Below are 72,089 nucleotides of genomic sequence, written 5' to 3' on the forward strand. Positions count from 1 at the left end.
AATATTATGTATTTTATTGTGCACATATTATGAGAATGTCTATGTTTGGTGGTTGCAATTACTATTAATGATATTTAACTGAGTGATCATATGAAAACACAACAAGTATTTCATCTTTTTGTTTTAATATGAACAGTAATGTTTCATATAATGCATAATAATTGCATAATAATCCATTTCAATTTGGGGGTAAATCATTTGAAAATTAGCACATTTGTGCTTTCAAAATGTGCATTTTAAAAATTCATTAAAAGAAACAGCTCAGAAACATGTCATTAATCCTCCAAAACCACAAAGGCAAAAAAGAAATAACTAGAACTAGAAAAATCAACAATTAACATGAACACAATCTGAAAGAGCATTTTTACAATTAATTTAATAATTAAAATTGTTTATTAAATAAGACATGGCAGTTTTGATTATATGTTTATTCAAATAAATCAAGCAATCAATGGATTCATCTAGCCAAAATATGGTTAGGGTTTAGTATTTTCAATAGATGTCCACTGTAGCTAAATGCAGCAGAAAAAAATACTGCTATATTTACAGTAAGATACATAAAAATAAGCATGTGTAATTTGACTTATTTACATTTAGTGTCAGCCCATAGTGAACTGCTCTTTTTCATGGTAAATGCATGATTCATACTTGGAGTATTTTCACAGTGTCACATCAGTACCTTTCTTTAGATGAGATGAAAACATATAGTTTTGGTGTGTAGTGAAAAACAAACTGTATTCCTCTGAAGCTGTCACGTGTAGAGAGTACTTCAAAATGAGTAAAAACCTCTTACAAATAGAGAAACCGAATTCTTCAAGAGAGAAGGTAACATAGATTAGGTAAGTGCAGTCCTTACGTTGTGTTTATCATGATCATGAATTAATATTAAATATGTTTAATGCAGCTCTTAGTGACGAATCTCAAAGAACACATTAAAAAAGTAAGTACAAATACACTGTGTGTAGTTTCGGTACATTATATGAGAATTGGAAAACCATGAGAGCACAGTGATTATGAAATATACAAGTAAACATGCTCAGTCTTCAGCCTGAGGGTTTACATAAGAATTTGAGAGTTGATAGTCACTGAACAGAAAGTGTAATGAACAACGTTGACATGCAGCATGTGGTTAGTGATGTGACTTCATGGTGTTAAATGGATTTCTATCCCATGTCATTCACAGTCCTTATTGTTAGGTAAACCAGTGGTTCTCAAACTTTTTATACCATGCACCACCTGAGAAAATACTGAACTCTTGAAGTAACACTGTTATCAACAATGTTAAAATACAGTGGTATAAATAGGCCAAGACCACAGGAGGCAGATTTATTTCCAAATAAGATCATTTGCTCTCTCATCATTCACCTCATCCACACATACTTCTGGCACTGGTATAGTGAAATTAGATTAGGATGATATTAAGAGATAAATAGGAGACAAGGTGTGTCTTATTATTATTATTATTATTATTATTATTATTATTATTATTATTGTTATTATTAATAAAATATATGTTTTGTTATTTGTCGAATTTTCTACACACTCTGGTAAAAAAATAAAATCCTCAACTCCACCCTGATATACACAGTATAAACAGTTTATCAGATTTTCCTCCAAGTACTACCACAGGAATCTTGCATACCACTGGTGGTACATGTACCACAGTTTGAGAACCATGTGGAGGTAAATTATTTTACTTGGTTTCCGTAGCATGAAGGCAAAAACATAATGTGATGTGACTGGAATTGTCTCATAATTTGTCTCGCCAAAAATCCAAAAGTTGGCGATAAAGCACCTTTGTGACACCAAAACAATGCAAAAGAAGAAGAAAAGAGTGTCCAATAGCCTATGAGTGATGTGCCACCTCTCGGCTGTCTTGCGCTGCCATAACAACAAAGAAGCGCAGTGGAGCAAGAGAAGTATCTCCTGAATACTTCCGTGTTTGCAAAATGTTCCGTCTGTGGCTACACTCCGCCGTGTGTGTTTGCTGTAATTCTTTTTAAAACGTTTCCGCATGCAATTATTTTTTTCGACTTTAGTTTCTGTACGTTTCGTCGAAAAAATCAATTGCTTTTATCGTTACACAACTTTATGTGGCGGTGTTTTCCGACTGCGCATGCGCGTTTGCTTCCTGCTTTTCTGCTCGCCGGCAAGCTGCTGAAACTACAAATGTTTTAACATTGTCCGGGTAAGTAAAGCCACTCTTGTAATGTCATTCTAAAACACAGACCTATTTTTGTATTTGAGTGTCATTCCTCGCGTTAAAAATATAAAATGGAACGGGGCTGGAAAACTCTGGTGGACTTTCTCATTCACGACACCGGAGCTCATCCTGCTCGCTGTAATCTCTTTGCCTCAACCTAACAAATTGTACACAATCATCATGGCGACGCAGGATGGTGGGTATTGAGGAGAAATACAGCTGCATTCTCTTCATGGCTTTACTCTGACTTTTATCCCGTTAGTGAAACTCCGCGTGCTTTAAGATGACACGTTAATATAAGACATTATTAAGTCGCTGTGGTGTAAAACTACACGTAACCGCAACGTTATTCCGTAAATGTTTGACGAGTGTTGTAGCTAGCTACCGCTGATGTTGCTAACATCAGTCAAATTTAACTACATTTGGGTGCTGGCTAAGGCTAATGTTCACAATTAGCCAGCCAGTAACTTAAATGACTTAACTTTAGCAGTTCGTGTGTTAAATGACCCGGGCTACGTTATGAATGGTAACGACTGTGTATTAACGCACACTCGTAACCAGTTTGGTGCAGTTTGGTCACCAGTAAGGCCATTCGTGTTTTTAGGAGCTAATGAGTAGCGAGTACTTGTTTTCAGGAAGAAAAAATAAAACAAACCAATGTTCACTTATAGTTAGCACCGTCACCCGATATATAAGTAAAAAATATTATCACAGAGGGAAATAAAATAACCGATTGAATGAGTGAATAGAAAACCGAAACCAGACTTCACTGTGTTTCACTTTAGATTTAAGTTGTGCTAAAACATTTGTAAATGCACATTTACATAATTACAAACGTCATAAATGAAACTATACTATGTAACATTAAATTAACCGGATTATAACATTCAGTAAGTCTGAAGAAAATACGTTAGGTAAACAGTATTTCCAATAACCAGGTCAAAACAGTAGTCTGATTACGCCACTATCATGTAAACGCGATTATCTGATTACCTCAACCCGATTGGGGTGAGTGCTGAACAATGACTTGCTTTACAATGTAATTCACAATTTTAAATTACTGTATACAATTAGCAAACCTCACAGACTGCAATGTAAATGTTAATTCTGATTTAGTTTGTCTAATTTAGAGTTAGTTATCTTTTTGATTGTATTATGGTATTACTATTAGGGCTGTAACTAACGATTATTTTCGTAATGGATAAATCTGTTGGTAATATGTTCTCGATGAATTACTTGTTTGGTCCATACAGTGTCAGTATATGTTGATCCTTGATTCAGTTTCAGTGATGCTGTTGCTGTGAAGCAAAGAGGCCAGAAAATATGCACATTTGAGGAGCTGAAAAACCTTGAAGCTTTTTTTAATTATTTAAGAAGAAAAAACACTCACAAAGATTAAGATTAATAACAAAGTGGTTGATAATCGAATAATCTTTGCAGCCCTAATTATTATTACGTGGTACTACTGCATTACAATTTTATATCTATTAACACTGTGAAGTTTTTATATTGCCAATCCGATTGCTATCATGATATATCAGTGAAATTGCAATTACTACATCCCCAAATACTCAGAATACAATAATATAATCAGAGTTTGGCATGAGCAGTATTTTGATCTTAGCCACAATATACCTATGTTTTAATCAGATTGTAATGTTCATTGGAATTGTAACGTCTGTGTGCATAGTGCAGACATGAGTCACAATCAACTAATGTTCTGTAATTTGAAAAATGGGATTATGAAACTATGAATGGAATTTTCTAGTCGCTAAATCTTATTTGTCATACATCAAATTAGAGCTGCAACTAACGATTATTTTCCTAATCGATTAATCTGTCGATTATTTTCTCGATTAATCGATGAATCGTTTGGTCAGCAAATGTCAGAAAATGTTAAAAAACATTGATCAGTGTTAGTTAAAGCTGGAAATGACGATGTTCTCGAATGTCTTGTTTTGTCCACAAACCAAAATGATTCAGTTTTAATGATTTCTTTGTTATGTGGAGCAAAGAAACCAAGAAAATATTCACATTTAAGAAGCTGAAACAATCAGAAATCTTGTTTTAATCATGAAAAAAGCTTCAAACCGATTATCTATTATCAAAATAGTTGGCGATTGATTTAGTAATCGATTAATAATCGATTCATCGATTAATCGTTTCAGCTCTACATCACATACAATGCTATAATAATAACTGCTACATGACACACATGCCAGGTCATCTTTTGTAAATGTGGGATACAATTTATCTTGAATCTAAATCTGTGTGTATTTTCCACATTTGTCCAGGAAGTGGAGAAGTCGTAATGGAGACTGAGACGAAGCCAAGCGAAACTGAACCACTGGGTGAATATGCTGAAAAAAATGAAGCAGAAACTACGTCTCATGCAAGCGCAGGAGATGCCACAACTCAGGACTCTAGTATTAGCAATGGAGACGACGCCGACGACGAGCAGGAGACGGTGGATTTGAAGATTATCTGGAACAAAAATAAATATGATCTGAAAATTGCTGTCGATAGCACCGGAGCCAAACTAAAAGAGAGGATTCATTCACTCACTGGTAGGAGCACACATTGTTATTTTACCAGAGATTGAATCTTACAATAGGCAGTAAATGTTTAATGAGTGTTCACATTTATCAACTTAGGTCTTCCCCCGGCAATGCAGAAAGTGATGTACAAAGGATTACTTCCGGAGGACAAGACGCTACGTGACATAAAGGTTACAAATGGTGCAAAAATAATGGTAGTAGGATCTACAATAAATGATGTATTAGCAGTGAATACACCCAAAGAGGTCATTCAGCAGGAAGTCAAAGCGGAAGAAAACAAGAAGGAGCCTTTATGCAGGCAAAAGGTAAAGAATGGTGAATAATATCACTGCAGATACTACGAGGTTTTGTTATTATTTATTTGTTTGTTAATTTTTAACAAAATCTGCTCTGTTATTTCAGCAACATAGGAAGGTTTTGGACAAGGGTAGACCCGAGGATGTGATGACAGCTATTAAAGGAACAAAGGTTAGAGGAAATTAAAGAAGATTGCAATTTTTGTGTTTTTGTTTTGTTGTTGATAACCCGTATATAATTAATTACACTGCAGTACAGACATAAAATGTAGATTGTTGAGACAGATCATTAGTGTTCAATAACCGATTACTTGAGGTAGGCAGTTAACTAAACTGTCACATTCTGTCAGATGGAGGAAAAAAAGAAAATTGGCTAAATAAATATGGCCCAGATTTCTGAAAAACTGACAATGTCACCAGCCACAGAAAAGAAAAACATTTGTTTGACCTGTAATTAGCACAGTTACTCCTTGTTTTCCCTATTTACAGACACATGCCGTATGCACAAACATTAAATCAAGTCTGCAGCCAACGTGACCAAACATGAGCTACACTAGATTATAATTGGTTATAACCCAGTCGCCGCAAGTAACTGCTTTGTCCCGCTTACAGGAACGATTACCAACAGTGCCTTTATCCGGAATGTACAACAAGTCCGGAGGAAAAGTTCGACTCACCTTCAAACTGGAGCAGGATCAGTTGTGGATTGGAACAAAGGGTGAGTTTTTACACCTATACAGGTCTTGTATTTTATTAATTTCCCTGCGACGCAAAGATTCTGATGACAAACATTTTTCATCTCCAGAGAGAACAGAGAAAGTCCCCATGGGCTCCATTAAAAACGTAGTGTCTGAACCCATCGAAGGCCACGAGGACTATCACATGATGGTAAGTGTTCTTACTGTCAAATGCATGTCAGATTCACATTGACAACAATCGGGAGGCTCATGTTTATGCAGCTGACACAGGCCTCTTCAGCAAAACTTTTTAAATAACTACAAAACGCTACATTTGTTAGTTGATGTGGAAACGGTCTCTTGTGTAAGTAAACAGTGCAGGTGGTGAAGCATTTTGCTGAAGTCACTGCAGTATGTGTACATCAGAGTGACAGGGTCATCATTTGCTGTTATGGGCTCTGCAGCGGAGCGGTAAATGTCAGTGCCTTCTCCAGATTAACCTTTATGTCTAAAGGCACTCCTGTTCTTCAATGTCAGAGAAATACAGTGTGTGGTGTAATGTCGGAGGCCGTTGTAGCGGTCGTGAGAGAAGTGGCTTCGTTTTATCACTTAATGTCAAAAGGTTTTTTTTTTCAAGAGAAGAAGAAATGTGCTTCATAACAGGGCTTTTATCTAGATTATGAAGTTTTTGGGAAGTGTTTGCTCGATACTTCACTCACCCGAGTAACTGAAGTCTTTTTAACCTAGAAGGAGGTCGTATAACTGCACTTTACACTGGCCTTTTAAGACTCATATAAAATAAATACACCAGAAAATTAACTGTTGCCCAACATGGAATTAAATATGATATCTGTCGTTCTCGGCGGGGCGAATGTATTTGTACGGCACGTTACAACCGCAAGGCATAAAGTGCTTACATAAAATATAAAAGTCGTCATGACTTGAGTGCAAAAGTGACATACATTTAAAATACTATAAAAAATATAGCGCGTGTAAATTGTACTTTCAGGAACTAAATGATTGTAAAAGTAGACATTTACACACAGTTCTACTTATTGAAGTTGAGCACCAGCTCCCACTGACTGACTGTGCCAACTAATAAAAACAGGCGAACGCAATTCACTGATCTACATTAGTGTGCTGTAGTGTAGATATGGTACATCCTGATGTGTGACCAGTGTAATCACAGGGATACACATCCCTGTTTTTTTGTTTGTGGCTAAAAATGAAACACGATGTCAGCCACTCGCTCCGAGTCTGTTCCTGCATCAGCAAGGAGCTGAAAATGTATGAGGAGAAGATAAGGATGATTTAAAATGTCACTGCACACAGGAAGCTTTTATTCCAGTCACTGGTATCAGTGATCCACCCTGACTTGAAGGAGAGCATGAGTGAATGTGCAAGTCAGCCATTGTGTTGCTGAATGGTTGCTGGGAGTGTTAAATGGGTTGTTGCGTAAGGCAAAGCAAAGGAATTTTTCATTGTACCATCTATTGTTCACACAGTATACATAGCAATCACACATACTTTTTGCACGATTTGCTTTTATTTAAGGACTTGTGTTGCTCTTATTAGTTGTTGAACAGATGTCAATCCTTCTCACGTGCTGACTCATGTTTTATTACGTTTGCAGGCTTTTCAGTTGGGTCCAACAGAAGCATCTCAATATTGGGTCTACTGGGTGCCTACACAGTTTGTCGATGCAATCAAAGACACAGTCCTTGGAAAATGGCAGTATTTCTAATGTGCCTCTGTTTATTTTTTTGACAATGAACTGGGATTTAGAAGAGAAGCCAACAACAAATGAAACTGGAGTAAATAATGAAGCTTAAAGAATTTTTTCGGAACATATTCGAAGGAGACGGACGGATGCCTGTGGACTAAACATGTTCTTTTTAGGTTAAAATGCACTATGTGGCAGCAAAACATTTCTCAGCCCTGTTGATCTTTCAAGGTTTGCAGCAAATCCAAGGGAAAACAGTGAAACAATTGTACAGAAATTGCTAACACTTTTCTTCAGTTATTCTTAAAGAAATAAAACTTATTTAATAAAATGGAACCACTGAGAAATGGTTGTTTTACCGTCTGTTCTCGGGTATTAAATCAAACTAAACCTTGTAGACGGTTGTAATCCATTTTGTGAGGTTTTGCACACAGGCTGTGTAGTTTTGCAGCAAAGTTGCTGGTCCTGCCACACATTTTAGTATGAGATTGAAGTCTGTACTTGTTCTTATCCACCCCAGGACTTTAGCTCCTGTTATAGGGCCATTGTCTTGCTGAAAAACAACTCTCCCAGCTGACTGTTTCTTTGCACAGTATTTTCCTATTGTCACATTTCAGTACAGCGTGACAGACAAAACAAAACAGCCCCCTATTTTACCACATGGAAATGATGGCCCCTTCATCACATCATATATTTATTTCTATAGCATTGTTTTCATTCATCAAAGTGAATTGCGGTTTTGTCTTCCTTATTAGTCATCAATGTAATTTGCAGTCTGCAGAGACTGAATAACACTTAAATCTGGTTTCAGATTTCAGGTTTTAACGTATACCCATTTTAACAGTCCAATAAGGATTAGGCAAATTGGACACTCTATATTGACCATAGATGTGAGTGTGGATGGTTGTTTATTTTTATGTGGCCCTGTTATGGACTGGTGACCTGTCCAGTGTTTACCAAGCCTTTCACCCTATGTCAACCGGGACCAGCTCATGAGAAGGTAAGTAGAAGACAAATGAATGAAGAAACATCTGCCTTAAATTTAAAACCAACACAAAATCAAATTCCTATCGATAAATTGCCACATTAGAGTCTGACTTTAATGTCATATAAGTTCCAAACATGGATTGTGTTGTAACTGTCATCGAGCATTAAAAAAGACCAACAGACCAATCTGACATGTTACATTATAATTATCCAGTATTAATTTAGTTGTTATTGCTTAGAAATGCACATGTTGTCTATTACTGGCTTCCTGGCTACACGTCAAATCAAATGTATTTTTATAGCCCACAAATTTGATTAAATATCAACTGACTACTATAAAACACTTATTATTATGTATAAAACTTGTGCTTAGTGATTAGTTTATATTGACATTGGGAGTCGTAGAATTAAACTCTACGAAACTGCTTTTATTTTGAGCGAGACTGACACAAATGTTGTCTTACCACACGGTCAGCGCTTAAAAACGGTACTTTTATCTTATCTTTTACTTTGAAAAAGGTACTCGAGGAAGTGAAACGTACCCCTTCCGGATTGATTCTCCCACCTCTTCCGGGTAAATAAATACGCCAGGCAGGACGCGGGTAATGCAAACTTTTCATGCGCGTGAAAAACCGCAGAAGTGTTTGTCATGTATCAACCGGATAAAACGATTGTAGGGAGGAAACGCTCTCCGCCCGTGAAGGTGCTCTCCTCCCAGCTGAGGACGGCACAGAGCCAGGGAGCAGCAGCCGCAGCCGGCAGCGGGGACTGCTGGGTAATCAGACCGGGCAGAGGTCGCTCTCTCCCGGTGTCACTGGTATGGATGCAGGGCACCGTAATGGAGGCGCAGCTTGACACAAACACCGTGCTGCTCATGGACGAGACGGGGACGTTTGCTGTTCAGGGCGTCAACAACGTTCCTAAAGGGAAGCCATGTTTGTCCCAAGGTGAGAAAAGACTTTGAAGTTGGTCCCTGGCCCTTTCTCAATACCCAAGTGTGCCAGTACTGCATACTTGGGAAGTACATACTCGGCAAGTACACGAGTACGATCTCTTCAATTGGAACAGCAGTGCACTTCCTTGTTCTACTTAAGCCTCATTACCGCCACTTACAGTGTTTATGAATGATCATATAAAATACTTTTAATAAATGCGTACATTGTTGTTATTTTCACATTTTAAATATTTAACTTAATGTATTAATTCATGTTTATTAAAATATACAGTACCATGCGGAAAATAGATAAATTAGAGCAGTGTAGAGTGTGTGTATATATATATATATATATATATATATATATATATATATATGTTTATATACATATATATATATATATGTTTATATACATATATATATATATATATATATACATATATATATATATATATATATATATATATGTATATATATATGTTTATATATATGTTTATATACATATATATGTTTATATATATATATATATATATATATATGTTTATATACATATATATATATATATATATATACATATATATGTTTATATATATATATATATATATATATATGTTTATATACATATATATATATATATATATATATATACATATATATATATATATATATGTTTATATATGCCTTTATGTAACTGGCGAGGTCACACTACGTTGTGATTTTGGCTGTATACACCACTACAATGGATTTGAAATGAAACGAACAAGATGTGCTCCAACTGCACACTTTCAGATTTAATTTGACAGTAGTCCACTTTTTAGAGGACCAAAAGCTATTTCTTGGACAGGTGTGGGCTATTCCCTCATTATTTTTATTTTCAATTAAGCAGGTAAAAGGTCTGGAGTTGATCCCAGGAGTGACATTTGCATTTGGAATCTGTTGCTGTCTACTCTGAATATGAGATCCAAGGAGCCGTCACTGTCATTGAAGCAAGCCATCATTAGGCTGAAAAATCAAAACAAACCCATCAGAGAAATAGTAAAAACATTAGGTGTGGCCAAATTAACTGTTTGGAACATTCTTAAAAAGAAAGAATGCACCAGTTAGGAGTGAAGAAAAAGCCCTTCACAACAGTTGGCCAGATCAGAAACACTCTCCAGGAGGTAGGTGTATGTGTTTCAAAGTCAACAATCAAAAGAAGACTTCACCAGAGTGAATACAGAGGGTTCACCACAAAATGTAAACCCTTGGTGAGCCTCAAAAACAGGAAGACAAGATTGGAATTTGCCAAACAACACCTAAAAAAGCCGTTATAATTCTGAAAGAACATCCTCTGGACAGATGAGACCAAGATCGACTTGTACCACAGTGATGGGAAGAGAAGAGTGTGGAGAAGGAAAGGAACTGCTCATGATCCACAACATACCACCTCATCAGTGAAGCATGGTGGTGGTAGTGTCATGGCGTAAGCATGTATGGCTGCTAATGGAACTGGTTCCCTTGTATTTGTTGATGATGTAACTGCTGACAAAAGCAGCAGGAGGATTTCTGTGCTTCCATCAATACTACCTGCTCATATTCAGCCAAATACTTCAGAACTCATTGGAAGGCGTGTCACGGTGCAGATGGACAATGACCCATGCCCCAAGAACAAGCAGGAACTGAAGACTGATGCAGTAGAGGCCTCACAGAGCATCACCAGGGATGAAACCCAGCGTCTGGTGATGTCTATGCCTTCCAGACTTCAGGCTGTAATTGACTGCAAAGGATGTGCAACCAAGTATTAAACAATGAAAATTTTATTTATGATCATTTAGTTTGTCCCATTACTTTTGGTCCCCTAAAAAGTGGGAGGCACATATATAAAGTGTTGTATTTCCTACAACGTTCACCTGATTTGGATGTAAATACCCTCAAATTAAAGCTGAAAATGTGCAGTTAAAGCACATCTTGTTCATCCATTGTAGTGGTGTATAGAGACAAAATAAAGAGAATTGTGTCGATGTCCCAATATTTATGGACCTAACTGTAAATAAGGAAGCTATGGGGATGAAAAGGTCAAGTTTTTACCTACACTGGAGTTTTACATTTACGCCCTGGTTTTCCATGTTTGTTTTGTTTTTTACCTGAAAGTCTGTCAATCCCGGCAAATGGAAAAAAAAAGCCTCCTTCTGTTTCAGGCAAGTACGTGATGGTGATGGGTGTCATCCAGGCTGTCTCCCCGGAGCCAGTCATCCGAGCCGTGAAGATGGCAGATCTGTCGGCACTCGCCGCACTTCATAGGCTGATGTGGAAGCAGGAGGTGGAGGAGCTGCAGCAGGTACTGACCTGACAGCAGGGACACTGTTTGCAGTAAACAAGTCCTTGCTGTCATAAACTCCCTCATTGGACTGAGGAGAAGATGCCGGGTTCATCTGGGAGACCTATGGTTACAGGCTTTTATTTTGAAGGAGTAATTGGGGCAGAACTTAATGTGGATGACTACTGACACTTCGACACTAGAATGTTTCTGAGCAAATTCCAGTTTGTTGTGAAAATGTATCTGATTAAGATGAAAACCTGTCTATATGTCACTAAAATCACAAAATGTCTTAATCTGAATATCACTCATTCCAACATGTTTTGTTTGTCCATTGTGGGCTACTGTAAAAACAAAGTGCTCCAAAATAGGCCTCAGTTGAGCTGACCCTGCTTCTAATATAAAAAATAAAAGGCTCATTGTGAGTTTTTAAGTCTATTATTCATCTTCATTTTCTGCTAAATTAAAAAATAAATTCACCCTGAACCATTATAACAGTGTGTGGCTGGGAGGAGAAAGTCACTGGGAAATCAGAAGTACTTTAGGGAATAATAATCTTTGTCTTTATGATTTGTTCATTTTCAGGAAATGTAACATGTCGGATTAAAGGACATAATTTGTATCTGCTTCCCATCAACAGGTTTATATACGTGTAATCATATTATAAAAATAATTTTCATAGAATCAGCATTTATGCATACTTCATGGATTTGCATTACAGAGTAGGATGAGGAAAAGTTGATCAAAAAGTTGAAAATGACAGAATACTGCAGGTCTGGCTGTTTTCATACATTTTAAAGGTCACGTATATTCAGTCTGTTAAGTTCTTAGGTGTATTTCTTGAGCTCTGTGGATTTTAAGTGTACATGGAACTCTTTTCCTGCCAACATGTTGGCGTAAACAAAGTGGGCCACACAACTTCCAGAGCTAACACAATATAATCATTGACCACATAAAAAGTCAAATTAAAGTTAAAATTGTATACCGTTATATAATCAAGACACTGGCGCTTAAATGCAGGTTAAAAAGGTTTTATTTGGCGTGGTTCCCAATACACTGGTAACACTATTTTGATGGATTAAAATAACAGAATGTGAACTGAGTTTAAGTATTGCATACTTAAAACTTCATCATTAACACATAGAAACTGCTCATGGAAAATTAAATGTATTTTTTAGGTCAAACTGTTTTTAAGTATGTGAACAAGTCTCTGATCAAGGTTTACACATGCTATTTTCATCACCGCTTTCAGATGTTCTCCCGAAAGGTGCATAGCAAAGCGTGTCTTAAACTCGGCATATTTGCTGTTAACGATAACACTCCTGTAGTTCTGATCAGAGAAAACCAACCACAAATCAGAAGGCCGGGCCTGAACGCCCTCTCTTTAAAAATCATACTGTTGTCAGGCTACTTCCGGTGCACCTCAGAGGCTCTCAGGGGTCACCAGACTCGTGACTGTTTTGAATACTGCATCGTTATCATGTGAGCGTGAATATTGTTGTCATGTCATTATTTAATGTCCTTAAGCAGAAAACTGTATTTCCCAAAGTCATTGTCATTTGGTGCTATAAGATGGTCTTTTTTGGCTTTTGCAAGTTTCATCAAAAGGAATTCCCTGCGCTCCATCCACTCCTTTAGCTCCTGCTCCCCGTGTGCCAGCTTACAGAAGTCATCCTCTGTGCATGTGCCTTTGAGGAACCTGTCAAAAAAAAAACACATCAAATGTTAACCACCAAAAAATAAATAAACTGAAAGCGTAGACAAGTTTGCATCAGGATATCTTTACCTCTCACAAACTTTGAAAGTGCCTGTGGGAAATCGGTACTGCCAGCAGTTCTGATCGTCTTCAGAGTTGAAAACTCTGTCTTTGTGTTTCTCTGAAGTGATGTGCTGTTGCCACTGTTTCTCACTGTTGCAGTTTTTACCACACAGCCAACAGTGATTGCCAGCCTGTTAAAAACAAAACACAGCACAGTCTCATTCACACGAACCACGAATGACCATCTGTTGCTTTAACAGGCAAATATATGGTGGTTCATTTGCAACAAGCCTCCCCTCAAATCACTATGGCAACTTCCACACCAATCCATTTCAGTTTTAAAAGTCCAGTGAAGGGGTGGGTCACAATATGGGTTTGGTGATATATATTGTGCAATACCATAATCAAAACAATATATTTTAAATCATTTAAAATGGTTGCTGCCAGTTTTATTCGCCAGGCGTCAATACTTCTAGTCTCCTCTTAGCTACATTAAGAGATGCCCCATCTACGTTCAATACATAGACTTTATGCACTTTGTTGTGAATAAATGGAAACCCTGCACATTTAACTATACACAGATGTTGTGTTTTCTTCAGTTCCCGTTATCTATCGCTATATGATGGTCTTTGCAATTGATTGTCACAGAATCGCTGCAAGATACCCTGGGACTCCCACCCCTAGGTCAGTGTAACATTTAAGATTTCTCCAGGAAGAAAGCCTCATGTACAAACGGGGAAAAACAATTTACATATCAGTTTCGATTATCGGCCAAAGCACTCCTCGTGTATTGGATATCGGCAAAAACTCCATTATCATGCATCTCTTATTTTGTGTAAAAAGCCATAATGGCTAATACAGCAATTATGGCATTTACCACACTTTACAAATCAATCAACAAATATTGCCTTATGGTTAAACCATATCCTGTTTAATTTTTGCTAATAGCTCTGCAACAACTGTAAAAACTGCTGCTAATTTCGATTTATCATAAACGGGATAATGGAAAAGTTTAAGGTCCTAAACTCATAAAACCAAAATGGAGCTGCAGATGGCTCGTAGTTAATAAACTGAAACCACCGAGTAGTTTACACTCACACATTTTGAATACATTACCACTCAAAAACACTGCAATATAAAAACTCACCACTTCCTCAGCATAGTCTGTCGGCATATGGATCTGTTTGCCGTTCTCCCTGATGGAGTTACTGGAGCTCTCCTCGCCCCAGCCAGGCTTCTGAGACAGCAGCCACTGCTCATAAAGCTGATCCAGATCTGGAACTAATTGAGGGGATAAAATCAGATTACTGTGCATCACACAATCAATTCAATTGCGCAGGGTCACTGACTCACTGTTATTTTCCTTCATATAGGTCCAAAGGTCTCTTTCTTCTACACTGTGAGCAAATGTGCAATTCCCAATGTACTGACACTTCTTTCCGGCTGTCACGTGCATGCAAATCTGAGGGAGGAAAATGACACCGGTGATCCTTGCTGCATTTTGTTTCATAACAAATTAGCTCACGAGGCCCATCAAGGTAGAGAAACATCCGACACACCTCAAACTGAGACGGGATTGGCTTTTTAGTTGGAAGTGGTCTGACAGCTGTCCACTTTTTCCTTTCGTGGGAACTTACAAGCACCACTCTTCTGTCTTTTGCCCACCTGAAACACCAGAGAACAACTTAACAGTGATGTACTGGACTGAATTTATCATTTGAATACATACGAAGACCCGCGTATACTCACGTGTGCCTTGCCTTTGCGGAGCAATACTTCTTGTTTTTGTCAGATTCGCTGAGTTGGCCATTTCTCCAACACTGGCCACACACAAACAGCATCTTCAGATTTGGAGGCCCAAACCTCCTCTTTGCACTGGAATGCTGCTGGTGAAATTTGAAGACAGGTTTTAACCTTTGTAGTCAACACGATATAAACATTACACTAATCAGCGTGGGAATGTTGCAGAGCGACACAAGATCTTTAAAAGGGACTCATTATACCCTATTTCTCCTAGTTCCCTGGTGTCCTAATGAACACGTCTGTGACATGTTTTGGTTAAAATACCATAAGGATGAAGCACCACAGCAGTTCAATCACCCTGCCAAATATAAAATATATATATATATATATATATATATATATATAATATATATATATATATATATAATATATCCACTGGACACATAAATCCTCCTTTTAGGGTCAAAGCGGAGCTCCGCCAGGAATTTGCACATTGTGACGTCACACTGTGTGCGGAAGTCAACATATAGCGTCTTATCTCCTGTACTTAGACTGAGGCGGAACACAAAAACATGACTGAGTCATCTTTTTTCCCACTGCCTACTCATAGGGCCTCCAGGTTCCCAAATATAAGGATTTAAATGATTAAAAAGTTGATTTTGCATAATATGTCCCCTTTAAACCTCGACAATGAGATATCAGGAGAGTTGTTTTAGCCGATTTGTGAACTCAATAACAATAGTTTTAATATAACAGATATCTGGCTTACCTGAGCTCCCTGCAATGAAGCTGTTGCATTCCAAAACTTCTTTGCCTCTTGAACAATACTTTCATGAGTAATGCCTACATGTAGTACATAACAGACATAAAATGAAAATTACATTTAGCAGTGACGAATATGAAAAAGGAGTTGTTTTATTTGCTTGTATTTCAGGTGTAAAAATAAACCAAGTACGGCAATTATCATAGTTTGACAAAATGACAAAAACAGGTTATCTGCTTCTAAAATGTTAATATTTTCTTGGATTCATACAACAAATAAATTATTAAACGGAGTAATTTTGGTCTGTAGACAAAATAAGACTTATATGATTTCAAGATAAGAATAAGATTTGAGATCATTTTGAGGTATGGGGAAATGGTGATTAATACTTTTGGACCAAACGATACACTGATCAAATATAGTCAACAGATTAATCGATAATGAAAATAATGTACAACTAGGCATTTTAAAATCTTACCTAGTTCATGCTGCATCATCCAGACCTTCAGCTCAATGAGGCTGTGTGCATAAAAGCAGTCATCCTCTCTTACGCAGCCGTAGCGGACTTCGTGGCGACAGAGATCCAGCTGGCAGTGGGGACTCAGGGGCCGGATTTTGGAATAACGAACTGTATTCTCCTTCAAGATGTGGACCAGGCACCTGTAAGACAAATGGAAACAAGCTATTAAATCCTGAGCTAGGTGCTGGGGTCGGTGGCTCAAAAAGCAAAACCTTTAAAACCTGTTATGAGTTTAAAATATACAGCCCTGGAAATGAATCACACAGTCTGAAATAATTATCACATGATCCAACAGAGGGATCAGATCCACAGCTAGAAAGTTTTACTGTCCAAATGGACGACAAAAGCAAACCATCAGAAAACCAGAGCACCAGAAAAGCAGTGTCAAAGTTTTTCAGCAGCCTATTCAGCCTACTGTTTTTAGTAGTCATTGTAAAATCAATCATTTTTTAAAGCTAATATCGGCTAATACGGATATTGTGCTGATAATATAGTGTGTCCTACGTAGGCGGGCGGTGGGGTGAATCCGAATGACTATGAAGGAAAAACATGTCAGACAACATTCCTTTTGAAACCCAATAGTGATTTAAATCCAGGTTTTAACAGTTTTGTTTGGACCAAGTTTTAGTGAAGAATCTTTAAGTCTACATTTAATACATACAATAAAATGCTAACATGATGGTTTAGATTTATGAAGTGTGAAACAACTTACTTATGGTCCTCAAACACGTGCTTTGTTACTGGATGGGAGCAAAGCGAAGGTTCATCTTTGTTGGTTTTGCTGATTATTCTGGGTTTGTGGTCAAAGCACACCTGCGGTCACATTAAATTTAAGCCAATGAAAATAGGTTATGGTAATAATGAAAAGGTCACATGGGGCAACATTAAATGCTGGGGCTATTCCTGCTGTAACCTGAGTCACACGACAGAGGCATGTTTGTTTTAATGTGTGTATTCCACACATTTTAAAAGTACAGCCAACAGTGTCGAGGTCCAACACCACTAGACCTCTGTGAATACTACACCTTTAAACTCTTGATACCAGTTTTAATAAACTCACCCCACAAAGAAACATGAATATCCCATGATGCTCCTGTAAAATCTTGGGGACAGTCAGCCTGATGTTAGAGTTATGTCCAAACGGATCAAAGAGTAGTTCTCTAGAGATGAACCCTTTCCGCTCCAGAGTCCAAACGTCAATCTCTTCTTGGCAGTATGCAAACGTGCAGTGGCCGGGGTATAGGCAGTCCTTTCCAACAGCCACCTCTGAAACGACAGGTCATGGTTTTAGTTTAAAAAACACAAACAAACAAATACATGCCACACATGTATAAAACATACAATAAGTAAATGTAAATTAGTAAACATGCCAAGGGAACTTGGATGTTTTTAATATCACAGATCTTTACTATCCAACACAAAGAAAAAGATAATAATGTTTCTAAGTAAAGTGTTAAGGGATGCCAGGAGATAATTTAAGAAGGCACATTTCTGACTGAAACAGATTGCATATATGGAAATGTTACCTTTGCAAATGTAATATGGTCCAACATATTGAGTTTTTGTCGGTCTGGGCCGAATGAGTTTCCACGTTTTGTCTGCCGAGTGTTTGATTCTGCCTAGTAAAGCATCTTTTTTGCATTTATGCTCTTCAGTATGAAGTGTGTAATCCAACACACCGGGACCTGTGGACATGAACGATGACAAGAAAACAAAACACTTAGACCAAAACACCACTTCCACTAGGTCTGAGAAGAGAGAAACAAAGGGACATTTACTCACCAGTTTTGACGTAGCAGACTGAGCAGGCTTGTTTGAATTCATGTGTTTCTGCTAAAGGGTTCTTCGCTAAATCGACAGCAGGAGGAAGACCCTTCACTTCAGGCATTCCCACAGCCATTCCCATTGGGGATTCCTTCGTGTTTATCTGTATTTTTATTTTTTTTTTAAATACAAAATGTAATAATCATGTCAGAATGCAGACACTAAAATTGACAAGTAGTTACTTATGGTGTCATTCCATTATACAGTTCTAACACAGCTCAGCTCGACTCGTTTCTTATTAGTTTTCCATTAGGGATAGTACTGCTCTGGCGAGATTCCAATACTTAAAAATCATGAAAATGTGTGTTATTCTCATTAAGCAAGGAAATTTAACAGAAGTCTGGTGTATTTAGTGACAGCACTTCTGAAAGCCAGCGATCATGAGCTGAATCACAACCCTGTCGGCCGTGTTTCAGTTCTGTGATTGTGTCTGTGCTCCGGTCATGCAGGAAGTATTGAAATAATCTTTTTAATAAACTGATTCTAATGATTCAGTGCACCAAACTGCTTTGCTCGTCACTAGTTTGTGTGTTTGTGTCATGTACAGAAAAACATCAACAGTTGTTATGACGTGCCTGATACCAAAGCGAGTCGAGTAGAGAGTGGAGTAGTGTTAGAACTGTATAAAGGGCAGTCACAATTAGCATCAAATGAAATAATTAGTTACCTGTGGAATGAACGGACCAGGAACATAATCTGCAAGAAAAAAGAAAAAAGCAGTTAAACACCACTTGTGATGACTGAACCAAAATTCAATGTCATCACTTAAACAGAAAGGTACTCAATAAATGTACATGAAATACCTGAATTAAAGTCAGATATAGTGAGACTATCCAGGGAGTCCAGTGCTGGAGGCATGGTGTCAAAAGTGTCCATGCCAAAATATGTGCTTGTCCCTGATTTGTGATACAATGGGGGCAGAGTCACAGTGCACTGCTGTGTACCACTGTGGAGAAACGGGCTGATATGAGATGGCATTAGGAATGGACTTGACATGGAACTGCCCGAGGCAATACTGGTAGGCAGAGGAAGAGGCCCCTTTACTGTGGGTATGTCCTAACAAAAGAAACACACAAACAATTAAAAAATTAGTAAATCACGCTTTTTACCAGAAACCAACACACTGTTGTGCGTTATGCATGTTAACATAGTCATATCTGTTCACTAACCATGTTGGATTCGGGGTCAGCTTGGTCCAGTAGATCATCTAGGTCATCCCCGATTATGTCCGCATCAAAATCTTGACTAGTTTCAAGTATTTGGCAAGGCTGAGGGTTTCTGCACCCGTTAACAAATGTAAGTGCAGGGAGAGCAGCTGATGTGGTTACGGTCAGGGGAATAGACTCAAAGCCAGGAGGTTCAGATGGGGTCACAGATGAGTGACTGTTGTTGTGAGGAAATTCATCCAGCACTGTTTCATTCAGAGGCGAGTGAACAGCAGCCACCGGGGCTTGGATGGGAGCTAGGGTTGGAGCCAGAACACTGCCATCCTGGGCCGACTGAGGCACTTCTAAAAACACAACAGGAAGAGATGAGAGGAGTTGCTTTTGGTGATGCTGTGATTTGATAATCAAATTAAACCTGTATGAAGTTTTAAACTTACCAATTTCTATGTCTTCAACTGAAAGTGAGCTATGGGAAAACTAAAAAAAAATTAGAAGATAGAGTAAATTTAATATGTGCTTGTGTTGCCCCAACAAAAACATTGGACGAGTTGTTATGAAATGTTTCATACCTTATCAAATGATGCATCTTGATAATTTGATCCTCGCATAACATTTAAGGCAGGCTGTAGAAACAAGGAAAATGCCCAATCAGAATAACTGTTTATAATTCATGTTTGGGGCTAACACCCAACACAGCATTTTGGCAGGAAACTGCTCAGTTCACATCCATAAACATGTTTGTCCAGCAGCATAATGAAGTCGCTGAAGTTTGCACCCAGATTTGCAAATTCAGAAGGCGACACTTAAGGGAAATGTAACTTATAAGACATTTTTGAATGTAATGCTGCAGGTCAGGAATAATGTCTACTCCAGCTATTTCCATATTATATCGTATCTCCACATGTAGCGGCAGATGATGTTGAGTGCCATGCCGTACAGCGAATGTAATCCAGGGGGTGTGAGCGACAAAGTTTGTTGATAATAAGTAATACGATCTTGGTGGGTACGATCATCTGGCGTAATTTGTAGACAACATTGGCGTGACAGGTCGGACTTTAAAGCTCCCATAAACCAGAAGTTCCAATAACCTTGTTTTTGGTGTGTATCTGTGGCATTACCTTGTTTATGAAGCCCTAAAGTTTTGAAACAAACAGTTCAGCCACTACTGAGAACGCTGGGTTTTATTGTATTCTCGGGCTCTACAAGTAGTCTGAAAAAGCCTGGAATCGTGACGTAAAGATCCTGTCTCCTGAACAGCAGATCCTCCTGCTCCGGGCACTAGTCTGGGCACATCCGGTTGCGTACATTGAACTGCAGAAAAAAAATTGCCGTTCCAGAGGTGTTTGACTTGCGACAGTGTCTTCTGACTCCGGGTCAAAGGCGTAAAAGGGACTGCTGCGGGGAGTAAGGGCTAAACGATTTATCGGTTTAAGAATTTTTCAGATCTATTTCAGAAAATTCTATCCTGTGATCGTCAGTCGTGTTTTTTGCAGTGCTCCTGACTGACCCACAGCCAGGCTTTTAGCCAGCAGGGCGTCCACGGGACATACTCTACTGAAAATAATAAGAAATTCGGCACCCTACTTTTGGGCAGGACGCCCAATATTTTACCACCCGGAGAACAAGGGCACTGCGTCCCCATGTAATCGGCGAGCCAGGTGCCGATTGAACCCCAAATCACACGCAAATACATCATTATTACAGTTATATTGGTCTTGCCAATAAACATGTTATATTTTGGGATGTAGGCTGTATTGGATACAGAGAGATGGAGGAGCACAAGAGCATTGAACAGTGCAGGGGCGGTGCGCAGTCTGTCTGCACCAGAGGAGGGGCAACTCTGTAATATAATATACTATGATTGCAATGCCTTGACTTTTGTGAGGCAAGTACACACAGTCCCTGCCATAACAACAACATAAGAAAAAACAAAAACAATGGTACAGAATTGTTGATTTTCGGTTTGGGCCAACAATTTTCACTTCCATGCATTCCTAGTTATATTGTACATGTGCGCCCCTAGAAAATTGTGAATAAAATCGAAATCGCAATATCTGCCAGAAAAATGGCAATTACATTTGTTCCTAAAATCGTCATAAAAGCTTTACATTCTAGTACAAAAACATTGATCTGCAAGTTTAAAGAGAGGGACGTACCTTGCTTCTCACATAGGCTTTACGGATTTTCAACCCCAAAATTTTGGCAAGGTCCTGAGTCAGCTGTGTGACACTGGGATCCTAGCAAAACAACATACAAAAACAATTATTCAAACGTCATCATCATCAACATTATACATTTTTTGCACAAATAGGCTTCCTTTCCTCCTGTATTAGTTTTTACAGTTCACCTGCCCTGATCTTACTCCATTTACATTTTTTATGATTATTAAACAAGAGAATTTTCTGCTCATTTGGATGAGCAAACAAACAAATACTTATGATAAGTATGCATGTTACCTGGGGCACTACCAGAGAGCATTTGGCAACAGTTTCATAGGCCTCCTGGTGTCTCCCCAGCTCCTTCAAGGATTTTGCTTTCCTATACAGAGCTTTGTAGTTTCCCTCATTTAAGTGGAGAGCCTTTTCACAGTCTTCTAATGCTTGGTCATATAGCCCCTAAAGGGGAAAGAGAAGACAGACAAAACAGTGAAAAACTGCTGCATTCTGAAATGACTGTACTTAGATTTATTCATAAGTGAACAATGACTAATCACAACATTCTTTTTGGCAACACCTGGGTAGAAAGCAATTACAAAACAAAAAAGTGTAATGCATGTAATGCAAATATTTGTAAAGATGAATATAATATTGAAATGGAATTGTTCCATTACACCATTTTGTAAGAATAAATGGTTACAAGAATATAAATTGGAGTTATGAAGAGACTGACTGCCCCTATGAATCACATGGGGAGAGAAGGTCATTTAGTTGCATTGGGATAAAACAGCTGTCACAGAGTTAAGGAAAGATAGTGACAGCACTAGATGTTGTTTCTAAACCAAGGACGGTTGAAAGGGGAGTAATGTATGCTTTACATGAAATTTAGACAAGAAATAAAAACTGGAATGCAAAAAGGCTTGTCTGACACTGCAAAACCAAACCAGTTCTTTGCTAATGTGGAGACTGAGCCATTTTAGGGACATGAAAGGGAGTTAAATCAACAAACAAGCAGACCACATCACTGTAAGAACTTTGTTGTTTGATTCATTAAAGAATTAGTATAGTTTTTCGTTTTGTATTTTTTTTTTTTTTAAATAAACCACAGATTTTTCTAAACTGGGGAGCAAGGGCGCATGTGCCCCCGTATAATCGGTGCAGTGCACGATTGTCCAGGTGCTGATTGAAACCCAAGTCACACTATCAAGTGCGTCATTATTACAGTTACATTGTTCTTGGCTGGCGAAACTTGTCTGCATTCGGAGCAGATTATGAACTCCCCGTGACATTCACTTCACACCAGAGAACATTCTCTTTCTTTGAGCACTTAACTTAAGAGATCAGCTCATCTGATGTATCTGTTATTCTCTTAATTACAGCGTTAAAGCGTCTTCTACAAAGATTTGAGACCACGGAGTGAAAACAATGAAAAGTTAGCTCTGCTCTTCAGAGTCTGTCACCACATTTTACTCAGATCTACTCGGATCACTTTATCGCGACTGTACACCATCCTCGTCATAAAGATCATTATTTTTATGTGGGGATACAACACGTAGAGAAATGATCCAGTCTGTTTTGGATACGAAGAGATCGCTTGGAGATGCAGAAGCGCAGAGCGACGAACAGCGCATGAGGGGGAGAAGAGAACAGCACAGGGGCGGTGCGCAGAAGTTTGTCTGCACCAGATGAGGCAGATGAGGGGGCACTACCACTTTTTTTTTATTTGTGTGGATTTATTTTACTTTTAAATGTGACCATTGCATGGCTTGTTTTATGATTCACTGGCCAATTACTTAATTAGTATTTCACTTAATGAAAAAAAATTGATATTTATTTTAATTTCAATAGTGTGTCTTTTTGTAAGACTCTATAGTTGGTGTAAAAGTATTGTTAATAAATGTCTTACAAAAACACATAATAGTCATAATTTAAAATTTCCTGCAACTTTTAATTTTTTTTTACAAATACGCCGCAAGCCTCCCGAGAGGTCCTACAACCGGGCTTAGCAGGTTTTCTGTGGAAAACCCTGTTTATAGCAGGAAAAAATACAATTTATTTTGTTTGTGGCGGGGATGAATGTTACTGTAAGACATAAACATCACTGAATGCCTGACAGTCGGATCTGACGGACAAAGCTCAGTCTAGAATCATTCTAATCTTGAATATTGAGCATATCCCTGCAACCACGGACAACCAAAAACATGTCCACACCCTCAAAGTCGATAAGAGCAAGAAAAAGATTATGCAATGTGACCAACAAGAGAGCCCTGGCTGATTAAAGTTCAAATTCTTCAACACAATATGTCCTGTCATTTATGGACTACAACTGAACACCAAGCTAAACATGTTTAGGCCAAACAAAACTGACTAATGCTTGATTCATTTTGATGATGCAGGTGAATCTTAGGAGATGTTTTACAGAACCTAGTAACATTACAATAACTTCACAACCACACTAAACATTCTATTTATTGTGCGAAAAGAATTTTACTTTTGATTAGTTAGTAGTGACATGGAAACTGTAAGACCAGAGGGAATCGGAGTAAAACTGAACATGCCTACTTACCGGAACAACATTGAGATAAGCTGCAGCTCGATTTGCATACAGCTTTTCCAATAAACCAATAGGAACGCAGATGTCCTCAGAATCTGCATACTCCGCTATGCTCAAGGACTCAGTGTACATCTCAATGGATTTTGTCCATTCCCCTTCTTTAAACACGTCGTTTCCTTCTCCAAAAAGATTCCACACAAGTTCCTTAATGAACACCTGGACAATAAAAGAGAAAAAAACGATGAAAGAAATGGAAAACGTGTGGTTGGTGTTCTTTTGTGTCACGCTTCAGAGTTACTATACAAATGCAAATAACTTACCTCATACTTGTCTTGGCTTCCAGGAAATGGAAGAGTTGATCTGAAAGTAAATTAAAATTTCAACTTTTCAAAGCATCAGCTGTACAAAAATTATGAACGTCGCAGGGAGATGATGAACCACAGACAGATTTACACTGTAAATAACTGAAATCGTTTAGCAACAATGCCTTTTATTTTGTAAATGATAAAAAAAAAAGGATATCAAGTTGAATCACAGGGAGTCGGAACAGGAAGGTCTGCGTGGTATAAGTGTTACTCAACTGGGGAACTAAATATGTAACACGGTCACATTGTGAGGACTCTATTTATTAATGTTTATTTTATTTTAATTTTTTTTAGTCAGCATAAGGTAAATACTAAAGGTTAAAGTTGAGGCTCAAGCTAAATTTAAGCCACTTCATATTCCTGCAGTGGAAAGGATCAATATTCCAGTATTATAAACAACTCCTTACATTGCAAAGCAACCAAAAAAGGCTACCAGGGGGGTTTAAGTGGGATGGTTCCATTTATTTATTTATTTTGGTACAAATTTTGACAACTGAAATGCAAAATAATTGAAGCGTATCACTTGGTGTAAACGCAGGCATCGATTAGTCACGATTCATTTGCATCATGCATAAATCTTGAGCCAAATGGGCAACTAAAATAGCACAACATTTGCACCTGCATGCTGAATTTACAGCCAAGAATAATAGCAGCAATTGTTACAAATCATGATTTGATCATTTAACTGCATGTGGAAGGAAACTTCTGAGACAGTTACAGTGTACAAGAGTTTATAGGTCAAACTGATAAAGTCAGGTACTTTAAGTCCTCTTTTGTTGAAGTTGGAGTTTAGATCATCATCCTGAATTGAAACAAAATGTTGCACAAAATCTGCCTGGGTCTAGCAACATGTAACAATAACACAGAGACATTCTATTTAAATTATCTTTAAAAGAATGCTAAAATGTTGTTTTTAACCCCAGGTAATATGTATTCTCATTTTAAAACACTTTTGTTTTTCTCTTTTAAACAGGATTTTAAAATCAGACACAGGTGGCATTTGGTTTTATGTGCACGTTGTAGACCATTGATTCTCAAAGTGCGGCCCGGGGGCCAATGGCGGCCCACAGAAACATTTCTGGCGCCCGCAATGAATTACAGTTGATGGTTTTAATCCAGGAGCTACTGATCTTGTTAAATGTTTATTGGATATTACTGGATACAGACCAATAAGTGTAAACAAAAATACTAGGTATTTACCTGGTTTCTATATGGTGAATTTTGGTGTATTATTGGGTTATACATTGGTAATAAGTAGGTAGCTACAGCCCCCAATTACTAGCTATTTACCCAGTAAATATATGGTAACAGTAATGTGTTACTTGGTATTAACCTGTAATTAGAAGGTAAGGACAATGGCCAAAATACTGGGTAATTACCCAGTAAATTATAAAGCGTTATTATATTAACGCCAAAATTACATTATATTAACGCTTATATTACTTAACGCTAAACTAGAACTGCAATCTGGTCATTAAAATTATTACAAATGGGATTTCTTTCTGTTTTGTTTTTTTTCCTTTGGCCACCCTCGGTCCAAAGTTGGGTTCCTAAATTGGCCCTCAGGTGTCAAAACTTTGAGAACCCCTGTTGTAGACAGGGGTCTGTTAAATCTGTTAACTTTCAAGCTGACTGTACAATAGTGTGTTGCATCGTTGTGTTTTGGTATCACTTCTGTTTTGAGAATAAAAGTCTGCATCAGATTCGAAGAAATGAAACACACTGCTCTGTTGTCTCTGTGGAAATACTGCATGTTCACTGGGCACAGTAACAACATAAGCTGATTTTCTGATCTGAACAGCAATATACGATGCAAGCATGACAAATCCTTCCTGTGCTGTGAAGTCGTTTATGGTGTTTGACGTTTTTTTTTTTTTTTCAATCATCCTGTTATGATCTATGAGCTAAGATTATTGGACAATGACATCCTAAAATATTATCTACCACCAGGCTAAAAATACTATAAGCATGTGGCCATAATGCATGAGTTGATTCTAAATAAGGAAGAAAAAGGCAGAACTGCAACATTATATAAATGCCAACCACCAGTAATATCAATCAGTCAGGCAGATTAATCAAGCCATTTTTAATCAACCTCTTCAAAAATAAAATCATTTTATTTCCAAAGGAGGAATATTTCTTCTTTGACACAATTGGAAGAGACCGGTGATCATGGAAATCCTGGAATAAAGTGTTTTCCCGCCACTTCATTCTCTGACCAAAAATGTCAACAAAGACATGACAGAAACTGGATCTGACGAATGACACACTGTCTGTGACACTTACTGGATGAACTGCAAGCCTTTCTGGATTTCCTGCCAGCGACGACTCCTGTCCTGACACGCTCCGGACATGTTTCCGTGTTGATATATCCAGTCAGCACCTGAAATGAGGACACACATCGGTGGTTGGTTGGTTGCAGTTTTAAAGGAAGTTGGCATCTCTCGTGTTGCACTACTGCCTTGTACACATCATTATTAAGGCATACTTTGATTGAAGATCAAAGCAATTAGTGCCTGCTGTGATTACATCAATTACAGTCCAACGTAATGTGTATTCTGCTTCTATCCATCCATCTTCCACTGCTTTATCCTCTCTATGAGGGTTGTGGGGGTGCTGTGCTTCTTCCATCTAATATTCCCTACAATTAGGACTGTGTAGTAATTAAATAATTTCATTCAATATCAATATTATAAGTTTCAATATAAGTATATCAATATAACATTGATGCACTGTGCAAACAGACCGAGACAAAACATGTAACTGCTCCCAAAAGTTTGTTAAAAGTGACAGTGTGTAACTTCTGTCGCCAAAACACTGCTTGTGTTGCTTGTTAACATGCCCAGCACTAGATTTTACTAAGCAATCCGAGCAACTGTAGCAAAGAAAAACACAAAAAGTGTGAGAGAAAATTGTGTAGATCAAAGGCAAATGAAACATCTTATTTTTCCTCACATGTATATTTTGCATCTAATACCTTATATTTCATTATATTTAGAGAGTAGTAAAGTGCCTGATGCCGTGCTGTTGAATGATCTATGATTGCATGAAGGCAAGGGTGGTATCCCCCTCCATTCATTTTCACACAAACACAAAAAGGTAAAGCTTAAAATTTTGAGAGGTCTTAAGAATTTCAAAAGCCAGTAAATAGATAGGCTTAGGGCTGTACTATTTATCAATTTTTTATCGCGATTTCGGCTTCTCACGATTATAAAAACATTATAATCGAATAAAAACTATTAATGCGCCGCGCGGCGTGTGTGTAAATTTCTACACTAGAAAAACACCTTGAATGCACCCATGTTACATGCAGCTGCAGCAAGCGTGTGACTTGTGTGGATCAATAATACGAGCGAGCGGTTGAAAACATGGCAGAAAGTCAGCCTTTGGTTGAGAAGAAATGTCAGACAATATCAGTTAACTGGAAACATTTTGGCTTCAATTTGACAGACGTCGGGCAAAAGGATATTGTTTGCAAAGTGTCTTGCGCTGTCGTGTCTGCTCCTCAAGGCAACACCACCAACTTATTCGATCACTTAAAGTTCAGTCATGGTCTATGACCAGGCGATTAAGCTCGTCAGCCACCGCAACACAGTCCTGCAGAGTATCCCACCACGTCCCGCAGACATCAGGAGATAGCGGAGGTTGTGACGTTAATTAAAAAAAATATGGTCGCAAAGGACATGTAAGCATCAGTACTGTAAGTAGAGCTGAAACAATTAATCGATTATTAATCGTTTACTTATCGATTACTAAATTAATCGTCAACTATTTTGATGATCGATAATGGGTTTGAAGCTTTTTTCATGATTAAAACAAGATTTCTGATTGTTTTAGCTTCTTAAATGTGAATATTTTCTTAGTTTTTTTGCTCCACATAACAAAGAAATCATTCAAACTGAATGATTTTGGTTTGTGGAGAAAACAAAGACATTCGAGAACATCTTCATTTCCAGGTTTGACGAACATTGATCAAAGTTTTTTTTTTAACATTTTATGACATTTTATGAACTAAAGATTAATCGAGAAAATAATCGACCGATTAATCGATTACCAAGATAGTCGTTAGTTGCAGCTCTAACTGTAAGCAACCCAGGATTCAAGACACTTGTTAAGACTTTGGACAAGCGTTATGTGTTGCCGTCATGTAAACATTTCAGCAGAGTTGCAGTCCTGAATGATAAATGTTGTGCTGAAGTTGCAAAAGATGGGCTGAGGGAGTATAACACTGTTTTGTTTTTTGAAATTGTTTTTCTTGATTTTGCCTGTGTTTATTAGTGTTTTTTGCAAGTTGTGCTACAATGCAAGTAGATTGGTCATTTTTATTTATTGTTTTATTTTTTTTATTATTTTTTTTACTATTATTATTATTATTTTACTTGTTTGTGTTACTAATTTATTTCTGGCTGTTCTTCTACGTTATATTTAAAGTTGAGTATTGGTGGTTCAATAATTACTCACACTGAATAATTGTGTTTATTAATTGTGATTTTTTCATAATCGTCCAGCCCTAATAGGGCTGCAATGATTATCCGATTACTAATGGAGTACGATTATTAACTTGGTTTTACAGTGTTTTAATAATCAAAACAAGCTTCTTTTTTTCCCTATTTTCTGGTAAAATTCTTTCCTCTGATATTTTATGAACCAAATCCTATCTACAATGTTTCTGACGCCTGTTTAAGTTTAGAAATCAAAGAAATGAAAACATTTAAACACATTTTTTGAGTTACTGCAACAATATTGTGAATGATTGCGATATGTTTTGGTCAGGATAATCGTGGCGGGAACCTTTAATATCGTCCACAAGCAGGAGATGCATTCGATGAGCCAGACATGTTCATCTGAATGATTGAGGGGAAAAAACAATGTTGGATCCTATCAGAATTGAATTATATGGCCTTGAGTGTGTCATGCAACAGGAATAATCATTATCCTCATTCTTTTTTTTTGTGACCAGAAATGGTCAGGAGTTAATTCTCCCAAACAGACAAAAGCACAGCACTTCCTTGTGATTAATCACTATCACCAGCTTGTCCAACTGGTTCACTGGGAGTTCACTCACTTGATGTTAACAAGTCAGCTTCATGACACTGCCCCAGCAGCTACATTCTGCTTCCGCGTTTAGTAATAGAGAGATAGTAGAGAGCGCAGATCCGGAAATTTGCATTGAGGGGTTAATGGTGTCAACAACAAGACATGTCTGCTCCGTTTAATGCCAGGAAGTTGGTCTGAAAGACTCTTTATGTGACGCTATCTGGGTGTGAAGGGCTGAGCTCTCTGGCCCAAGGAAACAATTTAAAACACCATTTAAGAGAATACTGTCAATTATTGCCATTTATTAACGACATCTTAGACAATGAGCGTTTCACCACAAAATACGAAACAAGTGTATCGCAGTCCATAAAGGTTATCGTCAGCAGTTTCGAAGAGGACGTTCGAATTGCTGTGTGTTCGAATAACAAACACACAATCCCGCCAAATAGTTCCTGTCCTACCTACTGGTTTTTTTCGCCTCTGAGATTGTCCATCATCTTGTGTTAGTGTTGTTTACACCAAACAGCTCATCACGACGGTATATTATTATACTGTCATAAACTCTTTGGGGCAGAAAATATTTATCATAACTTAATGTTAGCATGCAAGTTGTGCGTGCCCGGCTTTGCTCCGCACTTACAACACTTAAACATTTATAAATATCAACAGGACTGTCACCAGAAGGATAACAATCGTAATTACATTGTTACTACGATGGGATATGTGGATTAGGTTGTCGTTTACAGGAATAAAACAGATGTGTCCGACAATGGAAACATGGTAGTTAGCGCACGTGTGTTACCGAATGGCTGGGAAGACTTGGCAAAGGTTAGCTGCTCGTCACGCATAGTTTTGAGCACCAACAAGACAAAACATTAGATACACACCGTTTTGTTTCGTTGCGAAACAAGCGGACTTAAGCAGCTACTTAACAGTGAAGTTCAGTTTGAAGTAGCCCGAGCCTAACAAAGCGAAGGCATGTCTTAAGTTAAACTAGTTCCCCGAACGCAAACAATAGCGATCTGTACATGTTTATATCCCGCAATTACCACATACACGAGGGGACAACGGCCGCCGCACATACTCACATGAATGAATCTCTATTCCAAACAACCATAGGGCGGTTTTCAGACAGGAGAAGATTTGATTTGTCGTTTTAGCTCAAATAACTTAGCTATAGATGGCTGTATTGCTGAAGGCCGCCCTTTGCTTTTTTTGTCTTGTTCTTCTCCTGTGATCGGCGGCAGAGCATACAGGGCCTTCACCGCACTGCTGCCCCTAGCAGGCAGCGGGTGCACATGACAGCCTCTCAAAAACAAAAATGACAAGCAGATTTTCGATTACAATGGAGCTCAGATGTAAGAAGGAGATATCAAACACACACACACACACACACACACACACACACACGCACGCACGCACGCGCACACACACACACACACACACACACGCACATTTGAATGAATTATATGACAGACATTTATAACAGTTCACTGCACTTTATATGATTTCAGGATATTAATCCCAACAGGAGCAATTCATTAAGAACTGCTTTTTCACAAAAATATAAACACAGATTCTAGATACATGGGTGCCTCTTCTTTTTCATCTCCTTCCACTCAAAACAATAATTACAACACTAATTTCCGACAGGCACTGAAAGGTGTAATGCTGCCCTCTATAGGACAAACAAGTTTCTGTCACTGTCACCGCTTTATCCTCCACCGGTAACCAAAGCTGCATGTTTTTGGACTTATCATCTCATAATATCTCATAATTGTGACTTACTGTCTCATAATTATGACTTATTATCTCATATGATCTCATAATAATGAGAAACTTTCTCATAATTAGGACTTCCTAATATTATATATTCTGATTTTTCAAGTGGCAGAAACAGGCTTCCATTTAACACCAAGATGACTGATATTAAAAATCTTCTGAATTACTCTGAATATAAATGCCTAAGCTGCTCGGTTCATTGCTCATATGTGGCTTATTCAGGCTTCAAGTTGACATTACAATTTAACGTCAGGACTGTTTCCGCTTGATACCATCTCAACGTTGCTTTGTGACATTGGACTGGCTAAGCTGAGAGTAATCAGATGTCAAGGCGACAGAGGGACGTGTCCCCTCATGCAGTGCAGGCGTCCTGGCAGCTTTAATAACAGCCAGGAGGAGGCGCTTATCTCACACTTTGCAGAAGCATCACTGAGGAACTGAACCACATACAAAGTAAAAAGAAAGACAGTGAATATATTCCCTGTTATCACAACTCAAACCATGTGTCTTTTCTGATTCCGCCGCACCCTGACATTACCACAGTATGGATGACTCTGAAGAGCAGCGTGACAGAGCAGGAAGAAAAAATATAATACTTTCAGAAACCATAATAAAAAGACAGAAAGCAAAGATACGGGACGATTTATGCCATTTCCAGATCTCCTCTGCAATTTGTCAAATAAACAACCTCGGCTGTAACACGTAGATGATTGTAGGGCAACTCAGTAAATCATGCTGACAATGGTGATAGCGACAGTCTGTCCTGAGCGTTTGGTTTATGGGGACACGCAGCGTTCTGTTTACCGCCCTGACATGTTTATTTACAAGAGAGGCAGATTAGTGGGAGTCGATTTCTTTGTGATTACCGAGAAATAAACTGTTATTAGTCTGTGATCACCATCGTTATCGGGTTCTGGCTGCATTTGTTTTGAGGAACTGAAATTAAAGTGTGTATGTGTTGATTAAAGTAACTGGCTCTGTTCTGTGTAAGCAACAATTACCACTGACATTTGTTTAAATTGTCTGCCGCTAAACTCATGTGGATCTTTTCATGTTATACTACTCCAGTGGTGGATTAAGGGGCCGTCGCGACGGCTGAGTGGGGGTTCACTGGCCTCTGCCGCAGTCTTGTCTCCCTCCTGTTACTGCCTGACAGGACTCGTAGTATTTCCAGAGTCCATAGTTGGAAGTTCCACCTGCAGTGTCCCCTGCCAGGTCAGATTTCCAACTAGGAAAGTCAAAGCAAGCTCACAATAACATGGGATTCCAAGATGGATGCCTCTTGTGTCAATAGTAAAACACTTTTACTGAAGAGGTTTTTACAATTTTCTCAGTCTAATTTGTACAATAGAGCATTAGGGCCATGCATGAAAATGTTGTTGTTGTTTTTTGCCATGACAAAATAATTGAAAATGTCAAGAATAAAATTGGAATATCATGCTGAGAGTTAACATGTCGAGATTACACTTGAAAAGAAGTCAGAATGTCATGTCGGCATGCAGAGTTTACACAAATTTCGAGAACAAAGTTAAGGAATATAAATCGACATGTTGAGATTACGCTTGGAATTTCTAGAATAAAGTTGGAATATCATGTCGAGATTTAAACCGACATGTCAGGATTACACTTTATAAGGTTGGAATATCATGTCTTTGTTTATCACCGAGAGCGACCGCTCCACAGCCCATCAGTCTCAGACATGATTGAATTGTGAACATTTGCGATTGGTAATTATGAAAGATAATAATCCTTTCATAATCCCACTGTACATGACGTTAAGAGGACACAACAAACACAAAAAGATAAAGTAATCCTTCCATAATCCCACTGTCAATGATTTAAAGAGGACACAAGAAACACAAAAAGATACAATAATCCTTCCACAATCCCATTGTACATGACTTTAAGAGGACACAACAAACACAAAAAGATAATTATACAGGTGAAAAATGTATTCTTGAATGAGAATTTTATTTTTTGAAAGTCTCAGCTGTTCCCTGTAGGGGGCGTTGATTCCCATAAACAGTGGATTAGCCTCTGGCCAATAGTGATGTTGAGGAGATTATTGAGACAGTGTCTAAAAAGGGCTTCCCACTCAACGCCCTTCTCAGTGAAGTGGAAGTGAGTTCACACTTGCTGTGGAGCTGAGCTGCCTGTTGCATGTCATGTCTGCGTTTTACCGGATTGTCCTCCTGCTATCAGGTGAGTCTTTTATTTACTCTGACTGGGGATTAAATACAGAGAGCTTGTGAAATATTATTTCAAGAAACAATGAAGGGAGACTGCGAAGCCTTGAGAGGGAAGTGCTGTGTTGTTTTTTTCTATCACTATCCATTTTCTCATCATTTGAAGCCTGACAATGGTGTTTTATTCACAATTAAAGTGCATATATGGGTGTCAGAGAGGCACGAAGCAGCTTAATGGTAGAAACATTGTCTAATTGATTTGCTTTAGTGTGCATATACTGTTGCTGGGTTCTTAATATTGTTTTAATACTGTTTTTGTTTGTACTTTCCATGTTTTAACACCTTAAGTTGTTTCTTAATGATTTGTACAACTCACAGTGTTAGGTCATTTGCTATTACATTATTATTATAGTAATACACATTGAATTTTAGACTCTATAGGTGTTAATATGGAGCTTAAAATGCAGGAGATGAAACAACAAGACAAAGAAAAAATACTCTTTGTGATACAACGTTCCTTACATCATCTATATAAAAATGATGATTTTTGACAGCAAGAGAGAGAAAAATAGGTGTTGGGTTAATACAAAATGTCTAAAACAGAGACTTGTTTCTAAGGAGAGAGCTGAGTTCGTCCTCTTCATCTGTTTATTGCTCGTTGCAGTGGCCGTGGCCTCTGTGGCCTCTGTGGCCTCTGTGGCAGCACACAGGTCCCAGCGGGAAAAGAGAAGCTTGATGGATCTTGCAGGGGCGATCAAGTGCAGCACGGACCGATTTCCCTTGAGTTATATGATGTACGGATGTTACTGTGGAGCGGGTGGTCAGGGCTGGCCCATGGACAAGACGGACTGGTGAGGCAGCAGCTTTAACGTTTAACTTTTAACCTTTCCTGTTTACACAATAAAAAGGAAAATAACAATGCACTTACTGTTATAGCACTAGACTTTCAACTTTTTTTGAACCGCAAAAGAGTTTTTACACAAATTAATTTCGTCATTGAGTTCATTCCATATTTACCCCCAAAAGTGACAAATACACGTCTGTATTTTATATTTGCTCTCACTTTGCTACTTTCAAACATAAAATAATCCTTGTAAATTATAATATATATATAATATTTAACTGATTAGGGAATTCCAGATATCCAACTTTATTGGGCCCCGAAATGTCTCCTGGCACCAAGTTGTGTGATTGAGTCAATTTTGGCGATTTGCACCCTTTTGTAAATGAGTGAACTTTGAGCGCGTTTGTCGTACCGACATTGAAAACGCAAATTCAAACGGATGTAGCCACGGCAATTTTGGATTTCCAAAATTTCGCTGCGAAACAGGAAGTGTCCTAGAACTTTGCCATACATTGACAGATTGTCTAGAAACATCCTATGTGACGGGCACCTCATATTGTACGTTCTTATTATCATTATTATTATTATGTGGCTTTGCGGCCATTTTTGAGGGGATTAATGAGCACAAGTGAAGGCTGTGGAGCAAGGGAGGTCAGGGAATTGCTGATCTCCCCGACTTGCGTGGAGGACATTTGCATGAGGATACCCTGAATGTGCGGAGTCCAAGTTATTATTATTATTGTTATTCCGTAATGGTTTCATTATTATTCTAATTGTTCTTTTGTGAAGTTTAATTATAGGCTCTAAGTTTGATTTAATCTGAAGAAACCAGAATGTAAACAAGTTGACACTCTATTTATGGTCCACTTTACATTATGTCGTGCGTAAGGTGCAATTTGGCATGTTTTTGGTGGTGTTTCCTCCCCCTGGATTCCTTTCAGCCTCGCGACGTCCTGCTTTGCACACACGTTTCCCCTTGGTTAATGAGCCGAAACCAACCACACATGGGATAGAAAGATGGACTCCAGCATTCACTTGGTCCAGCGGTTGCTTCAAAATAGGGACAAAAATTCCACACCCAAGTTCTAATTGCCACTTCTTTCTTTTCCTCCGTTTTTGCTGCGAGACCTTGAACCCCCCACAAACTGCTAACTATCTGTTGAGGAAACCTTGCCCTGCCTTTAAAATAGCACCAGTGTGACTCAAACCACAGTGCACTCACTCTACCCACCTACTCTTTATGACAGCTCAGGCCTTCACAATGTAACATTCATTCTGTTGTTGCTGTTTTGTGTTTTGCTGTTTTTCTGGATGCAGGTGTTGCTTCAAGCATGACTGTTGTTACGGTGACGCAGAAAAACATCACTGCGAAACCAAGACCAAAAGTTACAGATGGGAATGTGAGGACCGTACAGCTGAGTGTGGTATTTCATCTTTTTTTTATGCCTATGCAACATTCAATAAAAATCATAATAGCTATCAGTATCCACAGAGTTGAATAAAAAAAACTTTATTGTAATTATTCTGGCTTTGAAACCTCAAACCTTTCAGTTTTACAAGTTAGCGCAAATTCCAAAAGTCCAAAAATAATGGATTACTGTGAGTTTAAGTGTTGAAAACATTGTACAACAGGTCTCACAGCAGTTGCATGTGTATTTCCAATCTAACTTAAGTTCTATAACACCAAATCACAGAGAGAGGAGAAGCGAGACTCAACAGTTAACATGACAAAGAAGCACTTGAGGCTTCAGTGGAGAGAGATACAAAATCTCTGGCTTTCTGACTTTGTTACTGACACAAGTCTCTGCACTCTATGTTCTTCTCCTTTGCAGATGATTTGGAGGACAAGTGTGACGAGCGGGTGTGCAAGTGTGACAGAGACTTTGCCAAATGCCTGAAAAAGGCTAGATTCATTGGAAAGCACGCCTTTTGGCCAAATTTTCTTTGCAAAGACACAGTGCTGACATGTAATATTTTACAGACATAGCATGTGCATGAGCCTTTTTGTCAATTCGAGATGAAACGGCGAGAGGAATGAACACAAAGAAAGACACAATATCGTATTTGTCTCTTTAAGACTGATAAGATACCCCCCCCCAAAAAAAGTGACGAGGGATTACAGCTGGAGTCGACTCAAGAAAAGGTAACTTTAGCATTTCTCTGCCGAGACACAGTCAAAGCGTGGGAAAGATCAGATAAGTGCTCCTTACAAAACGCCACTGTTATGTACGACTCTGACTGCGCTCTGGACATTTTTGACACATTCACCAAAGTCTTAAGAAAAGTCTTAAAGTAAAATGTATATTTGCAAACTGATATTTTTCTATTTTAAAGCAACAGTATGTGATTTTTCAGCAAACATTTACAGTATAAGACATATCTACATCAGTTATTTATAAGTTACTGCATACTGCACTGTTACTGTTAAAATATAATTTTAACAATTTAAAATGAAGAAAAACAAAAAAGTTTAACTCTGTTTAACGGTCTATGTAATTGTACATTACATAGATTTGCGTGTTACATTTGAAATTTGAACAGTATGAAACATATTTACAGTGCCATTTGTCTCTCAATGTACAAAAACAGGCCAAAAAAATGGAAACTATATTTATAATAACCATGCGTTGGCTTTGACGTTTAGAATGGGCTTACCTTGGTCTGCAGTTTTTGGTTCAAGGAGGGGTCCTACCTATGTTCCCCGGTTAAGACCGGAGGAAAGGGGAACCCCGCTTTACCTTAACGGGTCCAGCTCTAACCTGGTCTACTCTCGGTGCACGGCGAAGTAGACCAGAATGTTAGAACTGTACAAGTCTTTTAAAACACATGTACTCAAAAGGGGAATACAATAGACACAGTACAAGAAACTGTACATGTAAAAGTAAGAATAACAATGTCCAATTATGCCCTCACCTTTTCTAATGGAATGAGCCCTTTTACTGTATTATTATTTTCCTTATTTGGATTACTGAGAGCAAATGTAATGCACACCATTTTTCTGTGGGGATTAATAAAGTATTATCATTATGTAAAGGGGAAAAAAAAACTTGTTTGTATTTACTTGGTGTGTTGTTTATTCAAGCTATTTGTTCAATAGCAGACGTCCACTCCTATGTCCACGCTAGCTTCCTGTGGTGTTACTAGGAGGGAAATCAGAAATGTTCTTCAACTGTATGCCAGGTTATGTGATCGAGGGAGTGGAGCTGAAGGATGAACAAATGATAAATTAAATAATAATAATCAGCGTGGCCTTATCTCTCTCTCCATTTAAATCTAATTTCACTATTGCAGTGTGCAGATATTTACCGACTGCTTCCTACATCTCAATAAACTACCCTCTGGGAAGGGCGACCAGAACAAGTATGGCGGACAACTCAAGTGTCTTTAAGAGGTTTTATTCTACACACTACTTAATAGGTTGTGAATCGACAAAGCGTCCGGATTCTGATTATCAGTGACCGATGAAAACAGGAAAATAAAGATTAGCAATATACAAGAAAGTGCTTTGGTGACAAAGCTTTGATGACAACTGCGCTTTGATTACGCATTGCGCATTCTCTATACCTGCCGGAAAGTTCTACACCTCCCACTTGGCTTCCTGGTTCTTGAACCACAGTAAGCCACAGCAACTAATTCAAACAGTTAAGACTTAGACAGATGTGACATTTACCTGAAGTACACAAAGTTATGTCCTTGAGTAGGAACGTCACACACATCACGAACAACTAAAGGTTTGGTCCATAGACTACATACATGTTGATACATTGTCCTTAATGTCCTCATGGTATCCTTTACCAAAACACACCACCAGCCGGTGGAGGGGAAAGTTTCGATCCGAAATCGAAACACACCATGTGATGGGGATTTATCTGGAAACACCACAGGACAATTTATTTCAGCTCCTCCACTGGTAGTAGGACTACCAGCCTCCTGACATCTCTGTGGATGGTGGAGGGACAGTTCTCCACTCTCTGGCGTCTCTTGCACTGTCCGCTGGAGACTGGACATCTTTGGCATGGCAGGTTACCTTCCTCGCCAACATTGCTCAGTGCCCTTTTGAGTACACGGACCGCTGCTTCAGCTGCTCTGTTTCGGTGTGGAAAGTCTGCTGGGTGAAGCACCCAGATCCAGTCAGTCACTGTGGCTGCTGCCTTTTCCTGGATCCGGTCCTTGTCGATGTTATTAAGAAACTCATACAGTTCCTTTAGCACTGGCCTAGCACCCACAATGTCAATTCCTTGATTTGACCAAAGCTTTCTTGGGTGACCCCTGAGAGCCGTGAAGCGCTGGTACGTTTTCAAGAACCCTTCTGTTGACAAGTCTTCTACGATGTCGCCATGGATTGCTCTTGTCGCCATACAGCTAAACACTACACCCCACGATTTCATCTTTGTTCTCCGCTGTACAGTGTCCCTGATAATGTAGGGGCTGAAGAGAAGAACTGCTGTTAATTCAAACGGTGAGGATCAATTCTTTCGAGGGGGAGGTCAGTAATTACTTGTTTACACATCCTTGGTTGAAATTTGGAATCTTGGCTCATTGTTACTGAACAAAAAGATGTGACCGATAAACACACACATATAAGGAGTTGTGTGTTATTCCTGCGGCAATTTACCAAGGGTGTGCCTGCGGCACAGATCTAAAAAATATGTATTTTGTTCCTTTTAAGGCTTTTCTGATGCACCATGGGTACACGCCAAAGCCAACTTTCCCACTGGCGTCTACAGAGTAAGTCAGAGGAAAACTATGAAGTGACCTCTTATATTCTTTTCACCAGGGTGTGAGGAAACCTCTCATGTGCATGAACTCACCATCTATGTAAGTTCTAAATATTGCCTGTAGATGGTGCCACACTGACACTACAGTCTGACACTACAGTGGCTCCTCTACCAGTGAACTGTCTCTGATCATTTTAATTTTAATTTAGATTCCTGAAAAGAAAATCTAATTGTGTTTAAGCTTCGTTCCAAGAAATGAGCCGCCTGTTATTGGCTGTGGGTTTTGAAACTTCCACTTGCACTAAATCTCTTCTATTTTCATCGACCTCAGTGGGGTTTTTTGGGTTTGGCTTGGGAACCTCTTTCAGTTTCCTGTCAAGTAAAAAAAAAAAACAACGACCTTCACTTCCCTGTCTCTGACACCCAGTAAACACTATTTCCATAATCACAGTGAACAAAACCCTCACAGATGTTGTCGCTCTGGTGAGTGTTTACACTCGTCTGTTGGTTCACACTGCAGGAGTTGATGATGCTGTAGTGCCGTGTCCAAAACTCAGGACTGGAAATAAGTATCTGGGTCATGACAAACACACAAACACTTGCACTGTTGTGTCCAGACTTCACTGAGTATGAGCGCTGAACTGATGCACACAGAGAAAGCGTGAGTCAAAGTCCAATATGTTCTTTATTTAGTAGGTTTTCCTTTCCCTCAGACCTCTGCATAGGACGTTATTCATGGAAAAAAAACATCCATCCATCATCTACCGCTTCATCCTCCACCAGAGGGTCGCAGGGGGTGCTGTGCCTATCTCAGCAGACATTGGGCGATGGGCAGGGTCCTGTCCATTGCAGGGCCACATATACAGACAAACAACCATTCACTCACACCTACGGTCAATTTAGAGTCACCTAATTCCCATATCGCATGTTTTTGGACTGTGGGAGGACGCTGGAGAACCTGGAGAAAACCCACGCACACACAGGGAGAACATGCAAACTCCTTGCAGAAAGGCCCTTGTTCCGAAGTTGTTCCAAACGGGGCTTGAACCCAGGAACCCGGGTCTTCTTGCTGCAAAGGCAAGAGTGCTAACCTTTACTAATTGTATTACCATATTAAGTGCATTTTAGTGGTTGTGTGACTTGTTTTTGCAGATGTTTTTCACATTGTTTGAATAGATGGTTCATACAGAGACTGGTCAAACACCATTTATCTCCCACCACTTTACTCTGTCCTCGTTATGTTAAAAATAATAGTCTTGCCGTATAAATACACAGTGTTGAAGGTCTGGCAGTAAATACCGTGTGGTTGTTGTAAGCAGTGTGCAAAATGTCCATTAATAATCAGGGGGGTCCCAACTCCCATTTGTCGCGAAATACTGTTTCACCCCCACCACACTATTGGCTATCTTCCCTGTCAGATGTGAGCTTGTGTGGGCCTTTTTCACAGCGCCATTTGGAAAGCAATGAATTAAAACATCCATCCTTCGATCCATCCATTATCTACCACTTCATCCTCCACCGGAGGGTTTTGGGCGGGTCTTTGCCAGGGCGATATGCGGGGTCCACCCTAGACAGCTCGCCAGTTAATTAAAATACAAAATTATAAATAAAATAATTTACATTTTGTCTGGTTATATAGAATAAGAAGGCATGCAAAGTGTATTATAGATCACATTCAGTTTGTAAAACAGTACGAAAAAACATTGTTTTCCAATTACACTGTAACATGTTTAGATCCCCCTCAAATTTTGCCTTTGAGGCTTTCAGGGGGTCTCAAATGTTATTCAGGGGGTCTAGCCCCCCCCAGACCCCCTGTATTTCGCAGAGTGGTTGTAAGGGAAAAACATATTTTTCAGTCCTCCCCAAGGTCAGCTCCATGTATCAGCAGAGAAAGTAACAGTAACATGAATTTTTGAGTAGCTTGTGACATAAGGAACACAAAAAGATAATAATCCTTTCATAATCCTACTGTACATGACTTTAAGAGGTCAAAACAAACACAAAAACACACGATAATCCTTCCATAATCCCACTGTCAATGATTTAAAGAGGACAAACCAAACACAAAAAGATACAATAACCCTTGCACAATGTCACTCTACATGACTAGAATGTATACAACGGTCACAAAAAGATAATTACACAGGTGAGAAATTGAATGAAATTTATAAACATTTTATTTTTTGAAACTCTCAGCTGTTCCCTGTAGGGGGCGTTGATTCCCATAAACAGTGGATTAGCCTCTGGCCAATAGTGATGTTGAGGAGATTATTGAGACGGTGTCTGAAAGAGGCTTCCCACTCAACGCCCTTCTCAGTGAAGTGGAAGTGAGTTCACACTTGCTGTGGAGCTGAGCTGCCTGTTGCATGTCATGTCTGCGTTTTACCGGATTGTCCTCCTGCTATCAGGTGAGTCTTTTATTTACTCTGACTGGGGATTAAATACAGAGAGCTTGTGAAATATTATTTCAGGAAACAATGAAGGGAGACTGTGAAGACTTGAGAGGGGAAACTTACGATGGTGTTTTATTTACAATTAAAGTGCATATATGGGTGTCAGACAAGAAGAAGGCAAGAAGCAGCTTAATGGTATAGAATTGTTTAATTGATTTGCTTTAGTGTGCATATACTGTTGCTGGGTTCTTAATTTTGTTTTAATACTTTTTTTGTGTGTACTTTTCCATGTTTTAACACCTTAAGTTGTTTCTTAATGATTTGTACAACTTGCAGTGTTAGGTAATTTGACATTACTATTATAGTAATACATAATGAATTTTAGACTCTATAGGTGTTAAATGTGGAGCTTAAAATGCAGGAGATGAAACAACAAGACACAGAAAAATACTCTTTGTGATACAACGTTCCTTACATCCTTATATAAAAATTATGATTTTTGACAGCAAGACAGAGAAAAATCGGTGTTGGGTTAATACAAAATGACTAAAACAGAGACTTGTTTCTAAGGCGAGAGCTGAGTTCTTCCTTTTCTTCTGTTTATTGCTCGTTGCAGTGGCCGTGGCCTCTGTGGCCTCTGTGGCCCTTGTGGCAGCACACAGGTCCCAGCGGGAAAAGAGAAGCTTGATGGATCTTGCAAATGAAATCTTGTGCGTCATGGACAGCTCTCCCTTGGATTATATGATGTACGGATGCTACTGTGGAGTGGGTGGTCAGGGCTGGCCCAGAGACGCGACAGACTGGTGAGGCAGCAGCTTTAACTCTAAATCTGAATGAGTAACTTTATTTTGGTTGCATTCTTATACAAAGTAAATGTAAAGCAAGATCATTGAACACAAGTATGTCAATAACGTGGCTTATTTTTTGCCTATCCTGTAGACACAATACAAGTAAAATAAAGATAACAACTTAAATCAACTTTTTTTTTAGTTCTTTCCATATTTACCCCCAAAAGTGACACATACACGTCTGTATTTAATATTTGCTCTCACTTTGCTAGTTTCAAACATAAATAATCCTCGTAAATTATAATTTAGTTTAAAGAATGTCTGAATGCAAACGGGAAAGGCTTTATTTACCACACAAAAAAGTTATCTCTGGTGTTTTAGAATATAAAATGTGAAGAAATGTTATAAAAGATTCCATGTGAAAAACTGATTAGTGGATTCCAGATATCCAACTTTATTGGGGCCCAAAACGTCTCCTGGCACCAATTTGTGTGATTGAGTCCATTTTGGCGATTTGCACCCTTTAGCAAATGAGTGAACTCTGAGCGTTTGTCATACCAACATTGAAAATGCAAATTCAAACAGGCGTGGCGACACAGCTATTTTGGATTCCCACTATTCGCTGCGAAAGTGCCCTAGAACTTTGCCATACATTGACCCATTACCTCGAAACATCATACGTGACCTACACTACATATAGGTTATTATTATTCTGTGGCTTTGCGGCCATTTTTGAGGGGATTAATAAGCACTTGTGTGAAGGAGACAGTGAGGTCAGGGAATTGCTGAACTCCCCTACGACACAGGGGCCCTTCCATGACTGTGCAGAGCCCTAGTTAGTATAATTAGGGACCGAGCGCACAGGGTGCGAGGACCTTTTGTTATTCTAGGAATTCATATTATTTTTCTCTCCACGGAATCTCGAATTTGACCCCCTGAAAACTGAAAATTGAAATAAATCTGGTGAAAAATTGGATGAAATCATGGAATTGCAACAAAAAACAATGTAAAGTGGCTCAGTAGCGCCCCCTCAGGTCAAAGTCTATAGAGCAGCCGAAATTTAGTTGCACCAAATTTCGTGGGAACATCGTACGTCCCAAGACAAACAAACAGAATCCTCTTGGGACCAAGAACTCGACTCAACAGGAAGTCGGCCATCTTGGATTTGGCATCCATCTTGACGTTTTGAAAGTTTCGTAACTGAACAAACTTGTCTCATGGCATTTATCATAGGAACATGAAAAATTTGAATTTTGGTGAAGGCCCACACAAGCCCACATCTGACAGGGAAGATAGCCAATACTGCAGGGTGGCACCTGGCGTGGTGACATGGTATTGCGCAACAATTGGGAGATGGGACCCCCTGATTATTAATGAGTATTTCGCAAACTGCTTGGTCCAGTGGTTGCTTCAAAATAGGTCCAAGGGTTCCATAGGGTTCCACACCCAAGTCCTAATTGCCACTTCTCTCTCCCCCCCCCACCCCCCCTTTTTTTGCTACGAGACCTCTTGAACCCCCCACAAACTGCTACATATCTGTTGAGGAAACTGATGGCGACTTTGCCCTGCCTTTAAAATAGCACTGGTGTGACTCAAACTCTTTATGACAGATCAGGCCTTCACAACGTAATATTCATTGTGTCGTTGCTGTTGTTGTTTTTCCGGATGCAGGTGTTGCTTCAAGCATGACTGTTGTTACGGTGGCGCAGAAGAAGATGGCTGCGAAACCAAAACGAAAAGTTACAGTTGGGATTGTGTGGACCATTCAACTAAGTGTGGTACTTCATCTTCTTTTTTCCATGCTTATGCAACATTCAATACAAATCATAATAGCTATCAGTATTGTTATTGTTACTTTAAATTAATTGTCAACTATTTTGGTAATCAGTTTTAGCTTTCTGTCTGGTTTCTTTGCTCCATATAACACAAGAAATCCTTCAAAACAAGACTTTATTAGAATATCATCTTTTACAGGTTTGGGAAACACCTGATCAACCTTTTCTGATATTTTATGGGGCCTGACAAGTGCTCGAGTACTTAAAATCAATAACAATTGTTTTCTCTGTAACATAAGTTATCAACCGACTTCACTAAATGTACAATTAGGAAACAAAATCACCAGGTAGAGTTGTTATTTCAAAGTAGTTCACCAGTTGCCTGGAAAAACATCATGAAGCTCAACTCGACGATACATATTTGTGACACAGAGGGTTCAATTGTTTTGCTGCCAATAATTTGCAGTTAAAACCTGCTCGTCGAGGAAGCGTATACACTTACAGTTGACTTAAAAAATAGATTCTATTCAGAAGATTTCTCTCCACTGTACTACTGTTAATTGCAAATTTGCCAGTAGTCTTATCATCGCAGTATACCAACACAACTTGCGCAGTACGTGTTCGGTGTGTGTGCCTCTTTTATTCCAACCGATATTTCCGTCAATTCTTATCCGAACAGCGTCAGAATTGGCATTGCACACAGTCGTGCCCTTTGTACTGTAAGTCACCTGCCAAGTTTGAAGCCTGTCACGTAGATGATGTGATAGATATCTGTTAGTGCTGGGATGTGTGATTAAAAAAACATATATCAGCTTTATCGTAACTATTCTGCCTTTTAAACCTCAAACATTTCAGTTTTACAAGTTTGCGAATAGACAAAATTCCAAAAGTCCAAAAATAATCCATTACTGGGAGTTTAAGTATTGAAAATGTATTTGTCAACAACAAACATTTTACAACAGGTCTCACAACAGTTTGAGAAAATCATTTGTATTTCAATTCCAACTTTAGTTCTATAGCACCAAGTCACAGAGTGAGGAGAAGAGAGACTCAACAGTTCACACTTTCAGGCTTCAGTGGAGAGAGAAGTTAAAGGATGTGCCTCAGCCAGTATTTCCTGAACATCATCATTCCAGTTTGTTACTGATACAAGTCTCTGCACTCTATGTCCTTCTCCTTTGCAGATGATCTCACGAACGGCTCATGTGACGAGCGGGTGTGCGAGTGTGACAGCAACTTTGTGAAATGCCTGAATGAGTCTACATACATTAACAAATACAGAATGTGGCCAAATTTTTTTTGCAATGAGACAAAGCCCACATGTGACAACTGACACAACCCCCCCCCCCCGAAAAGTGACGAGGGATTACAACTGACATAATGAAAAGGTAACTTTAGCGTTTCTCTGCTGAGACGCAGTCAAAGTGTGGGAAAGATCAGATAAGTGCTCTTCACAACTCTGTTATGTACAATATGACTCTGACTGCGCTCTGGACATTTTTTGCCACATTCACTCAGAGAACTGAGGGGGGGAAAACCCACATATGCCTTTCATGTCACGGCAATTTCAAAATAAAAGTGCTTCTTTTGAAATGGAATGGTATATAGTTCACAATAAAAAAAAGATATTTTTATAATGCAAAATGAATGTATAAATAATAAATATGCTACACATACTGTGTTTTTCATTATAACGTGACGTTAATCCTTTAATCCTTCCGATATCTGGCAGTTAGTTACAAGTTAGTGCATTTTCAAATATTGTTTTTAATTATTTAAAATGAAGAAAAACAAAAAGGTTTAACTCTGCAGTTGTACATTACATAGATTTGTGTGTTACATTTGAAATTGGACGAGTATGAAACATATTTACAGTGCCATTTGTCTCTCAATGTACAAAAACACGCCATGCTTGTGTCATGCTCGATGTCAAAGTGTCAGGCCGCATGAAATCGACTGGGGGGGCTGCTTGTGGCCCGTGAGCCCCGAGTTTGAGACCTCTGTCTTAGAATGTTAGAACTGTACAAGTCAAGGGGAACAAGGGGAATAAAATAGATACAGTGCAAGAAGTGCCCTCACCTTATTCGAATGGAATGAGCCCTTTTACTGTAATTTTAATATTATTTGTATTACTGAGAGCAAATGTTATGCACACCATTTTTCTGTGGGGATTAATAAAGTATTATCATTATGTAAAGAAAAAAAAACTTGTTTCAATTTACTTTGTGTGTTGTTTATTCAAGCTATTTGTTCAATAGCAGACGTCCACTCCTATTTCTGATCCATAGTCTCGACCCCATTACTCTTTTGGATCCAAGGTTCTCAAACTGTGGCACTCTAGCTTCCTGTGGTGTTACTTGGAGGGAAATCAGAAATGTTGTTCAACTGTATATATACCAGGTTATGTGATCGAGAGAGTGGAGCGGAAGGATTTTGAGTGCGTAGAAAATGAAACAAATGATAAATTAAAGGTGCCATATGTAAGAATGTGGCCAACAATGGTTACTACATTCAAATTCAAAATACAGAGGTTAGTCTTTTAGGTTTCGTTTTCTGACGTAACTGGCAACCTGTGGTTGCTCGGCAGCTGAGACTCTACTGACTGCAATGATTGGTAGACGGCGGTAGGTGGCGCCACATGCCAAAACATGATTTCAAAACATAAACAAGTCTGCAAAAGATTTTTTTTTAATGCAAATATTTTGTCTGTACTGTTGTTGTTGATGAGTTCAGTTTGTTATATGAACATTATTCCTGAGTCTCTGTGACATATTAGGAGGATTTTATGGCCAGTTGCTTTAGATTTATTACATAATGCACCTTTAAATAATAATAATAATAATAGAGTTGCATTATCTCTCTCTCCATTTTAATCTAATTTCACTATAGCAGTATGGGAAGAATATGTGAGGAAGAGGTCACGTTGGTGATAATGTTGTTACTTCAAGAGCTAATTTTCTCAAATAGTTCTTGGTATAAACAGGTCTAAGAACCACTGTGTACATGAGCGTCGTGTCCCAGTCTTGATTTCTTCAATCCAGCCTTTTAAAGGTAGATACAGGGAGGAACCTACGCCATAGACCTGTAAGTACCCAAAGAAATGTGAGCAGGGAGTATCACATTTCTTTACGGTGTTGTCAAAACAGATAAGGCCATTGTTTTGAAAAGAGATCTCTTACCCGTCCTAAACCTCTACTGAAAAGTAGAATCCACTAGAGACAGTGGGTGGGAATTGTCCATTAGACACAAAAGGTCCCCTAACAAAAAAGTGTGACCTAAATTGAGACCATACTCACAACAGGATCACTTGTTGGGTTATTCTTGTAAAGGGTGTACTTTCATTCATTTTCAAAACAAACTCAGCTGAGTTATACGCTGTGTTTCCACCGAGTGGAACTGTTCCGTTTAGTACTGTACATATTTATTTGTTTGGCGTTTCCATTAGGAATAGTACCAAAAGCCATTGAGATTTGAGAATACACGGTGGTGTGTTGAAGAAACACCGGTCGCAAAGGGAGTGGCGGTGTCGTGGGTCTAACTCCAACCATACTGTACCATTACTCTAGTACGGGAAGAAAGGGAAGGGTACCAAAAATTGAATGGTTGGGCCTGGTTATCTCTGTATTTAACGCATCCTTTTTACACACCAGTAGTGAACACACACGCAAGCCGGGGGCGCAAGAGTAGTGGACAGCACTTATCTGCGCCTGAGGAGCAACGGGGATTGGGTGCCTTGCTCAAGGGAACCCCAGCCCTTCACCTGTCCTGAGATTTGTCTTCCTTTTTCCTCCTGGCCTGGGTCTTCCTGCTGCACTCAGCAAAGGAACAGTAAGCAGAGTTTGCACCCTTCACCATTAGATGGTAAATGGTTTTGTATTTATATTGCGCTTTTCCAGTCTTGATTAATCAATCAATCTTTATTTGTATAGCCCACAGTTTACAAAACATAGTTTGTCTCACGGTAGTGATGGGATCGGCAGTTCATTTGAGTATACTGAATCACTTGAATCAGTTCATTAAAATGATTCCTTCAAACGATTCGACAGCGCGGACGAGATTCATGTCCTCAGCCACAGTTCACCAGCTCTCAGTTTGTTCGAGAGATTCACGTCCACAGCCACAGGTCACCAGCTCTCTGTGTGTCAATTCGTTCACGAATCATGAGTGAGTCAGTGACTGACAGCGCGAACGAATCACAGCAGCACGGCAGACACAGTTCTTCTTACTATTCACTCCCTCCCCGCTCGGCGCACGTTGGCTGGCGTCGTTTGCCGAAGATTCCCGAGTGAGTGACAGCGTCGGCGAACGTCTTCACGAGTGATTCACAGAACGCGGCAGTTCCACTCCCAACCCCCACGATCGCTGCTGAGCTCAACTGAACTAAGAAAGGAAGGAATCAGTTCATGAAGTGATCCCAGTCAGTTCGTTCACTCAAATGATTCGTACTTTCGAACGAATCACTCATGACCGACACAACACTATCTCACGGGACTTCACAGTGTTGGTAACATCCTCTGTCCTTAGACCTTTGACCAGGGTAAGGAAAAACTACCAGGGAAAAAACCCTTGTAACAGGGAAAAGGGTAGAAACCTTAGGGAGAACCACAGGTGAGGGATCCACTCCCCGGACGGACAGACGTGCAGTAGATGTTACTCAAAACATACAATACACAATGACAAAGAATAAAAAGTCTTGATGAAAGCTGCTGTACACGACAGTTTCCATTCACCCATTCACTCACACTTTCATACAGCGCATTCATGTTCTATCACTTTCATACCCACTCACACGCTGCCAGCACAGCTGTCAGAAGCAATGTGGGGTTAAGTGTCTTGCCCAAGGACACATCGGCTTGTAGATTAGCAGAGCCGGAAATCAAACTCACAACCCTCGAGTTGATAACGACTCGCTATCCCGCTGTATAAATGTCTAATTATTTGACCTCAAACTCTTTTATGAGGTAAAATAGCTACTCTTTAATCCACCATTTACACCAAATGTTAACAGACTTTCCCCGGGGTCTTGTTCGGGTCGAACTCAGTGTAGTTAATTTTTTTTTACAGTCCTGCTCTTTCCTGCTTTGTATTAAATATGTGCTATAATCGGAATCTTAACTTTGACTGTACAACACATAACAATACATAGAGGAATTCATTTTGTAAAGCTGTAAAGAAGATGTGACCGAACACACACCTCAGGATGTCCATTAGGGTGCATCAAATTTGAAAATATAATTAAAAATATAAATTTGGCTGACATTGCATTTTGTTCCAATGAACATAAGCATTACTTTTGCAAAGTTTTGAGGAATTTCATAGAGATTAAGGGGTGCCATCTAACACATGAACTCTTGTGAGATTCTGAAACATGTGCAATTTTTAGTCTTATTGCCAAAAGCTTGACCTGGAAATGTTGAGTACAGTGAACTTTTATACAGTAATATGTTCTATAGAGTTATCAAAGTAATGGTTGTTTGTTGCAGCATTTCTCAGAATTCAATTTTCAAGATTCTCTATTCATTTGTCCTGTAGACAAAAACAATGGATGTCGATGGGACACGTTCATGTGGCCTTACCCTGAGTTTGTGCAGCAGTGATGGATGTCGGACACACATACTGTATAAAGTTTAAACACAAGGGGTGATACTGACACACTTAAAAGAACAAACCCTCTCCAGTGGCTAACTCAGTTTTCTTGAGCTGCAGTCTTGTTTACCTCAGATCTCCATGGCGACCATTGAGCACTGTTTCCCACTTTATCCAACAAAAACAGCTGTGCGGTGCCCCCCCCCCCCCCCCTAAATCATCATGTATTGGAAAAATATTTTGCATGTGTTGTTTCTACAAATATTGGAACACAAGGAGTTGTGTGTTATCCCTACGGCAATTTACCAAGGGTGCGCCTGCGGCACAGATCTAAAAAATATGTATTTTGTTCCTTTTAAGGCTTTTCTGATGCACCATGGGTACACGCCAAAGCCAACTTTCCCACTGGCGTCTACAGAGTAAGTCAGAGGAAAACTATGAAGTGACCTCTTATATTCTTTTCACCAGGGTGTGAGGAAACCTCTCAAGTGCATGAACTCACCCGTTTGACTTTCTCAACCTTTACACAGTGTGAGGCCTCCTTTAAGTGCCATCTATGTCAGTTCTAAATATTGCCTGTAGATGGTGCCACACTGACACTACAGTCTGACACTGACACTCCGCTACGAGTGAACTGTCTCTGATCGTTTTAATTTTAATTTAGATTCCTGAAAAGAAAATCTGATTGTGTTTAAGCTTTGTTCCAAGAAATGAGCCGCCTGTTATTGGCTGTGGGTTTTGAAACTTCCACTTGCACTAAATCTCTTCTATTTTCGTCGACCACAGTGGGGTTTTTTCGGTTTGGCTTGGGAACCTCTTTCAGTTCCCTGTCAAGTAAAAAAGAAAAAACAACGACCTTCACTTCCCTGTCTCTGACACCCAGTAAACACTATCTCCATAATCACAGTAAACAAAAACAAGTATCTGGGTCATGACCCATAAACACTTGCACTGTTGTGTCCAGCCTTCACTGAGTATGAGCGCTGAAGTGATGCACACAGTGAAAGTCAAAGTCCAATATGTTCTTTATTTAGTAGGTTTTCCTTTCCCTCAGACCTCTGCAAAGGACGTTATTCATGGCAAAAAACATTTGTTTCTTATATTTTTGCTGTCACATCACCACTGTCCTGTATATTATCATCTAACCTAACCTTTACTAACTTTATTACCATATTAAGTGCATTTTAAAGCTTGTGTGACTTGTTTTTGCAGACATTTTTCACATTGTTTGAATAGATGGTTCATCATTCTTACTGAGGAACATAGACAAAATGCATGCCTATGCCTTCATCGTCACAAATAACAACCCTTAGAGGTGCATTATGTAATAAATCTAAAGCAACTGGCCAAAAAAATCCTCCTAATATGTCACAGAGAATCAGGAAGAAACCGAAACCTAAAAGACCTCGGTATTTTGAATTTGAGTGTAGTAACAATTTTTGGCCACATTCTTACATATGGCACCTTTAACCTTAACTTAATTCTAACCCTAACTCTAAAACCATGTCTTAAGCCCCCCCAAAAGCCCTTTAAAGTTGTGAGGACCAGAAAAAATCCTCCTCACAAAGGACACTCATACACGATGCATTCACTAGCCCCTTACCCTTACCTTAACCATTACGACTAAACGCCTAACCCCACTTACCCTAAAACCAGGTCTTTACCATACCACACAGTACATTTAAAATTGTGAGGACAAGACAAAATGTTCTGGTCCTGGACGTCGCAAAGATACACAGTACATACAGGAATTTCTATCATAATTTTTTTATATGGTTTTTATGTGGTTTGTACGGAGCCCCTAAAGGGACAAAAAAAAAGAACTGTTTCGTTTCGTATGCTCACCAGATACTTTCGCGTGCGCATGTGATCGTTTCACATGCTCACCAGACACTTTTCGCGTGCGCACGTGATCGTTAGCAAACCATAGTGTTGGCAGAAAAGGCGCACTCGAAATGTTGGAGCGGCTGGCGTTTGTAACTGTTCATGAATGAAATTAACAACACAATCCAAAGTGATGTTTCCCTTGTGCCGAAACAGACTCCAAAGGCTACAAAATACGTTTTAAATGTATTTCAGACACAACCTGACTGCGACGTAGAGAGCAAGTAGAGTCCCAGGCTAAAATATAGCCCAACTAACTCATGTAGCTACTGTCATTTTCACACAGAAACACAAACCGAAATGACTGCAGTGGATGATCTCACGGACATCATGCCTGCATGCAATTACTTTCCGATGAGCACAAGAAAGTGTTGTTAACAATGCCAATCCGGCAGTTCCCCCGAACCGTAGTAAAGGGACCGATAACTCCTTAGCTTGGGTTAGCTCGTTCGGCAACAACACAACAACTGAGGGACTCCGTCTGCGTTGAACACGGCACTTTATTTCAGTACTGGGTGATGCACAGCCTCTCTGGGTACAATAAGAATCTCTCGTAAAGGGGAGAACATAACCAAGCAACAGTATTAAGCGTGACAGTCTATAAAACAACAACACGGCGCACACACACTTCCTGTTTCAATCACTGACGTCACACACACGCACACACATAGTTGGTTAGCGTAGCTTAGCCTCTAACAGTATCTGGTGAGCACGCGAAACGATCATGCGAGTACTCGAAACGTTTTTTTTCCCTCCATGTCCCTTTAGGGTCCTTTTAAGGTTTGTGTTAATATGGCCCATAAATCTGCATTTGTTAACATTAATAATGCATTCCCTTGCACAGAGGTCTCAAACTCGTGGCCCACGGGCCACATGCGGCCCTCCAATCGGTGTCATGTGGACCCTCACATAATATTAGTTATTATATTATATTAGAACAGTTATTTCTGTATGTTTTTTTACATACAGATTCACTCTGCATCCAAAATATTTTGTTTCAATTATTTAGTCTCTGTATCTTTCCAAAACAAGCAAAACAAACATTTTTATTTTCAAATTCAGTGAAATCAGTCTTTTCATTTTGATTTTGTAAACGAGAACTGGAGAAAACTAGTTGTTTTTTCGTTTTTTTTTCTGGTTTTATTTTGAAAACGAATGGACATCTTGTTCACTGATTGAAGCTAGATTCTACTTGGAAAACACTGCCACCTGCTGATGAAGAGAGGCATTACTGAGACAAATATATACCATGCATTCCACAAATGTGTGTTTTGGCGATCCACACGCAAATTTACGATCCACAAATGCAAAATCACAATTCACAAATGCAATTTTCAGTTTTACAAATGTCACGTTATTTACAAATGCACATCTTTATTTGTAAAAAATAAACATACAAGTTACAAATTGGATTATTTTATTTGTGGATGTCAAAACACGCATACAAATCAAGAAATACGTGTGGTTCACAATTTGCACACATACAAATATCAGTGGAACACATTTATCTCCATATAAAACCAGCTTTTAACCCTGAAAAAGGCCTTTAAAGTCCGTAAGTCAGTAAAGACAAAATGTCCCCACAAAGACAGATTTGTACGTTATTTTTGGACCTCACAAAGATATAAATACAAGAACACACACACAAACCCCAACCTTGGCCCCACCTCTCCCTAGTGAGGACGCACACATAAACATAAGGCCTTTCTCAGTATCTTACCTTCACCTCAACCATCACAGATACTGCTCTGTATGAATAAATTAGCTTTGCATTCATGTGTGGCAGCAGAAATACTGGTATTACTGTCAACTGGCTTTCCTTCTTGAAGACGTCATGCATTTTGAGGAAGTCCTCCGGTTGCCTGTCCTACATATACATGACAGCGTGGTTGTCATGGTGACTGAACAGAGACTTTGATCTGTGCCTCAGTTTGGAGCTGACAGAACCTGTTTTTCCATGATTGCATTGCTTTATCAACTATTTTGGAGCCGGGAGACACGCAATTAAGTCTTGGCTTAAAGAGCAAAAACAAAACATGAATGAATTCTATATTATTTTAATTGTCGACTCGTTTCTGAATAATAAGCAACACAGTTGGGTCGAGGTGACGATTCCTTCCACAAAATGTGTAAAAAAATCTTCAACCCACTGCTGCCCACACAAAAGAAACGAGTGCGTGTGCAGCAGACGGCAGACCTGAACTTGCTGCCAATGCACTGCATGTGCCGCACTGTTTTTCTTTTTACCTCCTACTTTACTCTGTCCTCATTATGTTAAAAATAAAAGTCTTGCCGTATAAATACACAGTGTTAAAGGTCTGGTGGTAAATACCGTGTGGTTGTAACCTGGTTTTCGCACTAAATAATAACAACGTATCCTTGTTTTTAAAGATGTAAAACATACAATATCATGCAGGTGGGTGCAGGAAATAATGTCGGTTTTTTAATGTTGTCTTTTCCATTTCTGGTCTTTTGGCTGCAGTTTTTTAAAAGATTCATTCTGTTTTTACTCAGACCAGCTTGAAGTTATACAGGGTCATGGTTCATAATCTGAAGGACAGCTTTTATTCAGATGATTTCAGACAGTTTGGATACTGTAGTTTAGATACAGTATATGTACTATAGTTCACACCACAAAATATACACAGTCATCTCCAAGTGTTTGTTTTGAGAGATATATATATATATATTTATGTATATAGTTCACAAAAAAGAGCATTCAGATGCAAAATGAATCTGTACATAACAAAACAGACAGAAATAGAAATAAAATCAATAATAACATGCAGACAATTGTAATTAAAATACTATAAAAGCTTACATATACTGCTTTAACTGTGTGAAAGACATAACCTAATGTATTATTATCATTATTAATAATAAAAAAAAACATTGTCCACTGTTGTTCATGGGACACTTTCGTTGTAACTTTTTTAAGTGTTGGCCGCAGGTTTGAGAAAGTGCTCGTATCAAACATAATATTTGTATTATCTGAATGCAAATCTTCACACATAAACAGCTTACCTTACACCTTCACTACAACAGGGAATTATATTTGCCTATAATTATATAAATGCCTATAAAATACAAATTATAAACAATGATTATACTAATGATATACTAATGATTATTAGTCAAACAGTAGTTAAAGAGATGGACATTGTCCTCCACTGATGTTCTGTGGATGTTGCTGACAGGTTTTTCTCTTTTTTTCCCAAACCACAGCAGCAGCAGCAGCAGCAGCAGCAGCAGGGAATGTTGAATGATTCATGCATTTATTACATTCAGTTTGTATGTAGCGACACTACGCTGCAGCCCGAGCCGGATATCAATGATGCTGCAACGCAGACTGTTGCCAAGGAAACTGTACAAGTGCTGGATTTGCATAATTATAGTGGGAAAATTTTTTTTCAAGAAAGACTAAAGAAAATGATGTGTACAGACACACATGATAAATGACCAGTAAATGACACGTTTTAAATGAGACGATGTGCACGAACCACAAAGGGTAAATCTAAAAAGTGTTAATTTATAATTTATAGTTCAATCACTATCGTCCTGCTGTGGTTCAGTCCACTTTACTACACTGCACTCATTTCTATCCCCTCTTTCTGTTTTGTTTAAATGACTCCTGATGACATTATCATTTTTGTTTTACTGCACTAATGTGCTTTAATGTAACACACACACAGACAGACAACGTGTATACAATTATAAGAAATCATTTAAATTAACAAATGTAATCTGATTAAATCATGTAAACAGGAATCGGAGACATATCAAACGTACATAATCTAACAACGGATTGTACAGTAATCGTTTTATATGATGTAGAAGTAGTCAACAAAAGGCACGGACGGGGATCGAACCCGCGATCTTCGGTTTACGAGACCGACGCCTTACCACTTGGCCACCGCGCCTGCGCCAACTCTCCTGACCCGGCGCTAATTATGGGCCTCACGATGCCACCAGTTTCTCATAGATTGTGAACAATAGAAGGCTATTGAATTCAAACATAAGGCCGGTAGATGTGTTGTAAGCGTTTGGCCACAAGGAGGGGCTGTAATATACCATTTTGCGGGTCATTTTATGCTCATAGACTTGTGACGCGCAAATAAGTAATTTATAAAGCTCTGTATACATAATAATGAAGAAGAATGAAGTTTGAGTTGCCGTGAAATCCCTAAACTGTCTCGCATTTTATTTATTCTGGTCCAGTGAATTCACGCATGAACTTTGTGAAGACATGAACTGATGTATAGTGTTTTCTCCGACTTATACTTGGCTTTTATGATCAAAGGACGTTTATCTGTGATCTAACCTTATACGACCAGTTGCATTATCATCCTGGACTGAGCGGCAAGAGAGCAGTCCGAGTGTCAATGGCTGTAAGAATTCAGCCACGCATATGTGCAGATCGGATCGGTTCGAGTTTCCGGTACGGGTCGGGTAGTGACACGCACCACACGTACGTTCCAACCACAAACCGGCATTAATACAGCATACTTATACATACTTTTGTGTTATCGTCTAATTAAATCTAGTTAAATCTTCTTCTGACTCATTACCTCAGTAGTGGACTTCCGTAAAGTTGGAAAGATATTGACACATTCGGACTTTCGGGTTCAATAACTTGTAAACGAAACGTTCTAGTAACACACGCGTAGTCTCTTCCCAATCAGAATGGTGTACTCGATGAGCTACAGTAACATTTTCGTCCAACAGACCTGAATTCCGGGCTGGAAGAATAACATCAGTCTCTATGTGGAGCGGCAGCGAGACGGGTTGTGAGGCGAGTGCCCAGGGACCGTCTGCAAAGTGCGTCGCGGTTAACTGTAGTATTCCGAAAATCACACCACAGACAAAGATGACGTTCCCACGGTCACACTGAACCTCTTATTTTGGACAAGAAATGCTTTTAAATACTCTGGTGCATAGCGGTCGCTACAGTGGACAGCTGCTAAAAAAGTAACTCTCTTTATTGCATTGGTTTCTATGGTGGAAATGCATGTCAGCCTCTAGAGTGCTCTCTGCTGCCATAGTCCATTGAACTCAATTCAGTGGTCAGTCGGTGTAATTGCAAGTAAATTTCCTCTGAATCCAAGATGGCCAATAAACGGCTATATTTGCCGTCCACTGCTGGCATTTCATGTCAATCCTTCTATACTAGAAGAGCCCCAGTGGTAAGAAAAATATGATGATATACATAAACATCTAGGGAAGGATATCATCTCTTTGGAATATTAATTTTTTGTCCAATATATATAATATATAATATAATGTCCAATATGTAGAAAATTACAATTAACCATGTGTCCAATGAAGTGGACATCATGCATCACCCAGTATATTTTTAACACGTCATATATTTGCTTCACTGTTTCTTGTGACTGTTTTGGTTATACGTCAGTGTATAATTGTTATATTTATAAGCTATTAATTTAAAATCGACATTTTTGTGCAGATTAGCTGTATTTTATCTTATTTTGTCACCAAAGTAGCCCGTGAGGTCAGGTTTGCCACAGGATATCACTGGCCCCAACTCACTGAGGTGAAAAATACAAACAAATGTCATGACGCTGCATGCACACGGAAGACCAAATACATGTGTGTGCCACTGTGCCCCTGGATGCTTTGCGGACTTTCATACAGCCGAGGTGTGATGAACATAGAAGTGTTCGGAGATGCAGAGACAAAAATATCAGTCTGTGTTTTCTTCCAACATGGTAATATAAGGGCTTGGTAATTATAGAACGTTCTAGCAGTTGCCCAGCGTGTACAGTGCGAAATCAAAGGGGCGATTGTCATCAAAGCGGTCGTCATCAAAGCTTTGATGACCAAAGTACTTCTTACATAGCAAATCCTTTATTTGTTTGTCATCATCTGTAAATGATCATCAGAATCGTATGCTTTGCGGGTTTACAACCTATTAAGTCGTGTATTGAGTTGTGTTTAGAATAAAAACTCTTAAAGACACTTGAGTTGTCCGCCATACTTGTTCTGGTCGCCCTTTCCAGAGGGTAGTCTATTGAGCTGTAAGAAGCAGCCGATAAAAATATGGGCAGTAATACTGTCCTGCATCCTTATAGAACTGTGGAGACTCACAATAATGTTTCTCCTGTTGGGGATGGTTTGACACATTTAGGTGTAAGATTCACAGCCGTGAGTGGCATTGTTTCTCTTATTCAGGCCTAAACATTGCGCCTATACAGTGTTGAAATTTCCCAAAAATTGTTGAAATGTTTTTCAAAGTATAGAAAGAAACAAGGGGTTGTATATTTACAATAGAACACAAGTTAATACATTTTTACAGTAAGTTCACAATGTTTTAGGTTGAGTGCTCAGGCGTATGTAGTCCACTGGATTAGACATGTCTGTAACTTTATGAAAAAAATCATATATTAACTTTTTTTTTCATGTCCTGAGAAGATACATAATGTATGCATCAGAGGGTTAAACAATGTTGGTGAATTTTTATGTGAAATAATGTTTAATAACTTTGCTAGTGTACATTGCAGTCACCACAGACCAAGGTGTACACAGAGGTGTAGTGTGACCATGAGGTGACCCTTGGTGTGTGTAGTGATTTTTGAGTCTCTACTGTATAACAGCAAAGTTATTGATTAATATAGTAAGATATTACTGATAAATACCAATAATAACACCAACATTCTAAAAAGCCACATTTTCACAAAACGACGTTTTATTATGACCACGAGGAGATCCTTGGTCTGTGTAGTGATTTTGGAGTCTTTGCACTGTATAACAGTGGAGTTATTGATTTTTGTTTACAGCGTCTTGCTCTTGTGGTGCAATTTGCAGACGGTCCCCGCGTCCGTGGGACAGGGGCATCATTTGTGTTTGAAAAACGTTTCACTTCAGATTTATTGATTCAGGAAGTTCAAATCTGTGAATATCCTTCCAACTTTACTGGACTCACTGGTGGCCAGCCCCTGATAGAGAATTATTATTTTTCATTATTAGGAACAAAGCTCTAATGTCACAAGTGCGAATCCCATCTCACCCAAATGTAATTTTTAACCTCTTCATCCCTGACCTTCTTTTCGTGGTCCCTGATCGAAAATGACATTCCCAAACTAAATATGGATGAGTAAATACCTTGAGTATGGGTGCTTTCACACCTACAGCATTTGATTTGCGCACCAAACTTGTTTGGTCCCTTTGTTCGGTTTGTTTGCGTAGGTGTGAATGTAATCTCGATACTTTGGTGCACACAAAATCAACCAGTGGACCACTTTAAGGTGATCATTTGGGCGACGCCCTACCAACAAGGAGGAGAAAGAGAATTTTTTACCTAAGCAATTCCAAAGATCCTCTACTAATATTCCTTTCAGCCGTCTCTGCCAGCAAAGGTAGTTATTATCAGTAGGGCTGTCAAAATTAACGCGTTAACGCAGGATGATTAATTTGTCTACGGGTAGACGTGCAGTTTATGAACAGGCAAGGCGGCGGGCAACTGCTTGGGGCCCCGAGCCGATAGGGGGGCTCCCGACCATAGACATATAACAGTAGACGCCGCATTGGCTGCTGGGGCGCGAGAAATGCGCCCGCCATCTTGGACCGGTCGTTCTACTATTAGTTGAGCAGCAGAAGCAATACGATGCCAGAACATTGTGCAGCATATTCCTGCGTTAATAGACGGACGTTTGAAAACAGGGCTCGAGGGATTACTTTTCACAAGTAGGATTGAACATTACCCAGAACAGGTGATTAATTGAACCTAAAACTGATTTTGTCAGTTGTTTATTACTGTTCCATCCAGTGTCTCTGGTGTGGGCTGCAGTTAACGATTCAGCCTCCAGAGGCATCTGTTCTGTTAAGTAATATTGAGATTCCATAAAATTTTAAAGGAAAAGGGAAAGATATAATTTGTAAAATCAAGATAATAGTGGAAAAACAATAAACACTGTGTTGTGATCTCCCCAAGTAAATATGAGAGTTTCTTTGTGTCTGTAGTGTGTTCAAATTCAGGGTGTATTTGTATTATTTTGGGGAAAGTGTTCAATTCTCAGAGCCTGGTATTTGGTATCTCTCTCTGTATATGAATTATATATATTTTCATTTTCTCTGATATATACCGTGTGTGTATGTGTATATATATGTATATATATATGTGTGTGTGTGTGTATGTATATATACATGTGTGTGTATATATACACACACACATATATATATATATATACACATTTATATATGATTACTCTATGATTTCTATTGCTGTGTTTATATTTATAGTGTATATAGTGTTTGCAAAATACCTACATATCACATATATCTCTATCTGAATATCTATTACTGTTAATTCCACTATGACTATTAAAATACGCCGAACCATGTGTTCTGTATCATAGCTACATGTATGACGTTTGCAGCAAAAAAAACCCCGCGTGAAAATAAGTTTTGAATTCAGAGTTACGATTGATAAAGTGCGCATTGAGCTGTCAAACAGATAGACAGCGTGGAGCGGGTGACCGGTCCAAGATGGCGGCCCCACGGCTCGTCAGCGCCAATAGGCAGTAGCGGTCGATGCGGCGTCTACTGTTATATGTCTATGCTTCCGACACTCGGAGCCTAAATGCATCAGTGAGCAGCTGCATCCCCGTCTCCCTTAAACAACAATGGTTGATTTGCAAGGACATCTCAGTAGGAAACCCCCTAAAGGGGCCCCACGTCTCCTCACGTTAACCTGTGTGAAGCTGAAGGAAAATGAAGAGGAGTTATCAATCAGGAAGTTAGAAGAGGAAGAAAAAAAAGAGGATGAAGAAAAAAGAAAGACAGACACACAGTTGTAAGTGGCGCTGCTGGCGCAGATAATGATATAATCATAACATTAACAGTTACTGTCTAACTAACAGGGACACAGACAGCAGCTAACATTAGCATCAGAATGCTAGCTGACGCTAACGCTAACTAGTAGAAGCAGTGCTTCAAAGTGCTGATGAGGAATTTCCTGCTGTGGGTTTAGTAAGAAAACTATTTAACTTCTATACTTTATATTTTGTTTATAATGTGAGTTATTTACAGTGCAATGTATAGTTTAAAAAAAAAGTTATTAACAGCATTTAATTTTTTCTATTTATATTGTCTTATAATGTGTTTTTTTTTACAATGTAATGTTTATTTTTTACTAAGTTTGTATAGGTTTTTACAAGTTATTTACAGTATTTTATTGTTCTTTACATTTATATTTTCACATACTTTATTTATCTCTCCATTCCTACAACAATATAAAGAGAAAATTAGAAATTGTTTGGCCTATTTACGAATGGTAATTAATTGTGATTAATCGTGATTAATCCACAGCTAACCCTAACCCACATCAATTGTGCCAACAAATAGCATTTTCTGACTATTTTGGGAAAAAGCCATCTCCAAAGTTAAAACCGTAACTGATATTGCCGTGACCCGGATTTCGAACCGGGGTTGCTGCGGCCACAACGCAGAGTACTAACCACTATACGATCACGGCTGACTGTCTCTCTGCCTCTGTGCACTCTGAACTTAGCAACACATCAAAACAACTGAGTTAAACTAATGGAGAGAGATGTTTTCTAAAGGCCTTTTGCCATTCTTCTGAGGCGATACGCAGCGATGGGCCACGGCTACTTGATATCAATTGACATTTGATTGTGGTTTTAGCTGTAAAGTGTTGACAAAGTTCACGGGGGAAAGTTGAAGACAATCTTTATCTGCAATGCTAAATGGAACATGAGCTAGCCAGGAGTCGAACCTAGAATCTTCTGATCCGTAGTCAGACGCGTTATCCATTGCGCCACTAGCCCCTGTTTTTTTGAGCAAATGGGCACATAAATTGTGCCAACAAATAGCATTTTCTGACTATTTTGGGAAAAAGCCATCTCCAAAGTTAAAACCGTAACTGATATTGCCTTGACCCGGATTCGAACCGGGGTTGCTGCGGCCACAACGCAGAGTACTAACCACTATACGATCACGGCTGACTGTCTCTCGGCCTCTGTGCACTCTGAACTAAGCAAAACATCAAAACAACAGACTCAAAAATGGCTGAGTTAAACTAATGGAGAGAGATGTTTTTTAAAGGCCTTTTGCTACTCTTTTGAGGCGATACGCAGTGATGGGCCATGGCTACTTCATATACGATTGACGTTTGATTGTGGTTTTAGCTGTAAAGTGTTGACAATGTTCACGGGGGAAAGTTGAAGACAAAGTTCACCTGCAATGCTAAATGGAACACGAGCTAGCCAGGAGTCGAACCTAGAATCTTCTGATCCGTAGTCAGACGCGTTATCCATTGCGCCACTAGCCCATGTTTCTCAAACTAATGGGTACATGATTTGTGCCAACAAATAGCATTTTCTGACTATTTTGGGAAAAAGCCATCTCCAAAGTTAAAACCGTAACTGATATTGCCTTGACCCGGATTCGAACCGGGGTTGCTGCGGCCACAACGCAGAGTACTAACCACTATACGATCACGGCTGACTGTCTCTCGGCCTCTGTGCATTCTGAACTTAGCAACACATCAAAACAACTGAGTTAAACTAATGGAGAGAGATGTTTTCTAAAGGCCTTTTGCTATTCTTCTGAGGTGATACGCAGCGATGGGCCACGGCTACTTGATATCAATTATCAATTGACATTTGATTGTGGTTTTAGCTGTAAGGTGTTGACAAAGTTCACGGGGGAAAGTTGAAGACAATGTTTACCTGCAATGCTAAATGGAACACGAGCTAGCCAGGAGTCGAACCTAGAATCTTCTGATCCGTAGTCAGACGCGTTATCCATTGCGCCACTAGCCCCTGTTTCTCAAACTAATGGGTACATGTATTGTGCCGACAAATAGCATTTTCTGACTATTTTGGGAAAAAGCCATCTCCAAAGTTAAAACCGTAACTGATATTGCCGTGACCCGGAGAGTTCACCTGCAATGTTAAAGGGAACACGAGCTAGCCAGGAGTCGAACCTTCTGATCCGTAGTCAGACGCATTATCCATTGCGCCACTAGCCCCTGTTTTTCGCACAAATGGGCACATCAATTGTGCCAACAAATAGCATTTTCTCACAATTTTGGGAAAAAGCCATCCCCAAAGTAAACCCCGTAACTGATATTGCCTTGACCCGGATTCGAACCGGGGTTGCTGCGGCCACAACGCAGAGTACTAACCACTATACGATCACGGCTGACTGTCTCTCGGCCTTTGTGCACTCTGAACTTAGCAACACATCAAAACAACAGACTCAAAAATGGCTGAGTTAAACTAATGGAGAGAGATGTTTTCTAAAGGCCTTTTGCTACTCTTCTGAGGCGATACGCAGCGACACTTGATATCAATTGACATTTGATTGTGGTTTTAGCTGTAAAGTGTTGACAATGTTCACGGGGGAAAGTTGAAGACAAAGTTCACCTGCAATGTTAAAGGGAACACGAGCTAGCCAGGAGCCGAACCTTCTGATCCGTAGTCAGACGCATTATCCATTGCGCCACTAGCCCCTGTTTTTCGCACAAATGGGCACATCAATTGTGCCAACAAAAAGCATTTTCTCACAATTTTGGGAAAAAGCCATCTCCAAAGTAAACCCCGTAACTGATATTGCCGTGACCCGGATTCGAACCGGGGTTGCTGCGGCCACAACGCAGAGTACTAACCACTATACGATCACGGCTGACTGTCTCTCGGCCTCTGTGCATTCTGAACTTAGCAACACATCAAAACAACTGAGTTAAACTAATGGAGAGAGATGTTTTCTAAAGGCCTTTTGCTATTCTTCTGAGGTGATACGCAGCGATGGGCCACGGCTACTTGATATCAATTATCAATTGACGTTTGATTGTGGTTTTAGCTGTAAAGTGTTGACAATGTTCACGGGGGAAAGTTGAAGACAAAGTTCACCTGCAATGCTAAATGGAACACGAGCTAGCCAGGAGTCGAACCTAGAATCTTCTGATCCGTAGTCAGACGCGTTATCCATTGCGCCACTAGCTCATGTTTCTCAAACTAATGGGTACATGATTTGTCCCAACAAATAGCATTTTCTGACTATTTTGGGAAAAAGCCATCTCCAAAGTTGAAACCGTAACTGATATTGCCTTGACCCGGATTCGAACCGGGGTTGCTGCGGCCACAACGCAGAGTACTAACCACTATACGATCACGGCTGACTGTCTCTCGGCCTCTGTGCATTCTGAACTTAGCAACACATCAAAACAACTGAGTTAAACTAATGGAGAGAGATGTTTTCTGAAGGCCTTTTGCTATTCTTCTGAGGTGATACGCAGCGATGGGCCACGGCTACTTGATATCAATTATCAATTGACATTTGATTGTGGTTTTAGCTGTAAGGTGTTGACAAAGTTCACGGGGGAAAGTTGAAGACAATGTTTACCTGCAATGCTAAATGGAACACGAGCTAGCCAGGAGTCGAACCTTCTGATCCGTAGTCAGACGCATTATCCATTGCGCCACTAGCCCCTGTTTTTCGCACAAATGGGCACATCAATTGTGCCAACAAATAGCATTTTCTCACAATTTTGGGAAAAAGCCATCCCCAAAGTAAACCCCGTAACTGATATTGCCTTGACCCGGATTCGAACCGGGGTTGCTGCGGCCACAACGCAGAGTACTAACCACTATACGATCACGGCTGACTGTCTCTCGGCCTTTGTGCACTCTGAACTTAGCAACACATCAAAACAACAGACTCAAAAATGGCTGAGTTAAACTAATGGAGAGAGATGTTTTCTAAAGGCCTTTTGCTACTCTTCTGAGGCGATACGCAGCGACACTTGATATCAATTGACATTTGATTGTGGTTTTAGCTGTAAAGTGTTGACAATGTTCACGGGGGAAAGTTGAAGACAAAGTTCACCTGCAATGTTAAAGGGAACACGAGCTAGCCAGGAGCCGAACCTTCTGATCCGTAGTCAGACGCATTATCCATTGCGCCACTAGCCCCTGTTTTTCGCACAAATGGGCACATCAATTGTGCCAACAAAAAGCATTTTCTCACAATTTTGGGAAAAAGCCATCTCCAAAGTAAACCCCGTAACTGATATTGCCGTGACCCGGATTCGAACCGGGGTTGCTGCGGCCACAACGCAGAGTACTAACCACTATACGATCACGGCTGACTGTCTCTCGGCTTCTGTGCACTCTGAACTTAGCAACACATCAAATCAACAGACTCAAAAATGGCTGAGTTAAATTAATGGAGAGATTTGTTTTTTAAAGGCCTTTTGCTACTCTTCTAAGGCGATACGCAGCGATGGGCCACGGCTACTTGATATCAATTGACATTTGATTGTGGTTTTAGCTGTAAAGTGTTGACAAAGTTCACGGGGGAAAGTTGAAGACAATCTTTATCTGCAATGCTAAATGGAACATGAGCTAGCCAGGAGTCGAACCTAGAATCTTCTGATCCGTAGTCAGACGCGTTATCCATTGCGCCACTAGCCCCTGTTTTTTTGAGCAAATGGGCACATAAATTGTGCCAACAAATAGCATTTTCTGACTAGTTTGGGAAAAAGCCATCTCCAAAGTTAAAACCGTAACTGATATTGCCTTGACCCGGATTCGAACCGGGGTTGCTGCGGCCACAACGCAAAGTACTAACCACTATACGATCACGGCTGACTGTCTCTCGGCCTCTGTGCACTCTGAACTAAGCAAAACATCAAAACAACAGACTCAAAAATGGCTGAGTTAAACTGATGGAGAGAGATGTTTTTTAAAGGACTTTTGCTACTCTTTTGAGGCGATACGCAGTGATGGGCCACGGCTACTTCATATACGATTGACGTTTGATTGTGGTTTTAGCTGTAAAGTGTTGACAAAGTTCACGGGGGAAAGTTGAAGACAATCTTTATCTGCAATGCTAAATGGAACACGAGCTAGCCAGGAGTCGAACCTAGAATCTTCTGATCCGTAGTCAGACGCGTTATCCATTGCGCCACTAGCCCATGTTTCTCAAACTAATGGGTACATGATTTGTCCCAACAAATAGCATTTTCTGACTATTTTGGGAAAAAGCCATCTCCAAAGTTGAAACCGTAACTGATATTGCCTTGACCCGGATTCGAACCGGGGTTGCTGCGGCCACAACGCAGAGTACTAACCACTATACGATCACGGCTGACTGTCTCTCGGCCTCTGTGCATTCTGAACTTAGCAACACATCAAAACAACTGAGTTAAACTAATGGAGAGAGATGTTTTCTGAAGGCCTTTTGCTATTCTTCTGAGGTGATACGCAGCGATGGGCCACGGCTACTTGATATCAATTATCAATTGACATTTGATTGTGGTTTTAGCTGTAAGGTGTTGACAAAGTTCACGGGGGAAAGTTGAAGACAATGTTTACCTGCAATGCTAAATGGAACACGAGCTAGCCAGGAGTCGAACCTAGAATCTTCTGATCCGTAGTCAGACGCGTTATCCATTGCGCCACTAGCCCCTGTTTCTCAAACTAATGGGTACATGTATTGTGCCGACAAATAGCATTTTCTGACTATTTTGGGAAAAAGCCATCTCCAAAGTTAAAACCGTAACTGATATTGCCGTGACCCGGAGAGTTCACCTGCAATGTTAAAGGGAACACGAGCTAGCCAGGAGTCGAACCTTCTGATCCGTAGTCAGACGCATTATCCATTGCGCCACTAGCCCCTGTTTTTCGCACAAATGGGCACATCAATTGTGCCAACAAATAGCATTTTCTCACAATTTTGGGAAAAAGCCATCCCCAAAGTAAACCCCGTAACTGATATTGCCGTGACCCGGATTCGAACCGGGGTTGCTGCGGCCACAACGCAGAGTACTAACCACTATACGATCACGGCTGACTGTCTCTCGGCCTTTGTGCACTCTGAACTTAGCAACACATCAAAACAACAGACTCAAAAATGGCTGAGTTAAACTAATGGAGAGAGATGTTTTCTAAAGGCCTTTTGCTACTCTTCTGAGGCGATACGCAGTGACACTTGATATCAATTGACATTTGATTGTGGTTTTAGCTGTAAAGTGTTGACAATGTTCACGGGGGAAAGTTGAAGACAAAGTTCACCTGCAATGTTTAAGGGAACACGAGCTAGCCAGGAGCCGAACCTTCTGATCCGTAGTCAGACGCATTATCCATTGCGCCACTAGCCCCTGTTTTTCGCACAAATGGGCACATCAATTGTGCCAACAAAAAGCATTTTCTCACAATTTTGGGAAAAAGCCATCTCCAAAGTAAACCCCGTAACTGATATTGCCGTGACCCGGATTCGAACCGGGGTTGCTGCGGCCACAACGCAGAGTACTAACCACTATACGATCACGGCTGACTGTCTCTCGGCTTCTGTGCACTCTGAACTTAGCAACACATCAAATCAACAGACTCAAAAATGGCTGAGTTAAATTAATGGAGAGATTTGTTTTTTAAAGGCCTTTTGCTACTCTTCTAAGGCGATACGCAGCGATGGGCCACGGCTACTTGATATCAATTGACATTTGATTGTGGTTTTAGCTGTAAAGTGTTGACAAAGTTCACGGGGGAAAGTTGAAGACAATCTTTATCTGCAATGCTAAATGGAACATGAGCTAGCCAGGAGTCGAACCTAGAATCTTCTGATCCGTAGTCAGACGCGTTATCCATTGCGCCACTAGCCCCTGTTTTTTTGAGCAAATGGGCACATGATTTGTGCCAACAAATAGCATTTTCTGACTATTATGGGAAAAAGCCATCTCCAAAGTTAAAACCGTAACTGATATTGCCTTGACCCGGATTCGAACCGGGGTTGCTGCGGCCACAACGCAGAGTACTAACCACTATACGATCACGGCTGACTGTCTCTCGGCCTCTGTGCATTCTGAACTTAGCAACACATCAAAACAACTGAGTTAAACTAATGGAGAGAGATGTTTTCTAAAGGCCTTTTGCTATTCTTCTGAGGTGATACGCAGCGATGGGCCACGGCTACTTGATATCAATTATCAATTGACATTTGATTGTGGTTTTAGCTGTAAGGTGTTGACAAAGTTCACGGGGGAAAGTTGAAGACAATCTTTATCTGCAATGCTAAATGGAACACGAGCTAGCCAGGAGTCGAACATAGAATCTTCTGATCCGTAGTCAGACGCGTTATCCATTGCGCCACTAGCCCATGTTTCTCAAACTAATGGGTACATGAATTGTGCCAACAAATAGCATTTTCTGACTATTTTGGGAAAAAGCCATCTCCAAAGTTAAAACCGTAACTGATATTGCCGTGACCCGGATTCGAACCGGGGTTGCTGCGGCCACAACGCAGAGTACTAACCACTATACGATCACGGCTGACTGTCTCTCGGCCTCTGTGCATTCTGAACTTAGCAACACATCAAAACAACTGAGTTAAACTAATGGAGAGAGATGTTTTCTAAAGGCCTTTAGCTACTCTTCTGAGGCGATACGCAGTGATGGGCCACGGCTACTTGATACGATTGACATTTGAATGTGGTTTTAGCTGTAAAGTGTCGACAATGTTCACGGGGGAAAGTTGAAGACAATGTTTACCTGCAATGCTAAATGGAACACGAGCTAGCCAGGAGTCGAACCTAGAATCTTCTGATCCGTAGTCAGACGCTTTATCCATTGCGCCACTAGCCCCTGTTTCTCAAACTAATGGGTACATGTATTGTGCCGACAAATAGCATTTTCTGACTATTTTGGGAAAAAGCCATCTCCAAAGTTAAAACCGTAACTGATATTGCCGTGACCCGGAGAGTTCACCTGCAATGTTAAAGGGAACACGAGCTAGCCAGGAGTCGAACCTTCTGATCCGTAGTCAGACGCATTATCCATTGCGCCACTAGCCCCTGTTTTTCGCACAAATGGGCACATCAATTGTGCCAACAAATAGCATTTTCTCACAATTTTGGGAAAAAGCCATCCCCAAAGCAAACCCCGTAACTGATATTGCCGTGACCCGGATTCGAACCGGGGTTGCTGCGGCCACAACGCAGAGTACTAACCACTATACGATCACCGCTGACTGTCTCTCGGCCTTTGTGCACTCTGAACTTAGCAACACATCAAAACAACAGACTCAAAAATGGCTGAGTTAAACTAATGGAGAGAGATGTTTTCTAAAGGCCTTTTGCTACTCTTCTGAGGCGATACGCAGCGACACTTGATATCAATTGACATTTGATTGTGGTTTTAGCTGTAAAGTGTTGACAATGTTCACGGGGGAAAGTTGAAGACAATGTTCACCTGCAATGTTAAAGGGAACACGAGCTAGCCAGGAGCCGAACCTTCTGATCCGTAGTCAGACGCATTATCCATTGCGCCACTAGCCCCTGTTTTTCGCACAAATGGGCACATCAATTGTGCCAACAAAAAGCATTTTCTCACAATTTTGGGAAAAAGCCATCTCCAAAGTAAACCCCGTAACTGATATTGCCGTGACCCGGATTCGAACCGGGGTTGCTGCGGCCACAACGCAGAGTACTAACCACTATACGATCACGGCTGACTGTCTCTCGGCCTTTGTGCACTCTGAACTTAGCAACACATCAAAACAACAGACTCAAAAATGGCTGAGTTAAACTAATGGAGAGAGATGTTTTCTAAAGGCCTTTTGCTACTCTTCTGAGGCGATACGCAGTGACACTTGATATCAATTGACATTTGATTGTGGTTTTAGCTGTAAAGTGTTGACAATGTTCACGGGGGAAAGTTGAAGACAAAGTTCACCTGCAATGTTAAAGGGAACACGAGCTAGCCAGGAGCCGAACCTTCTGATCCGTAGTCAGACGCATTATCCATTGCGCCACTAGCCCCTGTTTTTCGCACAAATGGGCACATAAATTGTGCCAACAAATAGCATTTTCTCACAATTTTGGGAAAAAGCCATCCCCAAAGTAAACCCCGTAACTGATATTGCCGTGACCCGGATTCGAACCGGGGTTGCTGCGGCCACAACGCAGAGTACTAACCACTATACGATGACGGCTGACTGTCTCTCGGCTTCTGTGCACTCTGAACTTAGCAACACATCAAATCAACAGACTCAAAAATGGCTGAGTTAAATTAATGGAGAGATTTGTTTTTTAAAGGCCTTTTGCTACTCTTCTAAGGCGATACGCAGCGATGGGCCACGGCTACTTGATATCAATTGACATTTGATTGTGGTTTTAGCTGTAAAGTGTTGACAATGTTCACGGGGGAAAGTTGAAGACAAAGTTCACCTGCAATGCTAAATGGAACACGAGCTAGCCAGGAGTCGAACCTAGAATCTTCTGATCCGTAGTCAGACGCGTTATCCATTGCGCCACTAGCCCCTGTTTCTCAAACTAATGGGTACATGTATTGTGCCGACAAATAGCATTTTCTGACTATTTTGGGAAAAAGCCATCTCCAAAGTTAAAACCGTAACTGATATTGCCGTGACCCGGAGAGTTCACCTGCAATGTTAAAGGGAACACGAGCTAGCCAGGAGTCGAACCTTCTGATCCGTAGTCAGACGCATTATCCATTGCGCCACTAGCCCCTGTTTTTCGCACAAATGGGCACATCAATTGTGCCAACAAATAGCATTTTCTCACAATTTTGGGAAAAAGCCATCCCCAAAGTAAACCCCGTAACTGATATTGCCGTGACCCGGATTCGAACTGGGGTTGCTGCGGCCACAACGCAGAGTACTAACCACTATACGATCACCGCTGACTGTCTCTCGGCCTTTGTGCACTCTGAACTTAGCAACACATCAAAACAACAGACTCAAAAATGGCTGAGTTAAACTAATGGAGAGAGATGTTTTCTAAAGGCCTTTTGCTACTCTTCTGAGGCGATACGCAGCGACACTTGATATCAATTGACATTTGATTGTGGTTTTAGCTGTAAAGTGTTGACAATGTTCACGGGGGAAAGTTGAAGACAATGTTCACCTGCAATGTTAAAGGGAACACGAGCTAGCCAGGAGCCGAACCTTCTGATCCGTAGTCAGACGCATTATCCATTGCGCCACTAGCCCCTGTTTTTCGCACAAATGGGCACATCAATTGTGCCAACAAAAAGCATTTTCTCACAATTTTGGGAAAAAGCCATCTCCAAAGTAAACCCTGTAACTGATATTGCCGTGACCCGGATTCGAACCGGGGTTGCTGCGGCCACAACGCAGAGTACTAACCACTATACGATCACGGCTGACTGTCTCTCGGCCTTTGTGCACTCTGAACTTAGCAACACATCAAAACAACAGACTCAAAAATGGCTGAGTTAAACTAATGGAGAGAGATGTTTTCTAAAGGCCTTTTGCTACTCTTCTGAGGCGATACGCAGTGACACTTGATATCAATTGACATTTGATTGTGGTTTTAGCTGTAAAGTGTTGACAATGTTCACGGGGGAAAGTTGAAGACAAAGTTCACCTGCAATGTTAAAGGGAACACGAGCTAGCCAGGAGCCGAACCTTCTGATCCGTAGTCAGACGCATTATCCATTGCGCCACTAGCCCCTGTTTTTCGCACAAATGGGCACATCAATTGTGCCAACAAAAAGCATTTTCTCACAATTTTGGGAAAAAGCCATCTCCAAAGTAAACCCCGTAACTGATATTGCCGTGACCCGGATTCGAACCGGGGTTGCTGCGGCCACAACGCAGAGTACTAACCACTATACGATCACGGCTGACTGTCTCTCGGCTTCTGTGCACTCTGAACTTAGCAACACATCAAATCAACAGACTCAAAAATGGCTGAGTTAAATTAATGGAGAGATTTGTTTTTTAAAGGCCTTTTGCTACTCTTCTAAGGCGATACGCAGCGATGGGCCACGGCTACTTGATATCAATTGACATTTGATTGTGGTTTTAGCTGTAAAGTGTTGACAATGTTCACGGGGGAAAGTTGAAGACAAAGTTCACCTGCAATGCTAAATGGAACACGAGCTAGCCAGGAGTCGAACCTAGAATCTTCTGATCCGTAGTCAGACGCGTTATCCATTGCGCCACTAGCCCCTGTGTTTTGAGCAAATGGGCACATAAATTGTGCCAACAAATAGCATTTTCTGACTATTTTGGGAAAAAGCCATCTCCAAAGTTAAAACCGTAACTGATATTGCCTTGACCCGGATTCGAACCGGGGTTGCTGCGGCCACAACGCAGAGTACTAACCACTATACGATCACGGCTGACTGTCTCTCGGCCTCTGTGCATTCTGAACTTAGCAACACATCAAAACAACTGAGTTAAACTAATGGAGAGAGATGTTTTCTCAAGGCCTTTAGCTACTCTTCTGAGGCGATACGCAGTGATGGGCCACGGCTACTTGATACGATTGACATTTGAATGTGGTTTTAGCTGTAAAGTGTTGACAATGTTCACGGGGGAAAGTTGAAGACAATGTTTACCTGCAATGCTAAATGGAACAAGAGCTAGCCAGGAGTCGAACCTAGAATCTTCTGATCCGTAGTCAGACGCGTTATCCATTGCGCCACTAGCCCCTGTTTTTGTGAGCAAATGGGCACATCAATTGTGCCAACAAATAGCATTTTCTGACTATTTTGGGAAAAAGCCATCTCCAAAGTCAAAACCGTAACTGATATTGCCTTGACCC

The 72,089-nt window shown here is 39.8% G+C and overlaps 4 protein-coding genes across 5 annotated transcripts; 3 read left to right on the top strand and 1 right to left on the bottom strand.

The window, feature by feature from the left end:
* Window positions 1–2,367: 2,367 nt before the first annotated feature.
* Window positions 2,368–7,824, top strand: ubfd1 (ubiquitin family domain containing 1). Its single transcript, XM_083896885.1, has 7 exons — window positions 2,368–2,399; window positions 4,498–4,770; window positions 4,858–5,066; window positions 5,164–5,229; window positions 5,670–5,775; window positions 5,863–5,945; window positions 7,368–7,824. The coding sequence occupies exons 1-7, from the start codon at window positions 2,384–2,386 to the stop codon at window positions 7,476–7,478; spliced, it is 864 nt and encodes a 287-aa protein (XP_083753011.1). The 5' UTR covers window positions 2,368–2,383; the 3' UTR covers window positions 7,479–7,824.
* A 1,224-nt stretch (window positions 7,825–9,048) lies between these two features.
* On the top strand, window positions 9,049–12,041 carry rmi2 (RecQ mediated genome instability 2). The gene is made up of 2 exons (XM_083896614.1): window positions 9,049–9,391; window positions 11,556–12,041. The coding sequence occupies exons 1-2, from the start codon at window positions 9,094–9,096 to the stop codon at window positions 11,705–11,707; spliced, it is 450 nt and encodes a 149-aa protein (XP_083752740.1). The 5' UTR covers window positions 9,049–9,093; the 3' UTR covers window positions 11,708–12,041.
* Window positions 12,042–12,702: 661 nt separating this feature from the next.
* zc3h7a (zinc finger CCCH-type containing 7A) lies at window positions 12,703–30,783 on the bottom strand. 2 transcript variants are annotated; one of them, XM_083897077.1, is made up of 23 exons: window positions 30,650–30,783; window positions 26,811–26,907; window positions 24,480–24,519; window positions 24,172–24,375; window positions 21,906–22,064; window positions 21,606–21,686; window positions 20,019–20,072; window positions 19,887–19,926; window positions 19,453–19,793; window positions 19,087–19,339; window positions 18,951–18,979; window positions 18,242–18,386; window positions 17,986–18,144; window positions 17,520–17,725; window positions 17,172–17,272; window positions 16,418–16,599; window positions 15,946–16,019; window positions 15,183–15,316; window positions 14,993–15,098; window positions 14,787–14,895; window positions 14,581–14,714; window positions 13,461–13,624; window positions 12,703–13,373 (listed from the first exon to the last, which is right to left on the bottom strand). In XM_083897077.1, exons 2-23 carry the CDS (start codon window positions 26,876–26,878, stop codon window positions 13,184–13,186), a joined length of 2,973 nt encoding a protein of 990 aa, XP_083753203.1. In that variant the 5' UTR covers window positions 26,879–26,907; window positions 30,650–30,783; the 3' UTR covers window positions 12,703–13,183. The 2 variants fall into 2 exon arrangements, with proteins under 2 accessions (XP_083753203.1, XP_083753202.1); XM_083897076.1 differs by having other exon boundaries at window positions 15,183–15,319.
* Window positions 30,784–41,445: 10,662 nt separating this feature from the next.
* pla2g10 (phospholipase A2 group X) lies at window positions 41,446–45,380 on the top strand (the record flags this gene model as incomplete). The annotated part of the gene is made up of 4 exons (XM_083895878.1): window positions 41,446–41,499; window positions 42,101–42,287; window positions 43,944–44,050; window positions 45,232–45,380. Exons 1-4 carry the CDS (start codon window positions 41,463–41,465, stop codon window positions 45,378–45,380), a joined length of 480 nt encoding a protein of 159 aa, XP_083752004.1. The 5' UTR covers window positions 41,446–41,462.
* Between the last annotated feature and the right edge of the window lie 26,709 nt (window positions 45,381–72,089).

The sequence above is a fragment of the Microchirus variegatus genome, assembly GCF_963457635.1.
Source record: "Microchirus variegatus genome assembly, chromosome: 10".
Lineage (NCBI taxonomy): Eukaryota > Metazoa > Chordata > Actinopteri > Pleuronectiformes > Soleidae > Microchirus > Microchirus variegatus.

Coding starts and splice junctions, on each gene's coding strand:
- ubfd1 (XM_083896885.1), top strand. Junction 4,771..4,857: donor GAGGATTCATTCACTCACTG/GTAGGAGCACAC, acceptor TTATCAACTTAG/GTCTTCCCCCGGCAATGCAG. Junction 5,067..5,163: donor AGCCTTTATGCAGGCAAAAG/GTAAAGAATGGT, acceptor CTGTTATTTCAG/CAACATAGGAAGGTTTTGGA.
- rmi2 (XM_083896614.1), top strand. CDS start 9,094: ATGTATCAACCGGATAAAACGATTGTAGGGAGGAAACGCTCTCCGCCC. Junction 9,392..11,555: donor GAAGCCATGTTTGTCCCAAG/GTGAGAAAAGAC, acceptor CTTCTGTTTCAG/GCAAGTACGTGATGGTGATG.
- zc3h7a (XM_083897076.1), bottom strand. CDS start 26,878: ATGTCCGGAGCGTGTCAGGACAGGAGTCGTCGCTGGCAGGAAATCCAG. Junction 16,020..16,417: donor GATGATGCAGCATGAACTAG/GTAAGATTTTAA, acceptor TACTACATGTAG/GCATTACTCATGAAAGTATT. Junction 15,099..15,182: donor TCCGCAAAGGCAAGGCACAC/GTGAGTATACGC, acceptor CTGGTGTTTCAG/GTGGGCAAAAGACAGAAGAG.